Below are 71,742 nucleotides of genomic sequence, written 5' to 3'. Positions count from 1 at the left end.
TATGAAGTAAAAGTGATAACATGCAAAGGCACTTACCTTTGCCCCTCTAGGCGAATCACTGGGCGTAGATAAGTATGTGGTCGATCAGGGAGGGTGGAGGGTCCTCGCAAGTAGACACCTGACGAACTAGAGGAAGCGGTAGCTCCCGTCCCGCCCCCGTCCTCGTCCTCATCCTCGTCTGCCTCCTCCTAGACTAGCGTCTCCTCCTCCTCGCCCGCCTCCTGCTGCACCTGCTCCTCCTCCTCCTCCTCCTCCTGCTGCTGCTACTGCTGGACCGCGGGCATGGTCCTCCTGTTCCTCCTGGTCGTGCTCCTCATGCTCCTCCGCCTCATCAAAGACGTCCCCTGCTCCTCCTCGCCCCCTCCGCTGGAGGCTCCTACACTAGAGGCTCCATGGTAGAACGAGCTCAGGTTCCTCTGTCGACCGCCTGGCATTTTTGTTCAGTCACCTGCAATTAAAAAGAAGAAAGAAGTAATTAGAAATAGATGCAAAATAAACAAAACAAAACAAAATTACAAAATTACAAAGTATTACATGTATGTTACAAATAATCTTCATGATCGGGATTAGCTGGATCGTAAGTCTCATCATCACTATCAACCATGTCGAAATAATCAACACTATCCGATGGAGGAATGTTGTCTTCATTGTCATTGCCTACACGTAATCGCTCAAGCATTTGTAAGTCCTTTGCATTTCGCACTTCATCTCCGTCGTCATCATCATCAACCATTACATTGTCTACATCCATTCCTATCTCGCCGGTTAAGTCTATCTCAAACCTCCCTTGTAGCCCATCTTCTTGATAGAACTCTCTGTCATACGTGCTTGGGTTGAAGTTGTAATCTTCATCGTTTGGGACAGGTAGTCGGCCATGTGGTGAGACCTTGTGCACAACAAACCAACCACTAAGATCCGGTCTAGTCTTGCAAGCATATGACGTATAATAAACCTATGTGGCCTGTTGCGCCACAATGTACACATCGTCTCTTGGATAGATGGAATCCTGTCGAATTTCGACTAGACCAAGATGAGGGGTCTTCCTCGTTACTCCCGGATCAAACCAATGGCATCTGAATACGACAGGATAAAGATTTGTGCTGCCACGGAATGAAAGTTCGTATATTTCTTCAATTCTTCCATAATAGTCTACGCCATTAGCCGGGCGTAAAAACCTCGCTATTTGTGGATCTTCGATTGGGCCGCCTCCGCTCGTAGCTTCCTGTGTGAAATCGATATCCATTCACATCGTAGGCGTCCGATGACTTGACCCTTTGGTCACAGCCGTTGGCAACCTGTCTCAACTCAGCACTGATAGATGCATCGGTTCGGGCCTGCAAGCTCAAGCAGGATACATCGTTATATTAATTGGACGTACGAGCAACAACAAATCGAGGCTAAATTGGACGGTACCTTGGTTTTGAACCAGGAAATAAAATTGGGGGTCCCTTGTCCCGCACCCTTGGAAAGAAGGGTATCACATTCCGGCGGGGTTGGTTCCCTTGAATGGGGCCAGTATTCATGAATGAACTCCCTGTAACGACAAACAAGGGGGTTGGATGTAGAATAGTGCGGGATTATTGAAACAAGTTCATTGAGAACTTATGCAATATATGGGTCCACCTCTTCAAGGTTGGTCAGCACATATAACATGATTTTGTGCCACTCCACATTTGTCAGGGGCTTATTGGTCGATGCACCTGCTCTTCAAAGTTGCCCTCGGAAAAGGCTGTGGCTCGAGGCATTTTCGTCAGCATTGTAACGAGGAGGTGGATTATGCACACTTGGAAGGTTGTCAGAATAATACAATGTTGTGAAGTTTGACACCTCCTCCATAGTGAATGCACTTGCAATGGAAGCCTCAATTTTGCCTTTGTTTTTACACTTTTTCCGAAGTGTCTTTAGGCATCTCTCGATTGGATAGCACCAACGGGCCTACACGGGCCCCCCCATTCATGCCTCATACGGGAGGTGCAATATCAGATGCTGCATCGGATTAAAGAAGCCGGGTGGAAAGATCTTCTCCAACTTGCAAAGCAAGACAGGTGCCACTTTTTCCAAGTCAGCAATCATGGTCTGAGATAACTCCTTGGCACAGAGCTGGTGGAAGAAGTAGCTCAACTCTACCAGCACTGTCCATATGTGCTCAGGGACAAAGCCTCGAACCATCATCAGAAGAAGCCGCTCAATCCATATGTGGTAGTCGTGACTCTTCATCCCGTTCACTCGGAGAGTAGTTAAGTTCACTCCCCTCCTCAGATTCGCTGCATACCCATCAGGGAACATTAACGTCTGGATCCATTGGAGTACTTCCCTCCTTTGTCTGGGGGTCAAGACGAAATCTGCCTTAGGCCTTTTCCATGTCTTGCCGCCTCCAGGAGCACGCATCTCTTGATGTGGTCTATCACACAACTCTGCCAGGTCCACTCTAGCCTTAGGGTTGTCCTTTGACTTTTCAGTTTCCATGATTGTTCCCTAGAGTGCCTTAGTGACATTCTTTTCTGTGTGCATGACATCAATGTAATGTGGCATAAGAAGGTCATCAAAATAGGGGAGCCTCGTCAAGCCCGACTTATGAGTCCACATGTGTTCCTCGCTGTATCCCACAAAGCCATCACCTTCTTGCTTCTCCACGAGAGCATCTAGCTGAGCATGAACCTCGGCACCAGTCATCATCTATGGTGCAGGTTCTATCACTACGACACCTTTCGTAAAGTTCTTGGTGTCTTACCTGAATGGATGCTCAGGAGGGAGGAATTGACGATGTTTGTCGAACGATGAATACTTGCCACCCTTCTTGAGCCAGATGAACCTCAGACGATCCTTGCATAATGGACATGGGAACTTCCCGTGGACACACCAACCGGAGAATATCCCATACGCTAGGAAGTCATGCATGGAGTACTGGTACCAAACGTGCATTTTGAAGGGTGTCTTTGTAGCTCTGTCGTATGTCCATACCCCCATCCTCCGAAGCACTGACCAATTCATCAATCAGAGGCTACATGAAGACACCCATCTTCTTCCCCGGGTGTCCAGGAATTATCAATGACAAGAATACGTTCTGACGTTCAAAGGCGACGCCGAGGGGGAGAATAAGGGGGATGATGAACACGGGCCAACATGTGTAGGGGGCAGCCATCAAACCATAAGGATTAAACCCATCTATTGCCAGCGCAACACGTACGTTACGAGGCTCTGATGCTTTCTCATGATGAATGACATCAAAGTGGTTCCATGCTTCACCATCGGACGGATGTACCATCTTGTCAGGATTGTATCATGTGCCCTGTTTGTGCCACGTCATCTGCTTAGCGGATTCCTCGCTCATGTATAGCCGTTGGATCCTCGGCACAAACGGGAGGTACCGTAAGATTTTCATCGGGACGGTAAGCTGCTTCTAGTGGCCATCCCCAGAGTCTACCTCCAGGTACCTAGAGGATTTGCACTTCGGACAGTACTTTTCATGCTCATGTTCTTTCCTAAAGAGGACACGCCCATTCGGACAAGCATGTATCTGCTCGTAAGGCATCTTGAGTCCATCAAGGAGTTTCTGGCACTCGTACAGGCTCTTTGGCAGAACATGGCCCTCCGGAAGCATGCTAGCAATCAAGGCCAACATACCATCGAAGTGTTGTCGACCCATGTTGATCTCGGCCTTGAACCCCATCACGCGTCCAATGGCATCGAGTTGACAAACCGTTGTTCGATCATGAAGGGATTTCTGTGCCGAAGACATCATGTCATAGAACGCCTTTGCGGATGCCTCCGTCTCCTCCGCACATCCATCAGGGATCTGTGCTTGTTGATAGTCATCTAACATGTGTGCAACCCCGCCATCATCATCAACATGCTCAAGGCATGGTCTCACCACTTCCTCTCTCATCCGATGGGCTTCACCGTGGTGGATCCACCGGGTATAGTCCGGCATAAAGCCATGCTTTTGAAGATGTATACCCATGTTGTCCTTCTTTTGCCATTTTCTATTTGCACACATGCTGCAGGGACACTTCCTTAGATGCGCTCTATTCGCACCCCTGCCGAATGCACGGTCCAAGAAAGCCTCGGTCTTCTGCCCCCATTCAGTGCTGAAATCACTCTAACTTCTGTATCCCGTGTACATCCACTCACGGTCATCCATCCTCTAAAATAGATATCAACGAGTAACGTAACCATCAACTGCATCTACGTGGTGTTCCTACTATCTAATAGGTGAGGATGTCCTAATCCCACCCGTGGATGCATAGACGAGGTTAGTTTCCATGGTCTACTCTGAGCCGAGATATAATTTCGGCAGCACCTCCCCGCTGTTCTCCAGATACACGTCCTGGCAGGGAGAGTGTGTATCCGAAGAACAACACGGAGGTGATGCCAAAACTCTATCTCGGATTGGAGCAGACCATGGAAACTAACCTCGTCTACGCATCCGTGGGCTGTCCAGAAAACGTGGACAATCCGAAACAGATATGGTTATACATATGCAAAGATCTGCATACTTTCAACCGTATCTCTTTTGGACAGGAGATGCCTAACTGGGTTACACCGATCTACGACAACGATAAGGAAGAGAGGTTATTTATACCTAGGGTGGCGGTGGAGTTAGGCTAGCGGGGCAGTGGCGAGTCGGTGCAGTGGCGAAGCGAGGCTGTGCAGGCAGGACCGCAACACCAACGAAGACGATCAGGGTCGCCTAGGTACTACGGGTCCCCTCCGACAGGTCCTGCTCTGCAAAACAAGAAACACAACACTATAAGTTGAAAATTTCGGCAGAACCTCCCCTGTACAGGGAGGTTTCCAAAACCTACAAAAAATAATGGCACGAAGGCCGACATTCACGGCACGAAGGCCGCAATTCACAAAGGGACGGTCCATATACCTTGGGCGGTGGCGGGACGTGCACGCGCAGAAGAAGACGTCGAGAACTCCTCCTCCTTCCTCCTCCTTCTCCTTCTCTTCCCCTTCCTCCTTCTTCCTCCTTCCTCCTCTCCTTCTTCCCCTTCTTCTCTTCTTTTCCTCTTCTTCTCCTTCTCTTCCCCTTCCTCCTTCTCCTCTTCTCCTTCCTCCTACTTCACCTCTGCCTCCTCCCCTTGAAGAACCGACGGCGAGGGGGGGGGGGGGGGCTGGGCGCGGCCCCCATGGGGAGGGGAGGTGAAGCCGGCCCTCCCTCTCCTTCTCTGGCAGCAGTGGGCCGCCGGCGTTCAACGGCGCCGGCGGGGGTGCGGGTGGGGCGCGGAGGGGAGGGGAGGGGAGGAGAGGCGGGCGCATGGGTGGGGCGGGCAGGCCAGAGCGGAGGGGTCGGTGGCCTCCGACGTGGCGTGGGCCCGTAGCAGTGGGAGGCGGGGCTGGGGGCGGGCGCGGGCGGTGGTGCTGGGGGCGCAGGGCGGGGACACGGCGCGGGAATGGGGGCGCGGGGGTCGCCGGTGGGGGCGGGGCTCGCCGGCGGGGGGGCGAGCGGGCGGCGGCGGCGGGCCACAGAGACGGGTGCGGGGGGGGGGGGGTGCGTGTGTGGCTGATGGGGCCTCGGGGTGGGCCGGCCGAAGGAAATTCCTTTCCTTTGCGAAGTGCTTGCGAACTGGCACTCGGCAAAGGATTTTTAATTTTTTTTTCAAATATCTTTGCCGAGTGCCGTAGATATGGCGCTCGGCAAAGAGTTTTCTTTTTTTTTTAAAAAAAAAACAACCGTACTTAAAAGAAAAAAAACTTACCTCTTTGCCGAGTGCCGCAGATCTGGCACTCGGCAAAGCTCAGATTAAAAAAAACGAAATCGTCCACGTTTTTTTTAAAAAAACTTTCACCTTTGCCGAGTGCACCCCGTTAGGCACTCGGCAAAGAGGCTTTGCCGAGTGCCAGAGTTGGGCACTCGGCAAAGCATAATTTTTTTTTTGTTTTTGCCTCCAAACTTTTTCTTCAGCCCTTACACATTAAGTTGAAGTACATCCTCAAATTTGGCATATTTCTCGATCTTTTTGCTATATATCCTTAATTTATTTCATTTAATTGTATTTTTCCGGGAAATGTAAGTTTGAACTGCCAGTGCATCGAATCATGGAATTCGACGAGTGGAAAATTGATATTCGCGTTACTTATTATATTTTAAGGCCGTTTCCAGGAGCATGCCCGAAGTTTCAAACATCTCACGCATGAAACATGGCGACAAAATTGCGGGTGAAGTGTTTTTTAATTATATAAAATGCAAACGAAGTTCGAAAATCATGAAACATGGTGACGCATCTTTACATCACATGTGGAGCCTATGGTAAAAATTTGAGAACATTTCGCGCACGTTGTCACGTAGGATGGTTAGAAACCTAGACATCTCACGTGTATGTCTAGGTTTCTAACCAAATCCGCAAGCCCTCGCCAGATCCACACGACGAGGAGGCACCGCTATGTGAGCTCAAGCGCCGAGAACATGGCGGAGACATTTGGCCTATGATGCGAGGGAGAGAGTAAGGAAGAGAAGAGAAGAGAAGAGAAGAGGAGAGGTGGAGGTGGAGGGGTGATGAGAATGAGACTCACGGGGATCTCACGGTGGAGATGAAGATATTTGCAAGCATCGTCCCGCAATGAGCCTAGTCGAATACCATCTGTGGCTGAGTAAGGGGAGGTGGAGAAGGATGTGACGAGCGGCGGCTATGACCACCCAATGTCGATGCTAGCGTGGGAGGCGGAGGAGGGGTCGCTGCGGCAAAAACAACCGGCCGCTGACGTAGTGATTCGGGCCGAGTACACGACGATTTGGCGTGGAGAAGAGCGGACGGATCAAGCTGGCACACACCCAATTCCAACAGTGGGGAGCTGGGATTCGAGGCAGGGGATGGGGATTCGGGAGTGGGAGGATGAGCGGGCGAGGAAATTCGCAGGTTGGGTGAAGAATTTCGTGGGAGTTGAGCAGCAATTGGCGTGAGAATGAGGGAGGGAAAGGGAGAAATTGGGTTGGGTTTGGGTGGGCGAGGGAATACAGACACAGACCATAGAAATAAATATGTAGTACTGTTATATAGATGTCCAGAAAATGACTTATTTTATGGCCACTTAGAGCTTCGATACTATAACATTAAGGTAAATATCATTTTTTTTCTCGAAAACTTATGGTAAATGTCATAAGGAGTTATATTATCACATGTATCGTAAATATTTATCAGCTTTATATATATATAAATTTATATACACAAACATGACACATCAGGTCGATGAAAACATGATAGGAGTTGTAAAATACAGGTGAATTAATACAACAATCAAGCATCATAGTATAGCACGAACACAAGACAGAAGGACGATGGATAAGTTTATATATGCGATAGATGAGTGAGTCAGTCGATCACATCTGGTGTTTCTTGAGTGAGTAGAGGGCCTTGAAGATGCCCACCAGCACCCCGACGATGGACAGCACCGTCGCAATGGTCTTGGCGTTGTTGTAGAGGAAGCTGTAGACAGCTATCCATGCACGCCGCTTCTGCCTGTACGTCTCAAGATCCACGATGATTCGAATGTAGGCCTGGCCTGGGTACAGAATCGGGGTGAGGATCTTGAAGAACTCCAGGGTCTGCTGGTCGCCGAAGAAGCCGTGCACCATGTGCTTGACGCGCAGCTCACGCACGTCGTTCTCCTGGTTCATCAGCAGAGACAGGACGGAGAGGTACGAGTTGACGGAGTACTCGTCGGTGGAGCTCGCCTCCGAGCACATCTCGAACGCCGCCATGTTGACGAGCCAGTTAGCAGTGAGGCTATCCACGTACAGCGGCGGCAGGGAGAGCGTGGCGAACAAGGGGCCTTTCATGAGGTTCATATCCGATAGCTTCGTCTTGTTCTCGCTGGCTCTCAGCTTGATGCCCATCTCGGCCAGCTCCGCCGCACTGGTGGATATTGGCACAGCTTTGCCAGAGAAGCCCTCTCCATTATTCCTCTTGACGCAGCCACCGCAAGAGCCACTGCCGCTGCCCACTTTGTAGAAGCGGATGAGGTCAAGGAGATGCAACGGATTGTACCTCTCGTCGATGTCAACCAAAGACAATGGCTCCTGTGAGTCCCGCCACACTCTGCCCTCGAGGCCCCATGAGATCAGTAACGCTATAATTTGTTTCATCTGAAGGCCCTGCAGGCGCATGAAGAACTCCGTCACCGGCCATGGGATCTGGTTCTCGAGCAGCATAATGTCCCTCAGTATGCCCAGCAGGTGCGGCTGCATCATGCTCCTCAGTGGAGAAGCAGCTGTCTCTTCTACTCTACTGCGGAGCATGGTGTCTATGAACTGCACCAGAAAGCAGCCATCGACGAACATCATGGTAGCAAACTCATCAGCAGAAACAGCGGTGCCGGTACCTGCAACGACGACAGCACCGGCGTCGGCGGCAGCGTACCAGCCACGGACATGGCGTGCGATGGGAACCATCTTCTGGTAGGCTGACTCCGTCGTCTCGGGAGCCACCAACCCCTGGAAGAAGAAGTCGACGGCCGTGCGCTTCACTTCCTCCATCGCCTGGAGCTCGGTGAGGCCATGGTAGTAAGGACCAAGCGCCACGGTCCTCGGGGCGATGTAGTCCTTGGCTGCAGCGATCCTTTGTAGGTTGGAAGGAAACCTGAGGATGGACTTGTTCAAGAAGTGAACTCGAATTGCCATGCTCTCCATGGTTCCGCTATCCTGCACTGTGCCGTCTTCGATGGCGTCATGGTCATGGACCACCACCGCGGTTTGAGACAGACGTTGCCTGGCTGGGGTGATGGCACCATAGCCGTCTGCCATTAATGCGTGTGTTTAGATAGCTGAGTTTCAGTTGTTCAGAGATGAGAAATGTGTACACATAATCACATATATATACACACATCAGTTACACACACGATCACATTAGTACCAGTTGCTCGCAAACGATTCCATTATTATAACCAAATGGAAAAAGGGAAAGCTAAATCCGGGGATCAAGGTAAAGCAAAAGGAGATTAAGGAGCTTGTTTCAACAAAACAATTGTGAGAGCTCATGATTGCAGTTTTCACTCTCTTTTTTTTGAATGATTTTTATGAGACTGTCATATTTTCAAAGAAAAAATCCTATTGTGAGCCTCAGTATAATGTTTGGAGCACCTTAGCCTAATACAACGATCCAATCTTTTATCAAGTCATAACAGCTTGTAGTTCCAGAGGCATGTTCACTCTTATGGTCTTTCGGCGGGAATGGAACACCAAGGTGACAGCCCAATATAATGAAACATGCGACTTTAATAAGAGTGTTGATGAGAGGAAACAATGGCGGCTTGAGTGAAGGTAATGATTATAGCACCACATATTCTGAGTTAGCTGCTATTCTTGGCTTTCGTCAAAATGACTTGTCTCGCCACTGGATGCGTACATGATGAGGTGTTGTTACCCAAATCAAAAATCAAGTTCATGTATCCTCCTGATCGCACTAGTGGTTTTTTTGGGAAGGCTGAGGTCTTATACACAAATTACTGTGTTCTGAACAGGATGTTCAGAAAAGACTTTGTTTCTCACAGAGGGGGATAAATCTAGCTAGCCTTCCCAAATACATGAAGATATTGCTTGCTAATATGAGAAAGGGTGCCCCACCGTTCAGTGTCTTTGACTTTGTGTTGGAACAGATAAGAATATTACTAGCTCCCCTCATTAGAATAGTAGTGTCGCTCCGTATATCATGGCATTAGTTGAGTGTCCAACACAATGGATGATTCCGGCTAGCTAGTAACCCGATTGTGCCACCACCACTTGCACCTTCAGGCACCTCAGATACTAGTAGTTCAGAGGCAGCCACACAACAACCACTTGATGACAAAGGGGGAGAAGAAAGGATTAAAGCTTCAAGTTCACATCTTTGGAAAGCCTCAAAATCGTATCTTTGTATTGTTGGTTTGTGAGTTATGAGAGCTGATGAGTTGATTCTTGTATCATGAGAGATGATCTTTATTGTAATACCATTTGTGAGATATCATGTGATATCTTGTAATATATTCCATCTTAACTTGTTGACTCGAGAACATTTATGTCATGAGTGCTATTGTGTATGATGTACATTTAATTTGTGTAAGGATTTTAAATGTTAGTGTGATATGCATGTCTATTTGGCGCAATGCTTATTTCTCATAGTGTATATCATGTCATATTGCAGCACGGTTTATATTGTTGACACACACCTGTTGCACCATGGATCCATTGATATAGGAGGAGCCTTTCATTTGCTTTAATATGTGCAATTGGCATTTGATGCCACATTTATGAAAATTTCATTCATATGAAAGTATAAGGGGGAGTCTCACATATATCATTGAATCCAAAATCTTGAATTTGATATATCATTTGTAAGTTTTAATCAGGGATGTCATCAATCACCAAAAACAGGGAGATTCGAAGTGCATATAGGCCCTAAGGGGGCTTTGGTGGATGAATCACAACATGATTAAGGGACTAATGAATTCCATGAGAATTGCAGGTATTTTGTCTTAGGCATCATTTTTGTGTTTTTAGGTCATTATTGTGAAGCAAATGACATAAATGAGAAATGTGTCCAAGTTCATTGATGAAATGCATGAATGACAAGCATGTCATGAATATAACAAAGAGACATGGTTTGGTGATTATCTATTGGTCTGTAGTACGAAGCTTGGTCATATTTGCAAAGTTGCTAATGGGTTTCATAATTCATGAATTGGCAAGCATGTGTGTCAAGTGAAGATGTGACATAAGTCATTACATACCGGATGGTCCAGCTACATGAAGCTTACTATTTCAAGTTCAAGCAAAAGAGAACAATTCAAAGGAAATTGTTTTCAATGTGTGATTAAAGTTGATTCAAGACAAGATGTGATTTGATGGCTTGATAGGGTGAAGATAGCAAGGAAAGGGCTTTGAGGGACTAAGCGAAGGTGAAGGGCAAGTGACGGCATGTCGACCGGACGACCATGTCTAAGGTGAAGAAGAGAGTACTTGCATTGAGTCGAGGTACTAATCAAGGTCTGAAAAGTCATACTCTTGTGGAGGATCAAATCATTATTGAATTATTTGGAAATGTGACTTTTGGATGGAAATTATAGTCTTGATCAAATGGTTTGAGTAATCCAAAGTCATAGCTTGAGTTGGTTCAGCTCAAAGCAATGAAGGTGTTGAAATCCATCAAATGATGAAAATTGAGAAAGTGGTAATATATGATTCTTGAATGTGCATGTTTGATTCTTGAATATAGGTATACCACACTATCAAGAGGGATGCAATACTAAGTACTAGATGAGGTATAGAAGTGCTCAAAAAACACAAGTGAGAAATCATATATTTGTAGTTAGACGGTTTTCATATTCTCAATTGCATTTAATCATATATTTGTGCTTCCTCTTGTGTTTTACTTGGCTGTGCATGTTTGTGTGTTTAGAGACACACTGAACAAGTTGCAAAACACACAAAGACACCACTGAACACATTCGATTGAAGTAGGGGAAGAAAGAAAGTAAAAAGGACAACTTTTGTGTAGGTTCCGAAAAAACAAGCCCAGACTAGTTTACGTAGCAAAGTTCATAGCAAAGTTCATACCAACAGAAGAAACCGGCTATAGCCGATTTTGTCAACCTGAGTACAATATTGTTGTTTCATTTGCTAATTTGCACGAAAATTTTTGTAGAGCCTATTCACCACCCTAGGCATCGACTCAGTCCTTTCAATGAACTAGAAGAGGTTACGTTTTGAAATGTAGGTTACGTTTTGAATCTCTGAAGTAAGCTTACAAGGTCAGAGCCACCAAATGAACTTTGTACTGTTTTGTAGTGTTAACTCCATTTGTAGTATCTCCTGATTCTTGAAGATCACTCTAAGTTATGAACCCTGAATCTTTCTAACGTTGACGTTCTTTAATCTTACATTGAGAGTTTTCCTAGATGCTAAATGCAAGATGATTAGTCACCCTTTGTTTAGCGTTTAGTTGGTGTAGTAAAATAAATTTAAAGAAGGCTAGAAAATTTCCATAATGGAGAAATTTGTCTCTTAAACATATTTTAAAAACTTTTTCACACATAAACCCCAAGTGCAACCGCCATGAAAATAGGATATTAACCGACAGACTCTGAGTGATATTAGTTCAAGAGGCGCATTCCCTGCTAGCTCAAGACAAAGAAACAAAATATTACTTCTACTAGTTGTGGGCCTTATTGCAAAATTGAAGGGGACACAAAAAAAAAGCTAAAGCTGAAGGTGTAATTTGTTTGGTAAATAAAAGAAAAGATGTCTCGCAAGGAAAGAAGCCGGTTCCGCTAATATGCACCGGCCGCATGAAAGCTAAACAACCTCTATGTATGGCTCAGCGATGATCAAAGTATAATTAACATATCCCTAAAAAAAAAGTTTAATTAACATATTAACATCCACTTGAGCTGGTTGTTGCCTTTTCTGACGGCGACGACTAAGGCGAACCTCTTCCTTCCTTCCGTTTCGGCCCATGCTCTTATTGGCCCAAATATGTTTTGTTGGTTGCTGCACCCGCAAGCAAACGGAGCTTTGGTCCCCTACAGTTCCACACGACTCGGCAGAGCTTTTTTCCATTCCACTTGCCAGCTTTTAAAAAAAATTATTTTTCTTTTCTAATTCATTTTTTCCTTGCTGATTTTTTCTTCTCGTGCTGTTTTGATTTTTATAATAAATTTGAATTAGTTTGAAATCAGGTAACATCAAGTTAGCTACGGCAATCCATAATACGCTCTTTCGTAGCTGGGATCGCTCCGCGCCTCGACTTCCTAAGCGCCTCGACTTCCAAGAGTTTCTAAAATCCACTCCCAGTCTTGATTTTCTAGCAAGAATATATAAAAAAAAGTCTCTTCAACGACTCTTGTCTCAACTCCCAACCTTTCTGCATTTGCGAAAATCGATCCAATCGTGTGGAAATATATTCGCGCATATACATCTGATAAAAGTGGCTGAGGTGATTTGTAAGTAGTCGGAATTCCTAATGCAAAATTGCCTTCTAGCTCTTAGGAGCGAGGTATTGGAGATACCATAAGGTTGGTTCTGGGATTTGGAAGGAATGGGCCGAACTTCAGTGAAGTCCGTCCATGTAGATAGGCCGAGACAAAATAAAACGTGCCAAAAAAATTTGGTCTGGTTTGAATTTTTGGGTCAGCCCTAGTCCTGAAACCTTTGACTAATAAGGTCCTGTTTGAATCTCAGCTGCTAAAAATTAGCACTGTGTTAGATGCTAATTAGAAGGACTAAACATGAATTAATTTTAATATTAATTGCATAAACGGTGACTAATTGGCGAGACGAATCTATTAATCCTAATTAGCCCTTGATTAGCAAATGTTACTGTACCACCATGTAAGCTAATCATGGCCTAATTAGGATTTATAGATTCATCTCGCTAATTAGTCACCGCTTACGCAATTAGTTTTAAAATTAGTTCAGGTCTGTTCTTTCTAATTAGCATCTAAACATAGTGCTAATTTTTAGTACTATAGATCAAACAGGCCCTATATCTTTAAGAACATATAGCTAACAGAGGACCTCTGCATTCCTGTGATGGAGGGTGACGGAGGCAAAGATGAGCAGAAGTACTAGTGGCGTGCACTGAGACTGAACCATGCACTGCAACAATGCAGTTCAAATGACCATTATTAACAATGCCGAGATGGAGGAACAGGAACTACACAGATTCACTGCAATAATGCAGTTCAAGTTTTAACCATGTTGGAGACAGAGACCGTCCTTCTGGCCTGAATTTTTTATTTTTTAGCCTTTTTTTTAAATTTTTCACAAATATGCGCCTGCAGGAATGATTTCAAAATCTGAACCCTTACCTCGGTGCCATCGTTGCTGGCACTGAGCTTACACTGCATGGAGCCATCGTTGCTGGCGCCGAGCTCGGGGCCACGTTGGCGCCCTGGACGCTGACATGGCAGCCAGCTCGGTGCCGTCGATCTTAGCGCCGAGCTCGGCGCCAACAATCCTGCCGCCAAGCCCTCTCTTACGTATGGGCCTGAGGTTCCTTTCTCTCTTTCTATTTACTATCCCCGCCCGCGCGCCCGTGCCGCCCCGGCCGCAGCCGCCCGGCCACTTTCGCGCCGCCGCGCCGGCCGTCCGCGCCCGCGCCCTCAGCGGCCGTCCCCGCCCACGCCCGCGACCACGCCGGCAGTCCCCGGCTGCGCCCGCGCCGTCCCCGGGCCCTGCAGCGCCTGGCCGCGCCTGGTAAAAAATGTGAATATGCAACGTAGGTGCTTAGTTAGCTTTGATTATAGAGATGGATTCCGTGGCTCCAATAGTGTTGAAATTATGAATGATTCGGAGCCATATGAGATGGCAATGGCTCTTGATTCTGATGATGATCGCCCTGTTGGAGAGCTGACAGAGAGTGATGTTGAGATGCTGAGGCGTATCTTTCTCGGCCACCGTGATCCAAGAGTTCACGAGTTCAGCGATCTTGCTCATTCCGATCAAGCGTGTACAGAAGGACGTGATGATGAGCTCCTAAAAGTTCCTGAGGCCGGCCCTAACATGGTAATTGAGAATGGGAGGGTATTCAAGGACCTCCATGCATTGAATAGGTGGTTGCAGATGTTTGTAGTGATACGAAAGAGACCTTACAAGGTCTTGCATTCATATGTGGAGCGTCGTTACACAGTTGTGTGTGACAAGGAACGCTGCCCATGGAGGGTTTGTGCAAGGAAGCAAAAGGTCACCGGAATGTGAAAGATCACAAAAGTTGTAGGGCCACACAATTGTGTTGACCATGTGCTAACACTGAGGCATCGGTAGTTGACATCTACCCTCATTGCCAAGCAGTTGATGGGAATATTGCAGGGAGAACCCAACATGAAGGTTAGGACAATTATCAGGACCGTTGAGGCGTTGTATGGAGGTTATGTGATAACTTATGGTAAAGCTTGGAGGGCTAAGCAGCGAGCGTGGAAGATGATATATGGGGACTGGGAGGATGGGTATGAGCAGCTGCCAGTACTTTTCAATGCAATCGAAGCGGTGAATCCAGGCATGCATTATGAGTACATCCTAAAAACAAATGCATGGAAGGATGGGAAGCAGATATTGTTCCGTGCTTTCTGGTGCTTCCCTCAGTGTGTCGAGGCCTTTAGGCATTGTCGTCCCATCTTCTCCATTGATGGTACGTTCTTGATTGGCAAATACCAGGGCACACTTCTTATAGCCATATCCTGTGATGCGAACAACAAGTTAGTTCCTTTGGCATTTGCTTTGGTTGAGAAGGAGAACAATGACAGTTGGGGATGGTTCTTGAGGCTAGTCCGGATACATATGGTTGGGCCTGGCAGGGAGGTTGGCGTCATATCTGATAGGCACTCGGGCATACTTAATGTTGTGCGAGAGCAGATAGAGGGGTATGCACCTTTGCACCATTGTTGGTGTACTTGGCACCTTGCCGAGAATCTACTCCAGAAGGATGGTGTGAAGGATAACTTTGATCTGTTCTAGGAGGCTGCTCGACAGCTTGAGGACAAGTACTTTCAAAAAAAGTTGGAGCAGGTCAGAACCTCATCAAATGCAGAAGGTAGACACTGGCTCACAGGTTTAATGAGGGATTTGGAGAAATGGACAAGAGCTCACGACGCCAGTGGATGGAGGTACGAGTTTCAGTGCAGCAACATGGCGGAGTCATTCAATAAGTTGCTATTGGGGATACGTGGTACGCCCGTGAATGCAATCGTTCAATTCACCTTCGACAAGCTTGTTGCCTGGTTCAACGATAGACATGCCGATGCATTGAAGTTGCGGAGTGATGGAGAGATATGGGCTCCGAAACCAAAGACACACCTAGAGAAGGCAAATGAAAGGGCTGGCACATATGAGGTTACATGCTTTGACCACGCCATAGGGACTTATCAGGACGAGCATAGGGGCGGTACAACGTCCGATGGTGAGGTCCGAGAGTCGAGGATGCATGTGGTTATCCTCCAAAATTTAACATGCACTTGTGGTAAACCAAGACATACCACTTTCTATGTTCCCATTTGGTGGCAGCAGCTAAGCATCACAACTATAATATCAAGAGCAGGATACCTCACAAGTTTAGTGTCGACACACTTGTGCACACATGGAGCCCCCTATTTCGTCCCTTTCCGAAACCCTAGAGAGTGGCCTCCAATGATGGGCCAAAGTACATTGCAGATCCAGCTTACCATTGGAATAAGCGTGGATCAAGGAAGAGGACGAGGCACATGATAGTTATGGATCAGATACCTGGAAGAACGAGGCGTGGGAGAGGAACCCCATTTCTTACTGACCCCGAGCAGTACGAGTGCGGCAAGTGTGGTAGACTGGGCCACAATTCACGCACTTGCCATTGGCAGATTAGTGAGGTGTGACTATTGGTTATTTTTATTATTACATATTTGTCGTATTCATTTAATTAATTATGCATGACTCAATTTATGTATGTAATTGTGTCAATTACTTGTACATTTCTAAGTTCATGTTTCATTGTATATTGAATTTCTATTTCATTGACTTTTTTGTAGGATGGCGCAATTCCACTTGCTCGATCCGACGTACGAGGCGACCCACCGACGATGTCTCATAGCGGAGGGGCAGGTAATAATCTATACGTTTTGTTCAAATTTTTGTGAGCATACATGTGTTCGTGAAGTAACGAGAGACTATGTTTTATTCCATGCAGGACCTTCCGCTCCTTCGTCCTAGAATCCACAATGGGTTCTTGGACATGCAGTACGACAACAGGTACACTCCTTTTCTACAGAGAGCTGGCCTGGATGTCATCTCTTTTTAGGTTCGTCGTGGGTTGCCCAAGTTCAACTCAGCGGCCATAACTGTGTTGGTTGACAGGTATTATCTTCAATCATTGCCTTCATTCATTGCCATTTGTTCATGCGCTTGCCTTTTTGACATGTAATCTTGCTTTGTCTAAAATGTAGGTGGTGGCCGAAGACTCACAGCTTCCACTTACCTTTTGGAGAGATGACAGTCATGCTCCAGGACTGTCAAAAGATGCTAGGCCTGAGGATTCATGGCAACGCAGTCACTGGGCAGTGTAGGTCAGAAGGATGGAGAGCATGAGTAGAGGCCTTTCTTGGGCGTGAGGTTGGCGAGCAAGGGGCTCGCAGTTCTGAAGTTCTAATCTCCTAGCTCCGGCAAGAGTTCGCACAATGCCCCAAGGAGGTGGATGAGGAGACAGTTAGGTACTACTGCAGGGCGTGGATCGTACACCTGTTTGCCTGCGTTCTCTTCCCCAATGCCACGGGTGACACTGCCCGTGGATGTGGGTCCACTACCTCAGTGACTGGGACCAGGCGGGTCAGTATAGCTGGGACTCTGCAGTCTTGGGTTTTCTTTACCGGCAGTTGTGCAAGGGGTGTCGTCGGACTTTGTCCATAGCATCACTTGGTGGATGCATGTACCTACTTTAGTTGTGGATGTGGGCTCATCTACCAGTTGAACGTCCCGAGGTTCTGGCTCCTCATGAGTGGTTCCCCGGTCAGCCTCCACGTCGGCAGCCGACGTGGGCGTACCTTTGGGACCAGGTTAGGGTTCCACACGCGAGGTTACAAGCGGGCATACATTAAGTTCACGAAATGAGCTAGACACGCTCACGGCGTCTAGTGTAAGTAAATTTTATTTCCCATGCTGGTTTGAAATGGTTTAGTATACCATCTAACATCTTGTTTGGACATGTTGCAGGTGTCGTGGGAGCCGTACGATGGAGAGGGGGCACTTCCTTTTCATTTGAGCAACATGTGTGGGTGCGACGACGACTTCTATAGGATGAGGTGCCCTCTAATTTGTTTCTATGCTGTCGAGTTCTACCTGCTAGATAGAGTTGCACGACAATTTGGACTGAGACAGCTTTGGCCAATGGCTCCGTTCTCGACTGGCGTTGACTTACACAAGTAAGTGTTTTGCTATTTCAAATGTCTCATGATGGTCTATTTCCATTAATATGGTGACATGTACATGGATTCAAGTAATGATGACATACGTGCAGGTTGGATCGTCAGAAGAACAGAAAGATTTTTGACTTGGAGAAGCACCACTAGTACTACATTGAGCAATGGGAGCAGATGCACGACAATGTGGACAAGAACAATGAGCCACACATGAACCGTGAGTTCAGGCGGTACCAAGCTTGGTACCAACATGCAACACGTCGTAGGCTGAGGCTACAATGGACAGAAGATGACTACGCCAACATCGAGTCCTCCAACGATGAAGACACGGCATAAGACCAATCTACTCGTGCAGGAAGGCAGGTGGAGCAGGACCAATCTTGGACAGAGTGGTAAGTCAATTGCCTTATTTTTATACATTAAGTTGCATACCAATACATTATGCGTTAGAGGTATCTATTTTAGTTAGTGCCACCTTCGAGCCATAGCATCCTTATAATATGTTAGATTCTTGTACAAAAGAAACAAAACCTGGTGGTATCTGTTTAGAAGTATTATTACCGAGAACTTTGTTGCAGGGCAATACCCTTAAATGCTCCGTTGAAGACATTGAGCGCTGTCGTCCGAGAGTCAGGGACGACGACACGCGTAGCTTCCTAGACGTAAGATTCAAAATATTATTTCAAACATATTATTAATACGTTAGATTCTTTCAGTTAACATAATTTTGTACAACAGAGTTTGTCACGTCGGCTACGCCTGTGGGCTACTCGTTGTGGTTGCAGGACAGACACGACGCAAGACGTGTATGTTCCTTCCACAGGCAGAGGAGGCTTAGGTTCCTCTAGCCAAGCACCTACAGGGGACGAGGACGAGGACGAGGATGACGTGGACCAGAGGCACAGAGAGCTTGGCCCCTCTCAGCTCTAGGACGCTCCCTTGACTTAGCCTACATGGCCTCCAGGCACTAGGCGACGTCGTCCACCTGACCCTTACACTCAGGTACCAGCTGCTCTTGGTCACAAGGGTAAGGGTAAGACTAGGAGGCAGTGAGGGTTTGTGGTATATGTCAGTATGTACTATTATGGATTTTGTAGTTACTTTCCTATAACTATTTGGGACTGTATGGACATTGTCGGACTATGCAGGACATGTTGTGTTGATTGTGATATTCGTTATGGTTGTATTGTGCTCTTTGGATGATTAAATGTTTGGATTATATAATGATGTCTTTGTTTGTAACTGTGGATGCTCCTGAAACAAGGGAAACTATTGCGAATTTTTTCCGTGAATCATTAATTATACTACACTGCTAAAAAGGCACAAATGTAGTACACATATTAAATGTAAATTTATTAGAACGTGTATAGTCCAATCGTATCGTACAGACGCTTTGCAGATGAATCTAGTCTTTTCAGTAACAGTGAACGAACTTAGGCTTTTTAGACAATGAAAATAGACTTTTCAGTTAGAAGGACAAGGAGTACGATGACAGCAGCGATTTATCACTTCACTTACATAGTACACCTATAGCATCTAGGCTTTCCAATAACAGTGAACGAATCTAGGCTTTTCAGACAATGAAAATAGACTTTTCAGTTACAAGGACGAGGAGTATGATGACAGCAGCGATATATCACTTCACTTACATAGTACACCTATAGCATCTAGGCTTTTCAGTGATTTATCATGTCAACGACGAATAGACTTTTCAGGAAATGAATCTAGGCTTTTCAGTGTCCATTGAAATAGGCTCTTCAGTGAAACTAATTAGGCTTCTTATGACCAGTTAAAATACATTGAAATGGCAACTAAACCTGCCTCTGCATATATATACGCAATGTTGGATGCATTGCTACTTACTTCCCAACACATTGAACTAGTATTTTCTTTCGTTGCAGTACCAATGTCTGGAGGGTCGTCTAAAGGGAGAGGAAAGGGAAAGGGAACTACCATTGTGTGGGAGGGTTCTCTTGGTCCCGATTTCTTTGAGGAAGCTCTTTATGAGAGGTTCCCAGTTGAGAGCAAAAGTGATTTCACCAAAGAGGCACCACTGAGAGGATACGATGAATGGAAAGAAGAGTGGCCAAAATGCATGCATGGTGAGGACTACCTAGTGCAGATGTTCACCGAGGGAATAGATGGAGGTCGTCGTTTCTTCAAATGCCCGCGAGCATGGGTAATTGCTATTACTATTTGTTTCTTCAATATGTTCCTCTTCTACACAATTCACATGACATACTTATTGCAGTCTTCCTTGGCCGAAGAAAACTATGGATTCACTCGGTGGGTTGATCCTCGACCAATTTATCCACATGTGGAGTACATCTACTAGCTGCAGGACCGTATCTTCGATCTAGAAAGAGAAGTTAGCAGCAGTTACAAGAACGACGGATAGGACGACAACAACAATGGTGCCGATTCACCGGAGGCACTCTACAATGATCCATATTGCACCTACCCTAACCACAAGAACAAGGGGCCTCCGCCGTCACCCCCGCCACCACCACCACCAACAATGGGAGGCTACTGTGGAGAAGGTGCAACACAATTTGCTATGTGGCCACACTACTAGGACGACTTTATCATATTTACATGGCACATCTATGTGTTTGTTGTTTGGTTTAATTACCTAAGGCATGTTAGGTTTAGTCGAAGGAACTTTGTACCCTAGTTTGGTACATATTCTCACATGCCATTTCATGTGTTTTGTGTGTTGAATTATATAATGCCCTACTTCGTTAGGTTGTATTTGCAGTACGTGATCATATTTTACTATGTCTGCAACATTATACTGAATATTATGACCACAAATAATGAAAACAACCACATAATTAAAAGTCCAATACTATGCCACATTAAATAACACAATAATACTAGAAGTATGTGCCGATAATAGACAACATTGTTCATGAATAAACCATAGAACTAGCAAGTCATGAAGACTACTGAGTGCAACGAGGCCACTTTCCCTTCCTCAGGGCATTAGGATTCTCCTCCATCGCTGCTTTCGCTTGGCATGCACGCTCAAGCTTCGTCTCCCTCTCCTCCCTGTACGCAGCAACACGTCTCATTTCCTCCTCTTCCTTGTTCTCCTTTTTTCAGCCTCCTCTCCGTGTCTCTTCTCTATCATCTCCTTGTTCTCTACCTCCCACCGCAACAGTTTCTGCATTCATTCCTTGTCTTCAGGCTTGATCTCAGTGTCGATCCACTGCTCAAAATCATAGAGCGGTGGAGGGGTCTGCAAAAAATGCAATTGTTACAAAACAAAAAAAACATGCAAGATGTCATATGATACAAACATCAATTCCTCACCATCTTGTTAATGCGGCGCTGACGAAGTGTAGGCTCAAATGCAAAATTGGAACACATCCAATACCTCTGCTTATACGTGTCCTCTTCATCGGACTTGGCTATCTTACAAGGATCGCCGCAAAAGCACATGGGCACTGGAACACCACTAGGCAGAGGCAATGGGTCGAAGGCATTTCCGGCCATCCGGCCATAACTACAATACAACCAATTTCATTCTAAGAACCGAAAGCAATTAACATTAAACCCTAAACCTAGGGTTTCCCATTTGATGCACAACAATGAACCCATAACATAACAACATGCGCTGCGGTTACCTTGGTTTGCTAGCTTTTCCACGCCTTGGCATCCTACAGTTCTATAATACAAATATTAAAAATTGCATGAAACCCTAATTAATGACAATTCTTAGGTTGAAAAATCCGACTAATATATACCGAATCGATGCGAAGAAACTAGGACGGGAGCGAGGATACCTTGCTCTCGAAGATCTACGGATCAAATCAAAGTTTCCAAGGTCCAATATGCCGATTCGTGAGGTAGGGCGAAGTGAGCAGAGAAAAAATTCGAGAGGGAGGATAAAGAAGAGGAAGAAGGCTTGGGCAGAAAGGTTAGAGGCGGGGTTAAAACACCACCTCGGTGCCATAGATCCTGGCACCAAGCTCGGCGCCATGATCTACGGCGCCGAGCTGCCTGCCAAGTCACTGCCACGTCTGCGTCGAGCCCAAGACCTCGGCGCCAGCAACGATGGCGCCGAGGAGTGTACCGAGCTAAGGGTCCAGATTTTGAAATCTTACCTTCAGGAGCATATTTGTGAAAATTTTTAAAAAAAAGGCTAAAAATAAAAAATTCGGCCTTTTGGCTCAGCCGGTCAGCCTGTGGCCTCGCCCGTGCTGTGCGCACGGTGACCTTTCAAGCAAATGCAACGATTGACAAGTCACTGAATACATATTTGCGGTATATATGATTTTTGTACGGTCCTGAATACATATTTTCCTCGAGTGTATGTACCCTTAGAATACTTAAAATTTGCGAGATTTACAATTAAACTAGTGAAAATACACGTGTGGAATGCACGTGCTTATGAAAGCAACTTCATATGAAATTCCGTTTGTTTTGGGTTGGGTTCAAAATATGGCCGTGTCAAGTTGCATTGTAAGATTATTCAGCAAATATACAGTAGTTCCGTTATTCGTTCATCAGCTGCAGGGACTTTTTCAAAATATTTGGCAGCTTTTATTGTGCTCCAGTACTGGTTCAAATTGAGCACAGAAGATCCACTCAACAGCACTGTAGTATCAGTTGGTGTTTAGTCCGGCTCAAATTAGTTTGTCACTGCGTGCAATGAACACACAGCATTATTACACAGCATTATTAGTACGTCTGTTGTGTACTGTAATCAACTCAACGTTGTACGTACTATTTGTCACTGGCATCGCAACATTGTAGTACGAGTTGAAGTTGAACACACAAGATACACAAAAACAGAGGATGGCAGCGGGGCGGCCGACGGCGAGAGGTGGAGCCTGGTCGGCGCGAGAGCGCTGGTCACCGGTGGCAGCAAGGGGATCGGACACGCGATCGTGGAGGAGGCCCACAGCGCCGGGGACCTGGAGGACTGCAGCATTTGCCTCTGTCGTACAGGAGTGGAATCACCATGGATGTAGTACACCTGCAGCGGAGTTTTTCTGTCTTGGATCGGAGTTGGAGCGATGTGTCGTGGACTCTCTAGGCAGTCCCCCGCCAGCTCTACCTCCTCCACCAGGCGGCCGGCGGCCGGCGCCGAAGAATGCAGGATCCGTGAGAGTGTGCTGCCTCGGCCGGCGTCGTCAACTGCGCATCCATTGTGGTCGCCGTCCGAGATGGGCACTAGTCGGCTGACGTCCATAACGAAATGGTTGATCGGAAGGGAGATGGATACGTGACCCACTTGGGCTTGAGCTGGTCTTCTTTTGGTCTTGGAAGGGTCGGGCCGGTAAATAATAATAATAATTAAGAAATGATTAATTAATTGGATGCGCTGCTTTAAGATGCGTGCAATTCTAGAAAAAGAGGACTATTACTAGAGCAATTCTCTTGCTGCAAACCCATTAGCCTGATAACATCACTAGTTATTTATTATTAGTCTCCATATATATGCTAGCTCCACAGAGCAGCCTAGCAAATCATGTTTCTCACTGTGAATTCCTTTCCACATAGCTAGAATTTCTCTATAGAATCAAAACAAGTAGCTCATCACCCTCCTCACTCACAGATTTCCTTGTGGTTTTGCTAGACTCCAGTACAATTGTACTGCTAAAGTAGCTCATCACCCTCCCCACTGAAGGAGAGAGAGCAGAAGCAAGCTGGAGGAGTACTCCCTCCGACTTCACAGATAGGTTACCATCGACACGTCTTATAAACGACCACTGTAGCTGATGCCCATCTCAGAGCTGCCACAATAGCAGCACTGAAACAAAGGTTCAGAAGGCTATACGTAGAGGCAACGTAAAATGACAAGCGAGAGTGTGCAATAATAATGTCATCCAAAATAATAACAAAAATATAGAGACAATAGCGTGGTGCCACAAAACCAAAATACGGAGCAATAAAAACCAATAAGACCTAACCAGCCGAGCATCATTATCTGCCCTGCTCGATCAGGCACTAATGCTCCGGCCGCCGTCGACGAAGATGACTTGGCCAGTGACGTAGGACGCCGCCGGCATGCAGAGGAACGACACCATGGACGCCACCTCTGTCGGCTCACCGGCCCGCCGCATAGGGACCCTGGATAAAGATTGCTCCACGGTCTCCGGTGGTGCCTATGATTGTAGGAGTATAATATACATGTCCATTGTCAACTAATTTCATGTAGGCAAGGATAGTAATTGTACACTGTGTCTCTATATAAGAGTGTAAGTACGTACCCCTCTGGCCATGTCTGTGTTGATCAGTCCAGGTGCCACGCAGTTCACACGAATCTTATCGCTGACCCACTCAGCCGCTAGGCTCCTTGTTAGTTGGTTCATTCCAGCTGCATGCGTGCAAATAAAGCCAATTCACGACCACGAACAAGTAAATTTGTTACATATGCACTTACGGTGTTTGTGATTTAAATACTTTCGAATTTTCCAGTTTTTTTGGTGCGCCGTATATATGCCAAGGAGTTTAACAAGGAAAATGGAATGTCAAATTCAAAATTCTTGACATTCAAAAATCAGAATATAATTATTTACTTTAAAACTTTGGAAGTTACATGCTATTACATATGAACAAGTAAACTTTATAAAAACCAAACAAGAATAATTATTTACTTTAAAACTTTGGAAAGCTAGAATTGTATTCAGAAATCAGAGTATCTGAAATGTCTTGTGAATTTGAAAAAATTATAGAGTAACATACCTTTGGCGGTGCCATAGAGGGCGAGGTCGTGGTAGGCTAGCAAACTTCCGATGGAGGAGACATTGACGATGCTTCCGCCGCCGGCGAGGGAGGCATTGAGGAGGAGAGGGTGCGCGAGCTGGCAGAGGTGGAAGCACGACTCCAAGTTGGTCGCCATGCAACGCGAGAAGTCCTCCGCCGTGCACTGTGCCACCGGTTTAGGGAATAGCTGCGCCGCGTTGTTCACCTGTGTACGTACAAGCATGCATCACAACTGCAAAAATGATTTTGGAACACAGCGTGTTCGATTAGCAAAAGCATACAAGAAGTCTCCAAATATAACCATTGATTTTGAGACGGGGGCGACTCCTTTTCGAAGACAACATGGCCATGCTAGACCGGCTGGTCAAGCACTCTGGGTGGCACCCTCGCGGTCTGGGTTCGATCCCCCATGAGGACGAGTTGTAGTGCCGGAAGTAAAACAAAACCCCCTCGTCTACCCCGCGTTACTCAAAGCACAGGTCTGTGGAACCGGCCCCCTCACAGGATAACGACCACTGTGTGCGGGCGGGGTATGTGGTTTAGGGGTTTTCTCGGACTGGGTAAGGAGTCATCTACCTTAATGTGAAATGCTCGAGAGGATACATGCTATCCCTCGTAGTCTGAGTTTTTTTATTAAACGATGGCTCACTAAATGAGCCTGAGGCCCATAAGGCCCAATACCGAAGATGCGTATATAAGCACACACTTAGGCTTCTGCCATCACCTTCTCTCCTCCCTCAGCTCTCTCGCTCCATTTCTCTCCTGACTCAATCAGCGGCGACCCTTCCCTCCACTACAAGAGATTGGGCCTTCTATGACAATTTTCATATGACAAAGAACTTTTTAATTATAGAAACGATGCATTTATGACAATTTTTCTTTGGATGACAAGTGTTTATGACTAAGTTGTGATTTAGTCATAAACAACCGTCACCATGTGCCTTTCCCAATCTTTGTGATAAAAGTTCATGACGAAAGTAAAGGACATAATTTAAAAACCATTTAAAAAAACACTTTGGCAATGGAAGAACCATTGAGATACTCTCTTATTGCTGCATATACTCTGATTCTTTTTTCTTTGTACATTTTCCATCCCTCGGAGACACTATTCCTTAGCAGGAGCCCGACGCACATCTGGCTATGGCACAGTTTTCCTCTATCGTCCTTCCGTATTAGGAGCCCGACGCCGGCGCCCTTTGCCCAACGTCGCCTGCTGGAGGCCGCCACCGCCATCAGGATCCCACGCCACCGGCCCACCCCGCCCCAGGAGGTCGACGCCAGCTGGCTGCAGCTCCCAAGCTGCCGAGAGTGCACATGGTGGTTCGCTGGCCTAGCCTACCCAATGCACTCTCTTTTCCGACCCTCTCTAGAGGGAGAACCGAGCCAAGGGCACATAGGACGGTGGAGAAGCCTGTGGTGGTAGCAAGGCGGCGCGTTCTCGATGAGGACGCGAAGGTGTGGTGGAAGCCCGTCAAAGGGCATCCAGGGGCGGCGGCAGGCCTTGGAAGGTTAGAGGCTGTCGTCGGCGAGGAGGTGAAGGTGCGGTGGCAACCCATCCGAGGTCAGGAATAGGCAATGGTGGCACATCCATGGATATGTACGGCGGCGATGTTGTGGCAACCCGTCCTAGGGCTCACGTGTTGTGACATCCATGGGCATGCGGGGGCAGCGGTGCGTGTGGGGCACCCCTTGTTAGGCTGCGGCGATCGTCTGGGGGCGCAAAGGGGCAGTGTCGGTGGATCTGGCACTGGCTGGGCGGCTCCATCGAGGACGGCCTAGATCCGAGCAAGGAAAGCCCGCATCCGCGCGGGCGGCGCTTCTTTGTCCTCAAGCTTGACATCATCAATGGCGCGAGACCCATGGCGGGGGGAGGGGGAGGTGGAGGGGAAAATGAAGTTAGGGTCAGGGAATAGGAAGGGGCACGATGGGCTGTTAGCATACCGTGGATGTCACCGGTCTACCACCAAGCCTATCTTTAAATGGTGTGTCGGCCCATGCCACCCCGCAGCATGCCTGAGTAGCGACCCAGGCACGGCCATATGCACCAGGCGGGGCTGGCCCTGGGCCATGGAACACCGGACCGGGCTAAAAAACTGTGCTTCCTGTGCAGACTGTTGGGCTCGGCAGTGGGCCCCGTGGACGGACGGTTGGCTGGAGTGGGCTCGGCCAGCGGCCATCCGTTCCAGCTTGCCGGCTTTTTTTTTTTCTTTTCTCGATTTCCAAAGATAAGCGTGAATCCTGCCTTTATAATTTCTGATTAAACAGTGATGTTATAGCAGAGAGGGGCATCGTCGAGGCCGCCTCTGAAAATACCCCTTTTTTTATGCTATAGTGCATGGATGCTGAGTATGAGTAGTGTGATCTGTCGTCGTCTAATGGACTTGGATAGGATGTACGGGAGACGACATCAGGGCCTTGTTTAAATTGCTTCAAAGTTTCAAGTTTTTTCACTCTTTTTTCGTCACATCGAATTTAGGGACACATACATGCAACAGTAAATGTAGATAAAAAAATAACTAATTACATAGTTTGATTATAAATTACGAGACAAATCTTTTGAGTCTAGTTAGTCCATGATTAAATAATAATTATTAAATACAAACAAAAATGCTGCAGTGCCAAATTTTTCTAACTCTCGCTATCTAAACAAGGCCCAGCTTTCAACACCTTACCAGAATGTCGAGCTTGCCATCGAAGGTGGCCTTGACAGTCTCCATGAGCCTCTCCCGGTCGGCGCACACGGCGAGGTCGCAGGCGGTGACCGTGACGTCCAGCCCCATCTCGGACCACCGGCGGCGGCACGCCTCCAGGTCAGCCGCGCTGCGCGAGCACACGTGTGCACGCGCACACCAAACGCAGCCAGCTCCTCCACCATGGCGTGCCCGATCCCCTTGCTGCCGCCGGTGATCAGCGCCGTCGCGCCCGCCAAGCTCCACCGCTCGCCCATGTGAATCCCACTGCCGGCCGCCATAGCCCTCTCCCTCCGTACTACGTCTCCGTGCGCGTGTCTCACCTACCAGTGTACGCAAGTATGCTAGCTGGCTGCTTCTTCAGTAATTCGGTGCTTTATGAGCAAACAGACACCACACGAAAAGTCTGGTAGCGAGCTTGTCGCCTACGAGCCTCTGAATTCTGATACAGGCATTGTTTAGATTGTAAGTTTTTTCACTCTCTCTTTATCACATCAAATCTTTAGACACATATATGAAGTATATTAAATGTAGATAAAAAAATAATTAATTACATAGTTTGATTGTAAATTCGAGACGAATCTTTTGAGCCTAGTTAGACCATGATTGGACAATAATTATCAAATACAAACAAAAATGCTACAATATCAAATACTGATACCAAACCTCAATATAAACCAGACCTGTAATGGATAGGCGGAGTTACCAAGAACGGACATCGCGAATTTATGGGGCAGAATAATCATGGAGACAAAAACTCCCATACTAAGCACGTGTTTAGTTGAACCCCAAATTTCCAAAAAAAAAATGCTACAGCATCTATCACATTGAATCTTATGATCCGTGCATGAAGCATTAAAAGTGAACGAAAAAAAAACTAATTACACACGCCAGTCGCTGCACGTTGTGGAAATTGCCCACGCCAGAAGAGTGTACATTTTGCACAGTGGTTTCCAACCGTTCATTTGGTCCATAACTTCTAGACACAGACAAAGCGGAAGCGGAACAGCTGTGTGCGTCTCTTCCTTGCAATGAAGGCTACTAGCCAGTAGTGCTGTCGGTAGTCATAAATACTTTGCAAGGCCTGTTTTAGATCGTGGTTAGGAATCAGTATTTGATATCGTAGCACCTTCGTTTGTATTTGACAATTATTGTCCAATCATGGTTTAACTAGGCTTAAAAGATTCGTCTCGTAATTTACAATCAAACTGTGTAATTAGTTATTTTTTTATCTACATTTAATACTCCATGCATGTGTCCAAAGATTTGATGTGATGGAGAGAGAGTAAAAAAACTTGGAATCTAAACAAGACCCAAATATCCCGGCGATCTTCTCCTCTCCCCCCCAACTCCGACGAGCTTATCTTCTCTCTCCCAACTTCGGTGACCTTAGTAAAGCGAGGGGCCCCAGGGAGATAGACAGGGCCAGCCGGTGGGGTCGGCGCCCGGGAAGTTTGGGGCCCTAGCCACGGTGGAGGCGGCCAGCTAGGTAGGGGCTGGGGAGTCCTGACCGTTCGCCGGAGTTGAAGAAGAAAGCGGCGGCAGGAGCTAGGAAGGAGCAGAGGGAGTCTACCACAGGTATGGTAGGGTCTCGCCGGAGCTCCGCGACCGCGGCCGCAGCAGCAGAGATCCGATAAGACCCTACCGCGGCGGGGCGGTGGGCGGCTGCGGAGGTGACTTCTGCTGTGGCGGGGGTGAGAGCTGCTGGAGCCTGGAGGAAGAAGATGAATAGGGGCTAATCTGGACCGTCCATTTCGGATCCAAGGGCTGAGATGCGTCGCCTCAAAGAAATGCAAATCTCAGGCGCCTGGAATATAGCAGTATCTTTTTTTTTGAGGGAACTGAAGAAGCTAAATCCCCTACAGGAAAGGATGCATTAAAAAGAACAGGAATGAGAGGAGGTGCATCATGCATGGACGCTCAGTATGACTTATTGACGTGTGATCTGCCGTCGTCGAATGGACATGGATAGCATGCGCATGTACGGGATAGGACAGTAGGTTTCTGCTTAGGCTAGTTCCCTCTCAAAACGCTAAATTTTTCAAGATTTCTTGTCACATCGAATCTTTGGACACATGTATGAAGCATTAAATATAAATAAAAAATAAAACTAATTACACAGTTTAGATGAAATTCACGAGACGAAATCCCTCCGTACGTCTCCGTACGTCTCCGTATGCTAGCTAGCTGCTTCAGTGATTCGGTGCTTTATGAGAGCAAACAGACACCGCACGACGATCCAATCTTTTGTAAAATCTGGCAGCGAGCTTGTCGCCTACTCGCCCCTGATACAGATACAGTGTCCATTTGCCCGTCTCATCGATCCGACGCCAGTCGCTACACGTCGTCGCAATCGGCCACGCCAGAAGAGTGTACTTTTCGCACTGTGTTGTTTCCAGTCGATAATATCTGGACACAGACAAAGCGGAACAGCCGTGTGCGTCTCTTTCTTGCATTGACAGGCTACTAGCAGTGATGTCGGTAGTCGTAAATACTTTGAAAATATCCATGAAGATTTTAAAACTTTAATTTGATTGGGAAACTGTGAAAGCTTAAATAAATATATCCGCCCTTTTCTATCTTATCTTACTATTACTAATTAAAAACTCTAACAGATGTGCTAGGAAAAATTAATAAATCCTAAAAATTCTCATAGTTGTCAGAAAAATCTAGCATTTAATTTGTTAGACTCTAATCATCGTTACCGGCAATAGCCATTGGGTTTATTGTTGTTTACAAAAAAAATTATCCAACTCCGTTATTATAAAAAAAATACATAAAGTAATCGCTAATTCTGCATCTAAATTACCCACATCTGCCGTTATGAAAAATAATTCAAAATAACCACAAACGGAAACGAAACAAAAGCTTATTTGTCCTGTTCGTTTAGGCTTGTTTGACTGATAAGCTATGACTGAAAGTACTATTGGCTGATTTGGTGTGAGAGAAAAATACTGTTCGTTAGTTGAAAAAGTACGATTATAAGCCAAACAAGTCCAAACGAACATGACGATTATTGATGGTTTGGAGCGCTGGAGCAAGGAGCGTCATGGTGACACACACTACTAGAGAACAGACTTTAGAACGATGTCCCAATTTAGCATTAGCCTCGGCATTTTTTGCCCCCGGGACTAAATGACCCTTTAGTCCCGGTTGGTAATACCAACCGGGACTAAAGGTCCCTGCCCAACGGTCGTCCGCGGGGCAGGGATCTTTAGTCCCGGCTGGTATTACCAACCGGGACTAAAGGTTTACCTTTAGTCCCGGTTGGTAATACCAGCCGGGACTAAAGCTTTTAGTCCCGGTTTGGGTTATGCCCCGGGAATAAAGATTAATATTTAGTCCCGGTTTGGACCCCTAACCGGGACTAATTATCCCGGCCTATAATTCTGCTCAATTCTTCCTCCCCGAGCCCGAGCCATTCCATTATTCAAACTCACTGCCTCTGTTCTTCAGCTTGCTGTTGTTCTTGCACTCTCCCCCTCCATTGGTGTTGCTCTTCGATTTTGGAGGTAACAAACTTAATCCTCTTATGTTTTATCAGTAGCTTATCTCATTTTGCGATGTAGATGCATGTGTAACTTTATATGTTGGACTTTATTATGATTTTATATGTCATTTTTAGCTCAAAATCACATGATGATTTGCATATATGTTTGGATAAACAAAAGTTAAATTAGTTCATCAAAATCACGCCTCGCTCGTCCTCGCTGGAGCACGCGCCATTCTCGTCCCCGGTGGCTTACGTGATCTTAGAATTAATTTTTCCATGAAATGAAAAACTTAGAAAATTGTTAGAAAATTGTAGAAAATCCGCACTAGTTGAACTTGCGGACCGTGTTCATGTCGGCGAGCATGTTCTCTGCCGAGCGGTAACGGACGTCAAGGAGGAGCTTTGATTCTACGAGGGAGAGCGGCAACGGTCGTGGAAGACCGTGTTCCCTTTCTCGTAGAATCGGAGCTCTTCCTTGGCCAAGTACGGTGCCGTCCGGTGGAGAAATGCTCGTCGAGATGATCACGTAAGCAAGGTCAACTAGTACGGATGGTTATTTATTGAAACATGTTTTTGAGCTATAATTTGATGAATATTTGAAAATATGAAATTTACACTAGTTTGCAAAAATAAGTATAGAAAGTAGATGACAACTGTTACTGGATCCTCGGCCTCTCGTTCGGTTGCGAAACGACTGAGGCCAGAACTCCCTCTCATTATCTGCGGCAAGTGTAAGCAGAAGATTGTGATGGAGTACCGAGTCAAGAGACAGGGACCCAACAAGGGTCGTGTTTTCTACAAGTGCCCGGATCGCGATGTGAGTTTCTTACGCATTTTATAATTATGGCTAATTGACCTGCTTTTCTTGAATATTTTTGACTAAATATTTTTTGGCTTTAATTTCAGTGGGAGGGCAATGGATGCGATGGTTGGTACTGGGAGGAAGATTATGCTACATACGTGCAGAATTTGGGTGCGCTTGAGGTAGCGGATGCTGCTGATGAGGCAGTGAGCCAGCAGGAGAAGCTTATTGATATTCAACAGAAGAATGATTTGTCTGTTTTAGTTGCGTACGATCACAAAATAATTATGTTACTGAAGTGCATTGTAGTTTTAGTTTGTTTAGTGATAGTTGGGATTGCTTACGTTGTAGCCAGGCTTAGTTAATTAATCAACCGTGTGTGTGTCATTTATGTTGTGTAATAAAATACTTAATTATGTTCAAGGTTTTCATAATTTGTCGTGTAATACAGATTATGTCACGCCATTGGATGTACAATGCCGATCGTCGCTCCCAAGACTTTATAGAGGGCTTGCACTATTTCTTAGGTGTGGCCGAGGCAAATAAGCGGGATGGTTTCATATGCTGTCCATGTGCCCTATGTAAGAATTTAAAGGAATATTCAAGCTCAATGAGTCTTCATTCACATTTGCTTAAGTCAGGTTTCATGTCAAACTATATATGTTGGACTAAGCATGGAGAAAGCGGGGTCATGATGGAAGAAGGTGAAGGAGAAGATTTAGACATTGATGACATTATTGCTCAGTATGGTGCCTTTGATGATACTACAATGGGGGGAGATGAAGAAGAGGTAGCGGTAGAAGATGATCTCGGTGATGCTCTTGGCGATGCCATTCGTGATGCACAACAAGAATGGGAAAGTGAAAAAGAGAAAGTTAAGTTGGAGCGCATGCTTGAGGATCATAGGAAGTTGCTATACCCGATGGCCGAAGAGGGGCAAAAAAAGCTGGGTACAACACTGGAATTGCTACAGTGGAAGGCAAAGAATGGTGTATCCGATAAGGCATTTGGGAATTTATTAAACCTCATAAAGAAGATGCTTCCGAAGCCAAATGAATTGCCCACCACTACGTACGAAGCAAAAAAGGTTGTCTGCCCTTTGGGATTAAAAATCCAGAAGATACATGCATGTCCTAATGACTGTATCCTCTACCATGGCAATGAATACGAGAATTTGGATGAATGCCCGGTATGTAAAGCATCGCGGTATAAGATCAGGCGCGATGATCCTGGTGACGTCGAGGGTGAACAACGTCCTAGAAAGAAAATCCCTGCCAAGGTTATGTGGTATGCTCCTATAATACCACGCTTAAAACGTTTGTTCAGAAATAAAGACCACGCAAAGTTGTTGCGGTGGTATAAAGAAGACCGTAAGGTAGACAATATGCTGAGACACCCAGCTGATGGGTCCCAGTGGAGAGCGATAGATAGAGAATTTTCAGAGTTTGCAAATGAGGTTAGAAACTTAAGGTTCGCCTTAAGTACAGATGGTATGAATCCTTTTGGACAGCAGAGCACTAGTCATAGCACTTGGCCAGTTACTCTATGTATCTACAACCTTCCTCCATGGTTATGCATGAAGCGGAAGTTCATTATGATGCCGATCCTCATCCAAGGTCCGAGGCAACCTGGCAACGATATTGATGTATATCTGAAGCCATTAGTTGAAGAACTTCTAGTTTTATGGAACAAACCAGGTGTACGTGTCTGGGATGAGTACAAACAAGAACACTTTGACCTACGAGCAATGTTGTTCGTAACCATCAATGATTGGCCTGCTTTAAGTAATCTTTCAGGTCAGACAAACAAAGGATATAATGCATGCACACATTGTTTTGATGACCTTGACAGTATATATTTGAAAAGATGTCGAAAGGTCGTGTACCTTGGCCATCGTCGATTCCTTCCTTTGAACCACCAAGTAAGAAAGAAAGGGAAGCATTTTAAAGGTAAGCCAGACCACCGGAAGAAGCCTCATAACCGAACCGGGGAAGATGTACTCGCAATGGTCAAGGATGTGAAAGTAGTATTTGGAAAGGGACAAGGCAGTGAATCTGTTCCCAAAGATGCTAATGGACATGCACCCATGTGGAAGAAGAAGTCCATCTTTTGGGAGCTACCCTATTGGCAAGTCCTAGAGGTCCGCAACGCAATCGACGTGATGCACCTGACAAAGAATCTTTGTGTGAACCTGTTAGGATTCATGGGTGTGTACGGGAAGCCAAAGGATTCACTTGAAGCACGCCAGGACTTGCAGTGCATGAAAGAACGAGACAACCTTCATCCAGAGAAGACAGGTGATGGACGTCATTACTTAAGTCCTGCTAGCTACACGCTTAGCAAAGAAGAGAGGGACAGCATGTTCGAATGTCTAAGCAGCATCAAGGTCCCATCGGGATTCTCCTCCAATATAAAGGGTATAATAAATGTGCCAGATAAAAAATTCCTAAACTTAAAGTCCCACGACTGCCACGTGCTTATGACGCAATTGCTTCCAGTTGCTTTAAGAGGAATTCTACCTCCACATGTACTGTCTAGCCACCGTGAAGCTATGTGCATTTCTCAATGCAATTTCTCAGAAGGCAATCAATCCAGTGGAACTAGCTACTCTACAGAACGATGTGGTTCAATGTCTTGTCAGCTTTGAGTTGGTGTTCCCTCCATCCTTCTTTAATATCATGACACACATCCTAGTTCATTTGGTGAAGGAGATTAGTATTCTTGGACCTGTGTTCTTACATAACATGTTCCCCTTCGAGAGGTTTATGGGAGTCTTGAAGAAATATGTGAAAGTCCGTTCTAAGCCTGAAGGAAGCATCGCCCAGGGCTATGGAACAGAGGAGGTCATTGAGTTCTGTGTTGACTTTATTCCTGACATTGCTTCGATTGGCGTTCCCGAATCACGACATGAGGGGAGACTCAGTGGTAAAGGAACTTTAGGGAAGAAAACATATATTGGCATGGAAGACGATTATTTCAATAAAGCACACTACACAGTTCTTCAGAACTCGTCATTGGTGCATCCGTACATCGAGATACATAAGGAGTTCTTACGATCCAAGTTTCCAGGGAAGACTGAAGCTTGGATTAGGCGTCAGCACATGAAAAGTTTCAGTGGTTGGTTGCGAAAAGAATGTCAAGGCGATGACAATATTGATGAGCAACTGTATTTGTTGGCTAGGCAGCCATCGTGGCATATCCTCACGTACCAAGGGTACGAGATAAATGGGAATACATTTTACACAGTTGCCCAAGATAAAAGGAGCACCAATCAAAATAGTGGTGTTCGCATAGATGGCACAGATCCAAATGGGAATATACAAACATATTATGGCCGCATAGAAGAGATATGGGAACTAGACTACGCACCTAATTTTAAAGTCCCTTTGTTCCGGTGCCAATGGGTGAAGCTGACCGGAGGAGGGGTAACAGTCGACAAAGAGTATGGAATGACAACAGTGGACCTCAACAATATTGGATACAAAGAGGAACCATTCGTCCTTGCTGCCGATGTGAGTCAGGTGTTCTATGTGAAAGACATGTCTACAAAATCAAAGAGAGGAAAAAACGAAGACATCAACTCAATGATCAATGAGCCAAAGCGCCACATAATTCTTTCTGGGAAAATAAATATAGTAGGAATTGAAGACAAGTCAGACATGTCCGAAGATTACGAAAGAAATGTCCGAATTCCACCCTTCATAGTGAAGAAAGATCCAAGCATCATGTTAAATGATGAAGACACTCCATGGTTACGACAAGATCATAACCAAGGGTCATACGTCAAGAAGAAATTCACTGTTGTGCCCGCATGATACAACGATGCATGTTTAATATATTATGTTTTAGAGACGGATATTATGTAATATGTTTTCGGAACCCTAGATTGTCTAAAATTGAAAAGTTTTGAATACCAAGTTTGTTCATATCATCAATATCTACAATCCTTATATAGACCATTTTTTCATTTGAGAAAGCTTGAATAAAATGTAGTTCAATTTTCACAAGTGTGTGACATAGTTTTAGAAAGTCTATAAGAGATAAGGAAAATTGTGACTAGTGTTTGATAAAAATTTCTCAAATGGGAAAATGATCTATGTAACAATTGTAGATCTTGCTGAGATGATCAAACTTGGTATTCAGAGTTTTTTCATCTGAGGTCATTTAGTGTCTCATTTGAGCAAGTTTGACCAAGTCAAATTTGGTCAAATGAAAAAACAACACTTTGACCCTAGTATTATGGACTCTAAATGACTTCGAATTGAAAAGTTTTGAATACCAAGTTTGTTAAACTCAAAAAGATCTACAATTGTTGTTTTGGTCAACTTTCCATTTGAGAAAGTTTGGACGGTTCAAATTTATGATTTTTAAATTTCGACGCCTACAAACTAGTTTTCGGAACCCTAGATTGTCTAAAATTGAAAAGTTTTGAATACCAAGTTTGTTCATATCATCAATATCTACAATCCTTATATAGACCATTTTTTCATTTGAGAAAGCTTGAACAAAATGTAGTTCAATTTTCACAAGTGTGTGACATAGTTTTAGAAAGTCTATAAGAGATAAGGAAAATTGTGACTAGTGTTTGATAAAAATTTCTCAAATGGGAAAATGATCTATGTAACAATTGTAGATCTTGCTGAGATGATCAAACTTGGTATTCAGAGTTTTTTCATCTGAGGTCATTTAGTGTCTCATTTGAGCAAGTTTGACCAAGTCAAATTTGGTCAAATGAAAAAACAACACTTTGACCCTAGTATTATGGACTCTAAATTACTTCGAATTGAAAAGTTTTGAATACCAAGTTTGTTAAACTCAAAAAGATCTACAATTGTTGTTTTGGTCAACTTTCCATTTGAGAAAGTTTGGACGGTTCAAATTTATGATTTTTAAATTTCGACGCCTACAAACTAGTTTTCGGAACCCTAGATTGTCTAAAATTGAAAAGTTTTGAATACCAAGTTTGTTCATATCATCAATATCTACAATCCTTATATAGACCATTTTTTCATTTGAGAAAGCTTGAACAAAATGTAGTTCAATTTTCACAAGTGTGTGACATAGTTTTAGAAGTCTATAAGAGATAAGGAAAATTGTGACTAGTGTTTGATAAAAATTTCTCAAATGGGAAAATGATCTATGTAACAATTGTAGATCTTGCTGAGATGATCAAACTTGGTATTCAGAGTTTTTTCATCTGAGGTCATTTAGTGTCTCATTTGAGCAAGTTTGACCAAGTCAAATTTGGTCAAATGAAAAAACAACACTTTGACCCTAGTATTATGGACTCTAAATGACTTCGAATTGAAAAGTTTTGAATACCAAGTTTGTTAAACTCAAAAAGATCTACAATTGTTGTTTTGGTCAACTTTCCATTTGAGAAAGTTTGGACGGTTCAAATTTATGATTTTTAAATTTCGACGCCTACAAACTAGTTTTCGGAACCCTAGATTGTCTAAAATTGAAAAGTTTTGAATACCAAGTTTGTTCATATCATCAATATCTACAATCCTTATATAGACCATTTTTTCATTTGAGAAAGCTTGAACAAAATGTAGTTCAATTTTCACAAGTGTGTGACATAGTTTTAGAAGTCTATAAGAGATAAGGAAAATTGTGACTAGTGTTTGATAAAAATTTCTCAAATGGGAAAATGATCTATGTAACAATTGTAGATCTTGCTGAGATGATCAAACTTGGTATTCAGAGTTTTTTCATCTGAGGTCATTTAGTGTCTCATTTGAGCAAGTTTGACCAAGTCAAATTTGGTCAAATGAAAAAACAACACTTTGACCCTAGTATTATGGACTCTAAATGACTTCGAATTGAAAAGTTTTGAATACCAAGTTTGTTAAACTCAAAAAGATCTACAATTGTTGTTTTGGTCAACTTTCCATTTGAGAAAGTTTGGACGGTTCAAATTTATGATTTTTAAATTTTCGACGCCTACAAACTAGTTTTCGGAACCCTAGATTGTCTAAAATTGAAAAGTTTTGAATACCAAGTTTGTTCATATCATCAATATCTACAATCCTTATATAGACCATTTTTTCATTTGAGAAAGCTTGAACAAAATGTAGTTCAATTTTCACAAGTGTGTGACATAGTTTTAGAAGTCTATAAGAGATAAGGAAAATTGTGACTAGTGTTTGATAAAAATTTCTCAAATGGGAAAATGATCTATGTAACAATTGTAGATCTTGCTGAGATGATCAAACTTGGTATTCAGAGTTTTTTCATCTGAGGTCATTTAGTGTCTCATTTGAGCAAGTTTGACCAAGTCAAATTTGGTCAAATGAAAAAACAACACTTTGACCCTAGTATTATGGACTCTAAATGACTTCGAATTGAAAAGTTTTGAATACCAAGTTTGTTAATTTTGGTCGAATTGAAAAAACAACAATCCTTATATAGGCCATTTTTTCATTTGAAAAAGTTGTACAACAAAAAATACTATATTTTCTTTATTTTTATAGGTTTAACAAAAATTTCCTGTCAATTTTGGTCAAAAACCGAAAAAAATTGAAACATTGACGTTACAATAATGTGATAATAAATTTCCTATCGAATAATATTAGTTTTATTAATTTTAAGTTACAAATATATTTTTGCATTAACAAAATACTTAGTATTAGTAACATTTATATTCTATATTCATAAAAGAAATTAAAAACTTTAGGTTACAAAATTTTCCTATTTACAATAAATAATTAGTTAATCAATAGTATTTTTTAAAATAAATATTGCAAAGTATTGAAGTTGATATGGAATTAATTGTTTAACCTAGTATTAAACAAAATCAAAACCCCAGGCCAATTACGCTGGCGGGTTGCCAAAACTTTTAGGCCTTCAGTCCCGGCCCAGACTAAGAACCGGGACTAAAGGGTGGGCGGCAATTTCGTTGCGCGCCCAAAAATACCTTTAGTCCCGGCTAGGTCAAACCAACCGGGACTAAAGGTTGGCCTTTAGTCCCGGCTTGTAAGGCGAGCCGGGACTAAAGGGTTTTTAGTCCCGGTTGGTGTTACTAGCCGGGACTAAAGGGTCCCGGCCTATATATATCGAACGTCTGTTCTGTTCATCTTCGATCTCGTCTCGGCCGCGCCATCCGCCGTCGTCGAGCTCGTCCTGCCGCGCCGCCGTCGTCGTCTACCCCCACCCGGCCGCGCCATTCTCCCGGCCCGCATCGCGCCGCATCCCGTCTCCGCCGCTGCACCCGATCCCACCCTCCCGTCGCCGAGGCTTCCCGCGCGCCCACCGCCGTCGAACTCGATCTCTACTGCGCTCTCGATCGGCTGCCGTCGTCGAGCCTCGCCCGCCCGGCCTCGTCTACCGTCGTCGAGCCCCGCCCGCCCGGCCTCGTCGTCGAACTCGCCCGCCCGCCCGGCCTCACTGCCGTCGATCGATTATAATGTTGGATTTTTCATTGTTTTTTTAGATAATACTAATAAACAATATTTAGTAGTTATTTAGTTTTTTAGTTAGTTTTTTAGATAGTTTTTGATATATGTTAGTTAGATTTTTTAGTTAGTTAGATTTATTAGATAATTGATATATGTTAGTTAGATTTTTAGTTAGTTAGATTTATTAGATAATTGATATATGTTAGTTAGATTGTTAGGTGATATATGTTAGTTTTTTAGGTAATTTTTTAGTTAGTTAGATTTTTTAAAATGTATTATCTATTACTAGTTTATCTAATTTCATGTTGGATTTATTTAATTGGATTTAGTAATTATATATTCTATCTCTTATATATATCTAGAGAGAGATTCTATATGGTATACATATGTACTTAATTATTTCTATATGTATATATACATGTACTTATTTTCATGTGTTGAGAGAGAGAGAAAATTGTATCTAGAGAGACATTCAATGTGTTATCACATGCATATCTAGAGATATAGACATATGCACTTATTTCTATGTGTTGAGAGAGAGAGAAAATATATTGTATCATTCTATGTGTATATATATACATGTACTTATTTCCATGTTTTTGGATCGAAAGTGTTTTTGATTCGATTCCAAAGCCTATACCTTATTATTGTTTATCCTTATGAAATATTATGTGTTATTATATTTAATTGGATTTAGTAATTCTATATGTGTTATCACATGTACTTATGTTATGTACCATAATAATTCTATCTATGTGTTATCTTGAAGATACAAATGGCTGCTCCGGATGATAACTTGAGTGATGACATAATGGCGGATATTATCAACGCCGGCACCAATGTGGATGTAGATGACACGAGTCAGTACTTTGCTGATTATGAGGATATCCTGAATATGCCGGTGGTTGAAGATCAACAAATTGTCGCGCAAGAAAATACTGGCGAGGTATATTCGATTATCTATCATCTCTTATAGATGCATGCGTACGTATATTTGTTGTTAATCGTTGTGTTTCTACTCATGTAGCCGGTCTCTGGATCTACATCAACCACCGACAAAAGTAGGAAAGTCCGAGGGCCAAAAAAGCCATTAGAGGGCCGTTTCATAATATCAGAATTCGACACCGACACCGGCAAACCATTGGGACCACATGCTCAGACATATGTCAATCAATGTGGGTTCATTGTAAGGGATAGGATCCCAGTTAGTGCTCGTGAATGGAAGCAGAAGATATCCGCTCCTAATGTTAGTTTTGTATCTGATCGTGATAAGAACCTAGCTTGGAGAGATATCACTCAGCATTTCACATTACAAGCAGATGATGCTTTGAAGGAGCTAGTGAGGGATTGGACAATGAAGAAGATGGCAACATTGTTCCAGAGTTGGAAGAAGACATTGTATAAAAAGTTTATCTTGAAGAATGCTACGCCGAATTTCAATGCTAAGGCGTTTGTCAAGTTGGAGTCCCATTGGGATGCCTTCGTAGAATACAAGACATCTCAAGACAGTGAGGAACGTGTGATGAGGAATCGGCAGAATGCCCGACAGAAGCAATACCATCATCGCATGGGATCAGGTGGTTATAGGAGTGCTATTCCCAAGTGGCAGAACCTAGAAGCAGAGATTACTGCCAAGGGAATCATACCTGAAACAATAGAAAAGAACTGGCCTCAACGCGCGAAGAATTGGTTCTACGCTCATGGGGGAAGCCTAGACCCAGACACTGGCAAGCTAATTTTCGGCCAAAAAATTGAGAGAGCAACACAGAGACTAGCTCAGTGCTAGGGAAGAAGCTGATAGTGGTGTTTTCAAGCCCAACAGAGAGAAGGATGAATTGACATATGCCCTAGAGAATCCCGAACACGGTGGTCGAACAAGAGGCTATGGGGCGGTTCCGTGGCTACACGCATTCCCAGCAGACAAGGATACCTACAGAAGCCGCCAGAGAAAGAAGGATGAGGAGGCAGAACGAATTCGTGCATTGGAGCAATTTGTTGATGAGTCACGACAAGCATTGCTTGAATCACGTGAACGAGAAAAATCTCTTGAGGCAAGAATGCAGGAGGAGATCAAGAGGCAAGTGCAGCTAGCAATGAGTCAAATGCAATCGCAATCAACGCCGGGAGTCACCATTAGCCCCGTTGGTCAGATGAAAAGCAGTTGTGCTTCTACGGAGCTGCCAGTTATTCAAGACGACGCTGGGTTGCGCTTCCCTGTTGATGACATTACCGAGCCTCTAACAAAATGTGAGCTGCACATTCCAGATGGTAATGCATCAATCATGGTGGCTGTCGGGGTTGTATCTCCAATAGACCGAACGAAGACACCAAGAATCCATGGATCAGTTATTCAACCTGGATATGCTAGCGTCTCGGTCGATAGAGTGCTCAAAGGTTACAGCAATGTTCCTCTTGACATTGAAGGTGGTGATGGGGAGAAGACACTAGGAGAAACAGAGAAGACATTTATTCAATGGCGCAAACGCTTCATCATCATTCCTGGGGCGCCACCGCTTCCCCTACCTCACCCTAGGTACGAATGAAAGTGAATGAAATATTATTTTCCATTAATTTTCTATTGGCTTCAAAAATAATTGACACACAAATTGTTTTTATAGCAGGGTCTCTCCCCAGCCTAGCCTAATCATTCATTCCCCATCTCATCACAGCGTCGCGGGGGGCGAGACGACTTCATCCCCACGGCGATCGCCAACTCCTACACCGGCCCCATCGCCTCCACAACTGATCTCCAACTCCTACACCGGCCCCATCGCCTCCACAACGATCTCCAACTCCTACACCGGCCCCACCGCCTCCACAACGATCTCCAACGTCTCCACGCCGGTCTCCACCAACACTGGCCTCATTCGCCTCCACGCCGATCTCCAACACCGCCCCCACCCCCTCCACAGCGACGCACTACAAAGACGTCTAAGGTCCCGGCGGCAAAGAAGACCCCAAGAAAAAGAGTTATTTCTCAAGAAATACTTCCTGAAAAGACTGATGAGCAAATAGCAGCTGAAGAAGACAAAAAAGTAAAAGATTTTTTTATAGATATCAAAAACAAGAGTCAAGCAAAGCTTAAGGAGAAGCCGTACTTTTACATACCACGAGATGTGCTGAGGCAGAAGGTCGATGCTCACAAGAAAAAGATGATTGAACTTCATAAGCCTTCGCCACTATCAGACTATGACCGCTCCCTCGTGAAGTCACATGATGCAGATAAGAAAAGGAAAAGAGCATCAGGGAAGGATGTCCCACAGCTCGGACAACAGAAGCAACCAATGCAAAATCTTGTTGTTGCTAATGAATATGGTTCCAACATAGAAGTCTATCGACCAGACAACTCTGGAGAAGTGTCGGTTCAAGCCCTTAATGCTTTTTTTAAAGATACTGGTTTAACCTTGGATCAATTGACGGGCAAAGCTCCAATCCAGAACCTGGAAGTTGATACCTGGAAGACTTATAAATATGGCAAAAGTCTGTACAACCCTGCGGCTCTGAATGAATTGGGTACGCAAATGTACTTGCTCAACAAGTGGTACATGCAGGCGTGTGGCAGGGGTGAGCAGTGGATCTTTGTCAGATTTAGAGACCATCATTACTTCCGTGGCGATGACATCTTACATATTAGTTTCGAAGAATTGCATCAACTATTCCACTTGGACGCTCTGGACAAATCAATCATGAGCTCCTTTTGTTTGTAAGTGATTCTTACTTTTATTTAATAAACTCACTTCCATGCGTACGTGTATATAATTATCCTCACATGTAACTTATATTTATATATAGATTCCAGATGTCAGAGCTCCAAAGAATACAAGACACCAGTGTTGGCTTCATTGATCCTTATATCGTATTCAAAACCGATATTATTGTCAAGGACCACTGGGTATCTGAAGCACAGAGGAATATCATGAAGTTCTTCGTGAAGCAGCACGACAAGACAACAATACTTTTCCCGTACAACTTTGAGTAAGTGTTAATAATAATGTAGTCTACACATTTTATGTAATATCAATACAACTTATATGCATGTACGTGTGTGTATAAACCAATGCAGTTTTCACTGGATACTCATTGTCATTGAGTTAAACTCAAGTCGGTTACTAATCTTTGACTCGTTGAGAAAAGAACGGGCACTATACCAAGATATGATAGATATTATCCAGGGGTAATTTCGATCTCTCGCGCACAACTATTATTGAATAGACTTTGCCATAATTTATTAACGATCGTACATTATTGGTCGCACAGGGTTTGGAAAGAGTTTATTCGGCAACATCGCAAAGATTGCAAGGCACCACTTAATGTAGTTGAAATACCAGTAAGTTGTACTATATACACTTCCCCACGTGTTTAATTACTATATCGTACTTCAATTTACGTGTGAGATGATGAGAATAATCTTCTTCTCGTACAGTGGTATTTGCGGCAGGAACCAGGTAATAACTTGTGTGGATACTACGTTTGTGAATTTATCACTGCGCACATAAGAAGAACTCCTGAAGATGTCCTCAGAGTACGTATATATCAATATTTATTTATTTTTAAAAGAATATATATACATATATGTGTATTAATACTTTTCCTTTTATTTCAAATGCAAGACTGAATGGTTGAAACGAAGGGTCATGCAAAAAGACCATCTGAAAGCAGTTCAAGAGTCAATAGCAGGATATCTTCTAGAAAAAGTGCTAAATCCCAACGGCGAGTTCTACTTTGATCTTAAGGAATAAATGATGTAAATTAAATGTTTATTGATATCGTTATTTTCGAGAACAAGATTATGAAAGTGTTGTATATACACATATATATATATATATATATATATCTATAATATATATAGTTTCATACTTTATTCGAATATAATAATGCTCAAGATGAGAATTAGATGTAATTATATGCATGCGTGTATTTATATTAGCAACGTAGAATACGTACATAAAAACATATTATATATTAAACAAATACGTGTAACTGAACTGAAAACAAATTAAACAAAAAAAAAAGAAAAAGAAAAGGAACCGTTAGTCCCGGTTGGGGTTACCAACCGGGACTAAAGGGTGAACCATTAGTCCCGGTTGGTAACCCCAACCGGGACTAAAGGGTGCGCCAGGTTCGCTCGGCTGGAGGTCCTTTAGTCCCGGTTGGTGTTACCAACCGGGACTAAAGGTCCCTCTTTAATCCCGGCTCGATGACCCGGGACTGAAGGTTCCACCTTTAGTCCCGGGATCGTTGTCCCGGCGCGGTAACCGGGACTAAAGGCTGTTACCGCCCGGGACAACAGGTCCATTCTGTAGTAGTGACACAAGTTCCTCCGAGGAAACCGAAACGAAACTTATAGTTGTCCTATTCGCTTGGCTTATAAGCCGTACTTTTTCAGCCAACGAATAATATTTTTCGCTCACAACAAATCAGTCAATAGTACTTTCAGTCATGTGTTATCAGCCAAACAACCTGGACAAGTGCTGCCTCAAGCTGTTGTCATGCATCAGCAGCAGTGCTTTTGGATGGTGAGGAGCAGTGCTTTTGGATGGTGAGGAGCAGTGCTTTTGGATGGTGAGGTGTCCGCTCATGTGCCAGCCCTCCTTCTTGTAGAAGACAAGAATAGGAGCCAACGACTGTTTGTATTGCTCTCTGAAGAATATTTATACCGAGTACAAATCCGTGTGCGCGGAGCGCACAGTTACAAAACGTAGGCGACGCGCGCGGTCACCGTACGAACACGACGTGAGGGCGCTGACCAACCGCAGATGTGGCCAGCAGAACGCATTGCTTCAACACCCCCCGCAGTCTGTTGGGTCATTGGGACGACGCACAGACCGGAGCGGAACTCCTGCAACATTGAGGTAGGAAGGCCCTTCGTCATGACGTCGACATACTGTTCACCGGTGGGAACATGGAGGACGCGAAGATCACCGAGCTGGACACGCTCTCGAACAAAGTGAATGTCCCAGCTCTATGTGCTTGGTGCATTTGTGAAGCACTCGATTGGCGGACAAATACACAGTGGAGACATTGTCGCAATAGGTGACGGTGGCCTTGGTGACGCAGCACTAGAGCTCATCAAGTAGGTGCCGCAACCATATGCACTCAGCAGCGGCGTCGGCGCCGGCGCGATACTCAGCCTCAGCGCTCGATCGAGAGACCGTGGCTGCCGCTTGGAGGACCACGACACCAGGGCGTCCCCCAGAAAGATGCAGATGCCGGACGTCGAACGCTGTGAGTCGGGGCTGCCAGCCCAGTCGGCGTCGGAGTACGCCGGGACGGTGAGATCGGAGCTGTCGCGGAGACACAGACCCATGCTGATCGTCCCGCGAATGTACTGCAAATTGCGTTTCAGTACAGCTTGATGCGGTCCGCGCGGATCGTGCCTGTTGCACCCAAAAGCCAGGTCTGGGCGCGTTATAGTTAGGTACTGCAGCGCGCCGGCCAGGCTCCTGTACTGTTTGGCGTCGTCGACCTTGGGACCGTCCGAGGAAAGTTTGCCTTTGGTGTCGATGGGTGTGCTCGCCGGCTTGCAGTTCACCATGCCGGCGCGGTCCAGAATATCTTCCGCATACCGTTGCTGGGAAAGGAAGAATCCAGCAGCCGTACGTTTGACTTCGATGCCGAGGAAGAACCGTAGTTTGCCGAGATCCTTGACGGCAAACTCGGCACGACGATGTGCTGCAGCAAGTCCTGGCTGTACCCGGTGGGCAACATGTCATCCACGTATAGCAGAAGATACGCAAGCTCACCGCCATGACGAAGGACAAAGAGGGACGAGTCGGAGCGCGTGGGGGAAAAGTCGATGCTGATGGCGAACTTGGCGAAGCGATCAAACCACGCTCGCGGGGCTTAATGGAGGCCGTAGAGGGATTTGTCGAGAAGACAGACGGCGTCGGGTCGGGAAGCATCGGCAAACCTAGTGGGCTGCTGACAGAAGACGTATTCCTATAGATGCCCTTGAAGAAAACCGTTGGAGACATTGAGTTGTCGCGTGGGCCATTGATGGGAGGCAGCAATGGTGAGCACGGTTTGAATCGTGGCCGGCTTAACAACCGGCATGAAGGTTTCACCGAAGTCGACGCCGGCACGCTGGGTAAAGCCCTGAACGACCCACCGAGCTTTATACCGCTCGAGGTTACCATCTGGGTTGAACTAGTGCTTGAAAACCCATTTCCCAGAGATGATGTTGGCACCAGGCGGGCGATCAACCAGCCTCCAGGTACGATTGGCCTGAAGCGCGCTGAATTCATGTTCCATCGCAGCATACTAGTTGGGATCGCGCAGAGCCACGCGAACGGAGGATTGAAGGGGAGAGACTGGACTAGCTGGAGAGGTTGCCGAGTCTGTGGCGAGCACATATCTGGGATTAGGCTTGTACACACCAGCCTGTGCACGAGTGATCATCGGATGTGCAGGCACGGAGGGAGAGACGCCGAGCGATGGCGGGTTGGATGCTGCGGACAGCGGAGAAGACGTGACGACCGCGGGCGCAGCACTCCCGAAGGACGGTGAAGGCAAGGGCTGGTGTGAAGGTGGGGAGGGTGGAGGAATAGAGGTGGAAGTTCCCGAAGGACCAGCTAGGGAGCGTGTGGCGGAATTGAGGTCGGAGCTGGTTGCTGAAGAATGACCATGTCTGTTGCCGGATCGGGAACAGCAACCCAAGGAGAAGGAGTCGCCCGTTCAGCGTGAAAGGGGAACTGATGTTCATCGAAAACGACATGACGCGAAGTAAGGATGCGCCGGGTAGCAAGATCAAAGCATCGATAGCCTCGATGATCTGACGAATACCCAAGAAGAACACAAGCGGTGGATCGAGTGAAAGGTCCTAGTATGGCTAGAGGGGGGGGGGGGGGGGTGAATAGCCTATTTAAAAATCTATAAATCAACTAGAGCAATTTGATTAGTATGACAAATAGCGTAATGCAAACTTGCTCTAGCTCTATAAGGGTTGCAAGCCACCTATCCGACACTTCTAGTTGCAATGTTAAATAAGGCACACAAACTTACTAGTCTAAAGAGCTCAACTAGATGAATGTAAATAATAAAGCAAGCTCTCAATTCTAATTACACTAAAAAGCTTGTATCAACTAGTTTGCAAGAATGTAAACAAGTAAGTAGGGTGATTATACCGCCGTGTAGGGGATGAACCAATCACAAGATGAAGATCAAGCCAATCACCGGGAGAATGTAAATGACAAGAGACAACCGATTTTTCTCCCGAGGTTCACGTGTTTGCCAATACGCTAGTCCCCGTTGTGTCGACCAACACTTGGTGGTTCGGCGGCTAAGAGGTGTTTCACAAACCTCGTCCACACGATAGGACACCGCAAGAACCGACCCATAAGTGAGGTAACTCAATGACACGAGCAATTTACTAGAGTTACCTTTCGGCACTCCGCCGGGGAAGGTACAACTCCCCTCACAATCACCGAAGGCGGCCACGAACAATCACCGACTCGTGCCAATCCTCCACCGCTGCTCCAACCGTCTAGGTGGTGGCAACCACCAAGAGAAACAAGCGAAATCCACAGCGCAACACGAATACCAAGTGCCACTAGATGCAATCACTCAAGCAATGCACTTGGATTCTCTCCCAATCTCACAATGATGATGGATCAATGATGGAGATGAGTGGGAGGACTTTGGCTAAGCTCACAAGGTTACTATGTCAATGAAAATGTGCAAGAGTTATCCCTTGAGCCGGCCATGGGGCTATAAATAGAGCCCCCATCAAATAGAGCCGTTATACCCCTTCACTGGGCAAAACGCGCTCTGACCGGACGCTCCGGTCATACTGACCGGACGCTGGCCCTCAGCATCCGGTCGCCCGATGGACGCCACGCGTCACCAGCTTCAAACGCTGTTCGTCAGATTTCAACGGCTACGAAGCTGACCGGACGCTCCGATAAAACTGACCGGACGCTGAAGCCCCAGTGTCCGGTCGTTTCCAGTAAGCTCCCCGAGGCATATTTTTTCGATCGGACGCAGACCAGCGTCCGGTGCTCAACCCTAGCCACTGTGCCGTCTGATAGCTCGACCGGACGTAGCCTTTCAGCGTCCGGTCGCTGAGTGACCCAGCGTCCGGTCAGTAGACCGACGCCAGCATCATTTCGACCAACTCCATTTCAACTCTAACTTCTTCACCCTTGCTCAAATGTGCCAACCACCAAGAATTTTACATCCGGCGCAATAGAAAATAGACATTTCATTTTCCCGAAAGCGCCGAATATTTTCACAAATATTATCAAGGGTGTTAGCACTCCACTAGATCCTAAATGCATATGCAATGAGTTAGAGCATCTAGTGGCACTTTGATAACCGCATTCCGATACGAGTTTCACCCCTCTTAATAGTACGGCTATCAATCCTAAATGTGATCACACTCTCTAAGTGTCTTGATCACCAAAACAAAATAGCTCCTATATTTTATACCTTTGCCTTGAGCCTTTTGTTTTTCTCTTACTTCTTTTCCAAGTTTAAGCATATGACCATCACCATGCCATCACCATTGTTATGATCTTCGCCATTGCTTCATCACTTGGAGTAGTGCTACCTATCTCGTAATCATCTTGATCAACTAGGTTAGCACTTAGGGTTTTATCAATTAACCAAAACCAAATTAGAGCTTTCATCGAGCACTCAGCTTGTTCGGCGTGGTGGTGGCCTGGTTTGGAAAGCAGAGAAAGCCAAACACGCGAAGATGGCCGTAGCTAGGTGGAGCATGAAGCAGAAGCGGAAAGGGAGTAAGCTTGCCACTGGCGTGGCAGGGTCGACTGTTGAGAAGGTGGGTGGCCGTGGATAGAGCTTCCACCCAAAAAGAAGGTGGCATGCCGGCATGAAGAAGAGGACTACGAATGCAGTTATTTATGTTGGAACTGGTGGTGACCACCGAGTTCACGATCTTGGACCTGGCTTACAGCCGGCCCGGCTCGTTACCATGAGCCTACGCTCCCATAGGTTCCAGGTCCACCGGAGCTGACAACATATAAGGCCTTGGACCTTCCCAACCCAAAAGACTAGCCTTATAGATGAGGGTTCTCCCGCCTTATATATTGTGCTCTCCCACCATCGCTACACGATGTGGGACTAAACCCCAACAATCTCTCCCTTAGTCACACATCGGGGTGCCCCCGCCATATGTGATGCTCGAGATTTTTTATTGGGTTTAGCTTTTTTTGACCTCGGGTACCGGCTCTGTTACCAATTGTTGGAACCGGTGGTAACCCTGAGTTCTCGATCTTGGAGCTGGCTTGTAGCCGGTCTGGCTCGTTACCATGAGCCTGCGCTCCCACAGGTACCAGGTCCACCGGAGCTACAACATATAAGGTCTTTGGGCCTTACTCAACCCAAAAGACTAGCCTTATAGGTGGGGGCTTCTTTCACCTTATATGTTGTGCTCCCCCACCATCGCTACGTTGGGGTTTAGTCCCATATCGTGTAGCGATGGTGGGGGAGCACAACATATAAGGCGAGAGAACCCTCACCTATGAGGCTAGTCTTTTAGGTTAGGAAGGCCCAAGGCCTTATATGTTGTCAGCTCCGATGGATCTGGGACCTATGGGAGCACAGGCTCGTGGTAACGAGCCGGGTCGGCTATAAGCCAGCTCTAAGATCGTAAACTCGGTGGTCACCACCGGTTTCAACAATTGGTATCATGAGCCTATGGTCAGAAAAGCTAAACCCAATAAAAAATATCGAGCGTCACACATATGGCGGGGACACCCCGATGTGTGACTAAGGGGGAGATTGTTGGGGTTTAGTCCCACATCATGTAGCATGTTAGGGTTTAGTCCCACATCGTGTAGCAATGGTGGGGGAGCACAACATATAAGGCGAAAAAAGCCCCCACCTATAAGGCTAGTCTTTTGGGTTGAGTAAGGCCCAAAGGCCTTATATGTTGTAGCTCTGTTGGACCTGGGACCTGTGGAAGCGCAGGCTCGTGGTAACGAGCCGGGCCGGCTGTAAGCCAGCTCCAAGATCGTGAACTCGGTGGTCACCACCGGTTCCAACAATTCAAAGTCCGAATTATACGCGCGGCTTTTCCATTCTAAGAAGAAGTGTAAGGACATGAGAGACGAAGGGCAACGCCATGAGCAGCAAGGTGAGTGCGGAGAGCATGATTATCGAACTCCTTTCCTTTGTCGGTTTCGAGTGAAATCAGAGGTTGAAACTATGTCTGAACATATGCGTGGAAAGATAGTAAACAAGCAAGAACATCAGACCTACATCGCAAAGGGAAAGTCCAAATGTAGTGAGTGAGATTATCGATTAAGACAAGATAATACTTAAAACCAGAACAGCTAGACACGAGAGATGTCCAAACATCGGCATGTACAATCTAGAAGCAACATAGCTCATGGAATTCGAAGAAGAAAATGGAAGCCTAGCATGCTTCCCAAACCGACAAGACTGACAAACGTGACCAAAAGACTTGGAGCAGCTGAAGTCAAGGTGATGTAGGGTGTGATGGAGAGATTTGTGTCCTGGATGTCCGAATCGGAGGTGCCAGAGGTCGACGGTGGGCGCAGTAGTGAGGAGAGCCTCCGGCGATGACGGTGCTAGAGGATACAGACCGCCGGTACTGTTACATCGTAGGAGCACCATTTTGTGTCGGTGTGTCCTTGATGGAAAACCAAACGGGTCAAACTCGACAGTCACATTGTTGTCTCGCGTAAGAGAACGAATAGAGATGAGATTCTTAACAAATGAAAGAGACACAAGAATGTTGTTAAGAAAAAGAGGGGAGCGATTTGTGGCAATAGCTGTGGAGGCCTGTGAGTCATGTAGCACCTGGTTTTAAGAACAAAACCAGATACACATCATATGTGAGCCCAGGACACTACTGGATTCAGGTTCTTTGCCGAGTGCCTGAGGCACTCAGCAAAGTCCAAATTGCCCTATGCAAAGCCTTTGCCGAGTGCGGCACTCGGCAAAGAACACATGGCAAAAAATTGATCGGCAAAGCCCTCTTTGCTGGGTGTCTTTTATCGGGCACTCGGCATAGGCTTTGCCGAGAGCCCCGGGGGCACTCGGCAAAGAAAAGCGACCGTCATGGCGTCGGCCCCGTTGATGGTTGCTTTGCTGAGTGCCAACCCTGCAGGCACTCGACAAAGATTTTTTATTTTTTTAAAAAAATTCTTTGCCGAGTGCCCTCTATCCAGCCCTTGGCAAAGATGTTTTATTTTTTTTTCTAAAATTTTTTTGCCGAGTGCCCCTGGCCGGCGCTCGACAAAGTTTGAATTTTGTTTTAAAAAAAATTCGGCCCTCTGGCCGGCACTCGGCAAAGTTTGAATTTTTTTTTAAAAAAAATTCTTTGCCGAGTACCATGGTCATGGCACTTGGTAAAGCTGGAAAAATGGTTTTCCGAGCGCCCATTTTTCCAGCTTTGCCGAGTGATGTGACCATGGCACTCGGCAACGGGGTCCTTTGCCGAGTGCAACACTCGGCAAAGTGACCAAAAACGGCAATTTTTAATTTTTTTTACATTCCATCATGACAAATAAATTCATACAAACATATATCACATATATATCTCATCCATCACATATATATATCTCATCCATCACATATATATCTCATCCATCCACACATCCATCCGCACATATCACATCCATCACAATATATATCACATATATAATAATAAGTGCTCAAGTCCTCCTCCAGCTCCTCCTCACGCGGCGTGGGAGGAGACGGCCCCTCCTATGGCTGGCGGTCCTCCTCATCCTCCTCCTGTCTGATCCCTCCGCCGCCTCCTCCTGCAGCCGGCGTGGTCTTTGGTAAATCGAGGTCACGGACCTATGATGGTCGCCCGTCATCTTTGTTCAATCACCTACAATAAAAAAGAAAAACAATACGTAATTAGAAATAGGTGCAAAAATGAACAAAACATAATTACAAAAAACATAGTAATACATGTATTAGAAATATATGCAAAAATGAACAAAACATAATTACAAAAAACATAGTATTACATGTATTAGAAATAATCTTCATGATTGAGATTAGCTGGATCATAGGACTCGTTATCACTATCAACATTGTCCAACTCATCAACACTATCCGAAGGAGGAATGTTGTCTTCATTGTCATTTCCTAAACGTAATCGCTCAAGCATTTATATGTCCTTCAGATTTCGCACCTCATCTCCAGCGTCCTCGTCATCATCCCTTTCATTGTCTACTTCCATTCCTATCTCTTCGGTTAAGTCTATGTCAAACCTCCCTTGTGGCCCCTCTTCTTGATAGAACTCTTCATCATATGTGTTTGGGTTGAAGTTGTAATCTTCATCATTTGGGATAGGTAGTTTACCGTATGGCGATACCTTATGCACAATAGACCAACCCTTAAGATGCTCGGCATCTTTGCACGCGTATGATGTATAATAAACCTGGACAGCCTGTTGAGCCACAATGTAGACATCTTTTCCTAGATAGACGGAATCCTATCGAATCTCGACTAGCCCAAGCTTAGGGGTCCGTCTCATTACTCCAGGATGAAACCAGTGACATTTGAATATGACAGGAGTAAGAGGTTTGGAACCATAGAATGATAGTTCATATATTTCTTCAATTCTTTCATAATAGTCGAGAACATCAGTGTCGGGCGTAACAACTTCGCTGTTTGTGGTTTTTCGGTTGGGCCGACTCTGCTTGTAGCTTGCTGTGTGAAAACGATATCCATTCACGTCATAACCGGTAAATGACTTGACCCTAACAGCACAACTGTTTGCAACCTGTCTCAGCTCGTCACTTATAGGTGCATCAGTTTGGGCTTTCTGTTTGAACCAACAAATGAAATCGGGGCTCTCTGGTCCCGCACCCTATGAAAGAAGGGTATCATTTTCTTGCGGGGTAGGTTGCCTTGATCCATGCCAGGATTGACAAAGAAATTCCCTGTACCAACGAGAAACAAGGGGGTTGGACGAAGAAACAAGGACATACGGCGAAATGAAACAAGTTCGTTCAGAACTTACCTAATGAACGGCTGCACCTCGACAAGGTTGGTCAACACATATAGCATGATACTGCTCCACTCTTCATTTTTCAATTGCTTAGTGGTCGATGCACTTGCGCTTCCGAGTTGCCCTTGGAAAAGGCTGAGGTTTGATTCATTTTTGTCAGCATTGTAACGAGGGGGTGTATTATAAATGCTAGGAAGGTTCTCAGTGTAGTATTTCTCTGTGAAGTTCGATACCTCCTCTAGAATGTATGCCTCTGCAATGGAAGCCTCAATTTTGACTTTATTTCTACATTTTTTATGAAGACTCTTTAGACATCTCTTGATTGGATAGCACCAACGGTCCTGCACGCCCCCCATCCGTGCCTCATACAGGAGGTGCACAATCAAATGCTGCATCGGTAAGAAGTAATTGGGTGGAAAGATCTTCTCCAACTTACAGAGCAACACGGGTGCCACTTTTTCCAAGTCATCAATGACAGTCCAAGAGAGCTCCTTGGCACAAAGCTGGCAGAATAAGTAGCTCAACTCTGCCAGCACTTGTCAGACATGCTCCAGGACATAGCCTCGAACCATCGCCGAAAGAAGCCGCTTAATCCATATGTGGTAGTCATGACTCTTCATCCTGTTGACTCGTAGAGTGCCAAAGTTCACTCCCCTCTTTAGATTCACTGCATACCCATCAGGGAACATTAGCGTCTAGATCCATTCAAGTACTTCCCTCCTTTGGTCTTTTTTCAAGGCGAAATTGGCCTTAGGCCTCCTCCAGGTCTTGCCACGACTAGGAGGCTGCATCTCTTGATTTGGTCTATCGCACAACGTTGCCAGGTCCACTCTAGCCTTAGGGTTGTCCTTAGACTTTTCAGTGTCCATGAGTGTTGCACAAAGTGCCTCGGCGACATTCTTTTCAGTGTGCATTACATCAATGTTATGTGACAGAAGAAGGTCATCGAAATAGGGGAGCCTCGTCATGCCCGAGGTATGAGTCCACATATATTGCTCACCATATCCCACAAAACCACCTTCTTCATTGGGCACAAGAGCATCTATCTAAGCATGAACCTCGGCACCAATCCTCATCCACGGTGCAGGGTTTGTCACTTTGATACCTTTCGTAAAGTTATTGATGATGTCTTGTCAGAATGGATGGTCAAGAGGTAGGAATTGACGATGTCTGTCGAATGATGAATACTTGCCACCCTTCTGCAACCAAATGAATCTCACACCTTCCTTGCATATTGGGCATGGGAAATTCCCGTGAACACACCAGGCGCAGAATATCCCATATGCCAGGAAGTCATGCAGGGAGTAGTTGTACCAAACGTGCATTTTGAAGGTTGTCTTTATAGCTCGATCATATGTACATACCCCTTCGTCCCAAGCATGGACCAATTCATCAAATACAGGCTCCATGAACACACCCATATTACTCCTGGGGTGTCGAGGAATTATCAACGACAAGAATACGTTATGTCGTTGAAAGGAGACACCAGGGGGGGAGATTAAGGGGGATAATGAAGACGGGTCAACATGTGTATGGGGCAGCCATCATTCCATAAGGATTGAACCCATCTATTGCCAGCGCAACACGTACATTATGAGCCTCATCTGCTTTGTCATGATGTTTGTCATTAAAGCGGATCCAAGCTTCACCATCGGATGGATGTACCATCTTGTCAGGATTGTACCATTTGCCATTTTTGTGCCATGTCATCTGTTTCGCGGATTCCTCGGTCATGTATAGTCGTTGGATCCTCAGTAGGAACAGAAGGTACCGTAGGATTTTCACGGGGATCGTAAGTTGCCTCTTCTGGCCATCATCAGAGTCTACCTCCAGGTACCTGGAGGATTTACACTTTGGACAGAACTTTGCATGCTCGTGTTCTTTCCTAAATAGGACGCACCCCTTTGGACAAGCATGTATCTGCTCATACAGCATCTTAAGTGCACAAAGGAGTTTCTGTGACTCGTACATGCTCTTTGGAAGAATGTGGCCCTCCGAAAGTAGGGTACCAATCACGGCCAACATCTTATCGAAGCCTTCTCAACTCAAGTTTAGCTCGGACTTCAACCCCATTAAGCATCCAATGGCATCCAGTTGAGACATCATTGACCGATCGTGAAGGGGTTTCTGTGCCGAGTCCATCATATCGTAGAACGCCTGTGCGGCGGCGTCCATCTCCTCCTTCTCACGTCCCTCATCGAATGGTCCTTGGTGAAAGTCATCTAACATGTCTGCTACCCCAGCATCAGCATCAAAAGCCTCCACCCGTGGTCTCACCACCTCCTCTCTCATACGATGGGCTTCACCATGGTGGACCCACCGGGTGTAGTCCGGTGTAAATCCATTCTTCACAAGATGTTTACCCATTTCCACCTTGTTTACCCTTCTCCTGTTTCCACATTTGTTGCAGGGACACAAAACTAGGCAACGTCCTTTAGCAGCCTTGCCAAATGCACTGTTCAAGAAAGCATCGGTCTTGTTCATCCAGTCTGTGGTGTAATCACTCTGACTTCTCTAGCCCATGTACATCCACTGACGGTCATCCATCCTCTAACATATGTATCAGTAAGTAATGTAACCATCAATTGCATCTACATGGTGTTCCTACTGTCTAATTGGTGAGGATAGGTCCTAATCCCACCTGCGGATGCATAGATGAGGTTAGTTTCCATGCTCTACTCCTATCCGAGACAGAATTTTGGCAGCACCTCCCCGCTGTTCTCCAGATACACATCCTGCCAAAGAAGAGTGCGTATCTGGAGAACAACAGGGAGGTGATGCTGAAACTCTGTCTCGGACCGGAGTAGACCATGGAAACTAACCCATCTACGCATCCGCGGGCTATCCAAAAAACGTGGACAATCCGAAACAGATATGGTCATAGATATGCAAAGATCTGCATACCTCCAACCGTATCTCTTTTGAACGGGAGATGCCAAACTGGGTTACGCGATCTACGACCATGATACGGAAAGAGGGGTTATACCTAGGGTGGCGGTGGAGTCAGGCTAGCGAGGCCGTGGCGGGTCGGTGTAGTGGCGAGGCGACGTAGTGCAGGCAGACCGGCACGGCGATGGGAACTCCGACTCGGCTCCGACGAGCTCTTCTCTACAAAAATGGAACAAAATACTGTCATTTTAAAAAAAATCGGCAGAACCTCCCCTACACGGTGAGGTTTCCAAAACCTGCAAAAAACAATGGCACGATGGCCGACAAGCACATATGTCTCAAGAGAAGCCATGTAGTTTGGATATCAATCCATGTAGAAGAATATATCCAAGTAGTACCACTACTTCTACTACTACTTCCACTATTGCTACTACTACTACCACTAGTTCTACTACTACTACCACTATTGCTACTACTACTACCACTAGTTCTACTACTACTACTACTACCACTAATTCTAATGAGTTCCTAGCACTTTAAAAGGGCTGCACAAAAAATTTGGAGGCCAAAAACAAAAAAAACTTTGCCAAGCGCCGGGGCATGGCACTCGGCAAAGGGGGTCTTTGCCGAGTGCCAAGAATAAGGCGCTTGGCTAAGAGGTTTTTTGAAATTTTTTGTTAGAAATTTCCTCCCTATGCCGAGTGCCGAAGCTGTTAGGCACTCGGCAAAGACATTTCAAAAAAATATTGAATCTTTGCCGAGTGCCGTGTCAGGGGCACTCGGCAAAGTATTTTCAAAAAAAAAATCTTTACCGAGTGCCTAACAGCAGGCACTCGGCAAAGAAGGACGTGGCCGAACACCGTTACGTGGGGCAGCCTATGCCGAGTGCCATGCTTTTGCTGAGAGCCTGGCACTCGGCAAAGAAGTCCTTTGTCGAGTGCCCTTTTTTTATCGAGTGCCCGGCACTCGGCAAAGAATTCTTTGCCGAGTGCGGCACTCGGCAAATAAGGTCTTTGCCGAGTGTCCGATTTTTGACACTCGGCAAAGTAGTTTGCACTCGGCAAAGGCCCTGTTTCCAGTAGTGGGAAGTCAAATCTCACATATAGTTACAAATGAAGGAAATATCAAAAGACAATGCTTAAATACATAACGTACTTAGTTTAAAAGATATAACCTTAGATAGCAAACAGCGGAATGTCAACTCCGATCTTTAGGCGAAGACTCCAAATTCACAGGGACAACTGCTGGTTGATCAGAAGCCTAACTCCTCTAGACTCTAGCAATCTGGTACCCACTTGGAAAGAATAAAGCAAGCGTAAGCACATGTCGTACTCAGCAATATAACATGAGGTTATGAAGCTCAAAAGGCTGACATTGGTTTACTGCGATTAGCTTTTAGTGAGTCATCTTTTAACCATTGAATAGCAATAAGTTCAGCAATAGCCCCCAAATAACCACATAATCATGTAAATAAGAATAATGTATAGCAAAAACAATAATCTTAAGTGAGCATTTTTATCATCAGTATCATCAATGTCCATCATCTATTGAGTAAGGAGTCAAAGGCCGCTCGTGACCATGAGCACGGCTGATATACTAGTTTTACACTCTGCAGAGGTTGTACAACTTTACCCATGAGTCGTGATTTACCCTTTCGTCCGAGGCGGCCAACCTCTTGATCCACTTCCAAGGAAGGTCAGCAGGGTTCACTATAAAGTCTTTCAAAGGTTCATCGAACAAGTTAGGGCCGCTAGGTTTCGGTGGCAAGTAGATGTAGGAACCCACTTTCGAATGGCACAATACCTTCATGGCTATACTCATAGGAATAGAGGATGTTTTATACCCGTCTCATCAAGCCCCTTTTGCGCCATAAAGGTAACCTCTAACAAGCTAGAAAAGGTCCTCATACTTGACTAAAGCCAGAGCCATGTAGCCCTCATGGTTGTACTGTAAGTCCCGGATGATCACTTACAAATAAGTCCTTAGGGAGGGAATCTGGAGCACTATAAAAACCCAATGCTCTACCCCTTTTGATTCCATGTTGCTAAAAAACAACTTTTAAATGTTTATTGCATATACCATTAGTCAAGTTACAAGATCATGGTTATTTATCATGAGCACTAGCATAATACTACCCAATGCAAATCACCCATGGTGTAAGGTACAAGATATCAAGTAGCTAGGATATCCTTAGTGGCAACAAGGTAGACACATGCAATATGAATTAAGTGATATTAAAGTGAATAGGTAACAAGGTCGATCCCATACTATACTTGCCTTAAACTTAGATCCTTCTTCTGTTGATTTGTAACCTCCAAAGAATTGCTTCTTGATCATCACGTAAAACTCACCGACTGGACATGATCACAAAAGCACCACACAAGCATCCGAACAAACATACACATCTATATTAGAATAGTACACCAATCATAAGGTAAAAATGTTTTAAAGATGTTCTATATGTCGCTACGAACACACAGACGTGAAAAGCACGCTAATCAGAGCTATGGTGAATAAGATACAACTACCGATAGATTTGCTTTAAAAAGAAACTATAAGCTTTATCTATTTTAATGATTATATAAAACATATATAAGATATTTTAGAGAAGTACCTAAATTGTACTAAGCCAAATTAGATTTGTATTAGGAAACCGACATAAGATTAATCTTATTTTATTTACAAAAGACAGAGGTGGAAACCCTAAGTTACTTTTAATTGAAAAAGTAACTATATATAGATTAATCAAATTATTATTTTATTAAAAAGCTTTGAACATGTTAAACAATGCCACTAACACGTAGATTACGTTGCTACCAGCTAACACAACTTAAACGGGTCAAAACGGAGTTAAAACGGAGAAGATATGGCCTAATGAAGGTAGTGGCAAATTTGTAAATAGATGGAACTTAATTTTTGAATTTCAAATAAATAAAATCCGATTTGAAACCGGCCAAGGACTGTGGATACTATTTTGAAGAAAGACATGGGCTCTTGAGAATAAAAGCAAGGATGGCGGGTTCTATAATTAAAGATCTGAGGGGGTTTTTAGCAAAAGTGCCAAGGCGAAGAGGTACGGGTTGATCTGAGCCGTTGGATTGAGACTAGACGGCCAAGATTATAAAGAGGGAGAGAGAGAGTGAATACCAGCCGGAGGGGAAAGTCAGCGCGGCGGCTGCCATCGCCGACGACAAGAAAAGCCCGCCGGAGTTCAGCGAATCAGTGATTCCGGCGGCTGTTGGCTATACGGATGGCACAGGGAGATAGAGGAGGGAATGGCGGACTCGACTATGGGTTCGAAGATGGCAACGAGCAAGCAGGGGCGAGCAGAGGCTCGAGGAGGCGGCTCGATTCTTCGGCAAAACGATGACGGCGGCGCTGCGGCAGAATAGAGCGAGAGAGAGCGAGCTAAGGCACTTGGAGGCCTTCTTACCTCATATCAAAGAACGGGGAGTGGCTTGGGGCGGCGGCGAAGCTGCGAGACGACGAGATGAGCTCAGTGGCGGTAAGCTAGGGTTGCAGCTGCTGCGACTAACTCAAGGCGAGACGGAGCTTGCTCTAGGGTTTGGGGGAGGTGGTGCGGTGCAGGCCTCAGTATTTAAGAGGGCGATGGTCGTGGAACACACGCTAATCCGAGGAGACGGGGGCATGGCAGACTCCAAAATGGAGCAGAGTCTGGAGCGAGGACAAGAGGTAGGAGACACGACTGACAAGGCAGGCCCACCTATCGGGCGTCAGCCAGAGAGAGAAGGAAGGCAACGCGGCGTCCACGCGTGGTGTCTGCTGGGCCACTTGGTTGGGCCTGCCAGCGGGGAGAGAGGGAGAGTGAGCTGCAGAGGTTGCTGGCCCACGCGGGAGCGGCAAGGGAGTGAAGAGCTGGCCGGACTGAGCTGGGCCGAGAGAGAGAGGGGGAGGGGCCGGCTTGACCAGAAGAGAAGAGAGGAGGGGTTTCTTTATTTCTTTTCCTTTTCTATTTTCTTTTCTTATTCCAAAACCAAATTCAAATATGAAACAAATTGAATTCAAATATTATTTCAAATATACTTTCAATTCAAAAATAGGATAAGAACTCTTCGAAGGTTTTCAAAAATAAACTTTACAAATTTTTTTAAACTCTTTTATTTTCCAATTCTCTTTTTCTTTTCTTTTGTTTCAAAGCACTTTTCAAACTCATTTCAAAAGCATTTGAATTTATTTTGAATTTTTGTCAAAACCACACAATACAATAAATCCAATGCAGAGGCATGAATGCACCAAAAATGTTTCTAAACCTTATGATGAATATTAATATAATGAAAAATTTTCTTTTTTATATTTTATGTGCACAAATATTCAAAATTAAAGGATTTTAACTATTTTCAAAATTGAAATTTTTAGGGTGTTACAAGTCACATGCAGCATACCGTCGTTGCCGACGGTGATGGGACCAAAACAGGATAGGGGTTGAGAAGAAGGGAATTGAAGTTACCGGCGTGGAACCGTCCGAGGAAAGTTTGTGTACAGGCACCACGGCGTGAAGTTGGGCAAGCTCTCCAGCATCTTCCACTTGGCGTTGGGGTCCTCGTCGTTGGCGCTACCGGTCCACGTCGGCGTGGAGTACTAGTAGCGGCTGTGCGTGATGCGGTGGAACTCCTGAATGTGCTTCTTTTTGGCCATGTCCGTGGTGTCACGGAGGTGGACGGAGAAGATGTCGCCGTAGGGCCTGACCGAGTGCGTGAAGTGCGGCAAGGAGATGGGGTCAGCGGAGACCGCGGCGAGGTCGGCGGTGAAGACGATGCTCGCCATGTCCGGGCTGAGCACGGGGTGGTTCACGTGCCCGGCGATGGTGCGTGCGCTGTGGATCACCCGCACGGGCACAGGCACATGGCCCTTCTTGATGTCTTTCGCGTTCACCAGGTACACGGCGAAGTAGCCTGGGTCCTTGCCCTTGACGACGTCTGCCTCTGGCCTGCCGGAGGCGGAGAAGACGATCCAGTCGCAGCCCTCCCTGGCGACCAGCTGCAGTGGGTGTCGGTCCACGCCCCGTCGGTGAGCGGCACCACGCCGGCGGCCTCTCCCTTCTCTGCGTCTATGATGTAGAGGTTCTTGTGCTGCCTCTCCCCTCCCGGCACCCTGTTCCTGCTGGACCGGAACACGAGCTTGGTGCCCTCGGCGTTGGGGACGGGAAGGCGTAGTTTTACACCTCGTCGGTGAGCGGGAAGGTCTCCAGGTTCTCGTAGTCCTCCCTGGACACGTTGGGTTTCCTCATGATCTGCACCGGCTTGTCGATGGAGAAGGCCGGCCCTTCGCAGACATAGAGCTTGTCCAGGTCGTCGTTCTGGTTCGACGACGTGGAGAAGACGCTCTTGGACGTCCTCACCTTGTACACCACGCGGAGGCCGCCTCTACTGTCGGCGAGCCACACGCAGGCCCGGTCCTGTCAATTTATGGGCCTGGAGCTTGGCCAGAAAGATGGGCCCTTCATTTACGACAACGCGTAAGAATGACGCCGGACGCGAAGACGCAGCTATGAAGCGACGAAGAGAGCGGCCGCGGCGGAAGGGAAATCGACAGACTCTTCCTCACACGCTCCAGTATTTTTGGGCCACATATATGATTTTCTATTGGACCAGAGTATACCAGCTATAGCTTATAGTGTGTACATACCTGGGATTAGGCCCCTTGGCTTCGAGGGCCCTGTGCCAATGCACAGCTCGCACCCCCCCCCCCCCCCCCCCCCCCCCCCCCCAAGGGCCGGGCCTGGCCACACGGCCTTGAATTCGTTGTCCACGAAGGCTAGCTTCTTGCCGTTCTTGGAGACGGACGGGAACACGCCGGTCACCCTAAAGAGCCCCACGTCCGCGTGCGACTCCGGGGGCTGCACCTTGTCGAATCTCCACTGGATGCTCGTCGTACTCCTTTGGACCTTGAGTAGCTTGTCGGTTCAGCAGCGGTGGTAGCCGACGCGTCTTCCTCCGTCGAGCACGAAGGGATTGTAGTGGTCGCCTTCAGGCCTCGTCTTTGTCACGTTCCGGATCAGAACGAGACGGATAACTGGAATTGAAGAGAATTCGGGATAGAGATTAGCTGGGAATTTGGGGCAGAACCGCAGTTGAGACGAACAACAGGTTCAGAGTTTCAGTTTGGGATTCAGTTAATCGATGATCGCAAACACTCAGTTACATGGGCTTATATACATGCCCTGCCACCGCCTATCCTAGGCCCAACTAATCAAGGCCCAAAGTGCCAACTAAACCACACTGTCTTCCATCGCAGGCCCACCAGCCACTTGTCGCGCCATCCCAGCCTAGTGTCGGACAATCTTCGGGCTTACACTTCCAGAACACTCGGCAAACGGCACTCAGCGTACACAGAGTCGACAAACATTTCTTTGCCGAGTGTTTTTTGTCGAGCACTCAGCAAAGATTTTGCCGAGTGCTAAAACTGACACTCGGCGAAGACTTATCGAAAAATATAAAAAAAACCCACCGCCGCCGCCGCCACCACGCCCACCGCCACCACAACACTGCCGCCGCCGCCACGGGTAAAAAAAAAACACAGCGGGAAGAGGAGGGAACTTTGAGCTCGACGTTGATCACGCGGCAGAGCAGCTTGGAGGGTAGATCGTAGAGGCGCATCTGGTTCCCGGCGACTTGGTTCATGGACGCCTCCACCTGAGAGCCCCCAGCACCCAAAATCAGTGCCCGGAGCAGGGGAGCAAGCTAAAGCTCCAGGGGGAGCAGAGCAAGAGCAGGGGAGGAGGAGGAGATGTACCTGCTCGATGTGCCCCTGGGGGAAGTAGAAGACGAGGTCGCCAATGCGGGGGACAGTGACGAGCGGGCCGGCGCAGGCGCGCCAGAGCTCCGGGTACAGCGGATCCCCTGCGGGAACAGAGCGAAGCACCATCAGCACGAGCCCCCGCGGGGAGGAGACGACTAACATGAACAGATAGAGAGAGAGAGAGAGAGAGAGAGAAGGCAGCGGGCCACCGGAGCTGACTGGATCTAGCGCCGGGAGAGGGAGGGAGGGGGCGGCGCGGGGAGACGGAGGGGAGGGGGCGGCACCGGCGGGAGAGGGAGGGGGCTCCGGCGGGAGACGGAGGGAGGGAAGGGGCCGACGGTGCCGGGAGAGGGAGAGAGGCGAGGGGCGGTGGCGCCGGAAGAGGGAGGGGAGGCCCGTGGGTGGGAGGGGGCGGCGGCCGGGCGAGTTTATAAGGTTGCGAGTTTTCCGAGTGTAGGATCGGGACACTCGGCAAAGCCACATCTTTGCCGAGTGCCCGGGGGCACTCGGCAAACCCTTTTTTTATTTTCCTTCTTTTCCTTCTTTTCCATAACGTGTGCCGGACAAAAAAAATGAAATTATTTGTCGAGTGCTAAATAATTACACTCGGCAAACATATTTCTTTACCGAGTGCCAGACAATTAAAATCGACAAAATTATTTTTCTTTGCCGAGTGCCTAGTTTTGCCGTGTTTTTTTTCTAGTTTACTAAGTGTCGAACTTTGCCGAGTGTTTTTTTTCCTCGTTTGTCGAGTGTAATTATTTTGCCAAGTATTTTTTTTACAACACTCGGCAAAGAGCTTATTTGTCGAGTGCCCGATTAATTGCACTCGGCAAACCCTATTGCACTCGGCTTACCTTCTGTTTCCGGTAGTGCTCGTCTTCTTTGCCAGCTTGGTCCTGACAGTCTTCTGGGTGATGGTCACCGGCGGCTGCCCCGGCGACGCCGTGTCAAAGATCTCGATGTGCCTGTACTGCGTAACCACGCGCTCCACCTTCATTACTACCTGCTTGGATTTCTCGCGGATGATCGCCACAGCTACCTTGGTCTCGCTGGTGGCCGCAGGAGTCATGGCATCGATGCCTTCCGGCGTCACACGTTCCTCCTTGCCTGCGGCGATGTCGTACCTGAAGACGCCCCACCTGGCGGTGTTGGAGGGCGGCGTGGTTTCGAAGCCTCGGTGGAAGAAGATGACATTGTCGCTGCCCTCCCCCATGTCAGCCAGCCGCCGTCCTTGATTGGCACCCTAAGGCCCCGGCCACCCTGCGGTCGCCGGTCCACGTTCATGATCACAATGTCCGTCTTGAGGTTCTCGATCTCACCATTCCACCTGTCCTGCTGGAAGTTGGCCACCGCCACCATCTTCCCCGATGGCGACACCGCCGGGCTCAGATCATACGGGCCCGGCGGCGTCAGGCGCTCAGTCTTGCCGCCGGCGAGGTTGGTTTTGTACACCACCGGCTCCTTGGTGGATACGTACACCAGGGAAGCCCCTGCGACCATGATTTGGAATGGAGGGAATAATACCTTGTCAGCACACACCAAACAATGGCAAAAACAACACCAATCAGCGACCATATGCATTACTCCCTCCCGTCAAAACAAAGTGGAATAAAGGGCGGTATGCATAGCCATTCATATCATCATACAAAGTGGAAGCCGAAGGTGATGTGCTCTTATCTTATGAGTATATTAGCGCTGTGTTATTGCACTCACTGTCTCATATAGTCCTGCTCGATCTTAGCAGGCAGGTTCAGGATGGCGTTCAACGACGATGAGAAGCCTGCTACTAGACCAAATCCGAATTGAGGTATCGTCTTCCATCGTCAGCCTTCCACTGATGCATACATTTTCGGAATAATCGTATATTAATGGAGTTTCTGTATACGATGATGATGTATGGATGTCATTTCATTGACGTGTGCTTTACGCATTGCAACGGTATGCATGGAGTTGCAGTGAACAAAGAGGGTCAGGGACGATGAGGATTCCGAAGTACAGCAAGAAAGATAGGGCGAACGTACCCCTATCTATCCTTTAAGAGGGTGACAAACCTACTTACATACGAATTGATCACAATGAGACCCTCATTGTTGATGCACCTAAAGATAGTTAGATTATTGATAACTATGTAATTATTATGCAGACGTTGTTTCAGCAATTCGCACTGAATATTTAATTTATATTTTGTGTGCATCTCTATAATTTAATTATTGACTATATAATCAGTATTAAGATGATGTTCACAAACACTATTATTTAATAATTATAGACCATTAATTAATTATCATAGAATTAAATAATCAAGACACAAATTTTTGTGTTATTTTAGAATATAAACAAACTGTATTATTTCTATTAATAAATAAATAAAGAAAAGCAAACTAAACGAACTCCCTACCCTAGCTCAGCGGTTAAGGCCGCGCACTCTGTACTCTGACACCCGCGCTCGAATCTCAGGCGGGCCAAACTTTTTTGATTTTGTATTTATTATTTAGTAGTGCATTATGATGGAATAAAAGAAAAAAATAAAACCATTCTAACCAAACTCCCAATCCTAACTCAGCGGTTAAGGCCGCGCACTCTCGACCTCGCGACCCACACTCGAATCTCATACGGGCCAAACTTTTTAATATTTTTTACAAAAACGCTGCGATGGCAGGCTCCAATCTGACAGTGTTTTTTTTATACTTTTTTACTAAAAGTTAGCGGCAGGGCCCTTCACTGCCGGTTTTAGTTTTAAAACCGGCAGTGATAGCTTCTATCACAGACGGTTGCTCAAACCAACACAGAAGGCCCAATTCACTGTCGGGTTTTAAACTAAAACCGACAGTGATGTGTAGATGCTCCTCACATGCCAATAATGCTCCGATGACCACAACAGTTGGAACACTGCTCCCACCTACCCCGATAACTTTAGTTCAGAAATAAAAATGTACCGCGACTGCTAGCCCCTATAAAATGATCCTCGGCCAGGAGCTAGCCTCTCCATGCATATTGGTTTCAGCCAGGCCTTATCAACCATAATATAATATTTTTCTCTTACAACAAATAAATATATCGTTCTTGTTAAAACTTTCCCACTGTAGTATCTAAATAAATATATCCTTTACATATATGCACCTTCACTGTCGGTTCTATTTAGAAACCGGCAGTGATAGCCATCTTCATTGTCGGTTCTATTTAAAAACCGACAGTGATGTCCATACCCCCTATATAAAACAAACTGTCAGCCACATACATATGTCGATCATTACTGCAAGCCACATACATGTGTCGATCATTACTGCCAGCCACATACATGTGTCAATCATTACTGCGAGCCCTATATAAAACAAATTGCTACTCCAACCAATGCTACTGTTACCGGCCGTGTCGATCATTACTGCTAGCTAAGCAACCTATACCTTGGATTGGATACAGACATTGCCAAGAAATCCCCCGGCGGAACGTACAGCACCGTGCCCGACGGGATGAACCTGAGCGCGCCCTTCGCGCAGCTGCTGGGTGGCCTCCACACTGTGGTGGCGCAGGATGTGCGGCTGACCCTCACCCTAAAAATGACCGACGGCGACATGGACACGATGGCGGTGGCCCCCTAAAAAGCTACTATCATTATCGCTCTAGCTTCTCTAGTTAGAAAATCATATGGTAAAACAATTTCTCGTGATGTTTGAACATAGTGAAAATTTTAAAATACTCTCTTATTTTTTCCTTCTTTTTCTTTTATTTTTTTCCAACTTTAGGCCATGTTTGGTATAGCTTCACGAGCAGTCTTTTAGCCAAACGGGTCTTCTGAAAATAGCTTCACCCATGAAGCTCCTTAGATCATGCTCTCACATGGGAATCAGGTGGGATGAACCTAAAAATAGCAGCTTTTCACAGCTTCACCTCATACTTATGGGCCCTGTGTGGGATCCTGTGACAGCATGTTTTAAGAAATCTAAACGTAGAGCTGTTTTACCAAATAGGTCTCCAAAACAGATTCAGCGTCCCCGAGAAAGCAGTTTGTAAATCTGAAACCCCAAAAAACAGCTTCACTAGCACAGATGAGCTATGTCAAACATGACCTTATTTATTTGAGAGAATTATTTATTTGGCACTGAAACAAACCAGTGTTTTGTATTTGGCACTCGAAAATTTGAACTTTCTTATCTGGCAACAAGCTGAAATTTCGTTTCGTAAATGGCACTGCCGTCCATTTAGGGCAGTAACGGTGTCAAGTGACCGGCAAAAAGACATAAATACCCTTGTTTGCAGCAGAAACCCATGGTGCCAAATAGGGAAGTTCAAGTATTTTCGTATGGTGCCAAATAGGGAAGTTCAAGTATTTTCATATGGTGCCAAATAGGGAAGCTCAAGTATTTTCGTATGGTGCCAAATAGGGAAGTTCAAGTATTTTCGTATGGACGATATTGGCCTCAACTACTTCCCTCATCCTAGTCACTGACGGTAGGCCCCACGCATGATCATCGTCAACTGCAGCCACCAGCAGTTCCGTACGTGTGTACCCATCAACTAATTAGCGGATTGAGATGCTGCAGGCGAACCCCGGGGTGCTACGCCATCGTGGTGAGCACCGAGAACATCACGCTCAACTGGTACTTCGGCAACAACCGCTCCATGCTACTGTCCAACTGCATCTTCCGCATGGGTGGCGCCGCCGCGCTACTGTCCAACCGCCGCGCCGACACCGGGCGCCCCAAGTACCGGCTGCTGCACACGGTGCGCACCCACAAAGGCGCCGCGGACGAGTGCTACGGCTGCGTGTACCAGCACGAGGACGGCACAGGCCGCGTCGGCGTGTCGCGGACGCGTGAGCTCATGGCCGTCGCCGAGGACGCGCTCAAGACGAACATCACCACCCTGGGCCCGCTGGTGCTCCCGCTATCGGAGCAGCTCAAGTTCCTTAGGTCCCTCGTTCTCCGTCGCGTCCTCCGCTCCCGCAGCGTCCGTACGTACATCCCGGACTTGCCGACGACCAGGAACAGCAGGCTCCCCAGCAGCTGAGGGACCTGCACGCTCGACTGCCATGGCCGATGTAGAATAAGATTGCACAACTGGACAGCTTTCATTGATCATTTATAGTATACATATATAGGATTACATCCGGGGCCTTTGGCCGTGCTGTACACTGAGAACGGGCGAGCACGCCTAGCGGACATGCAGGCAGCGCGAGGACCGGGCACGCGAGAGTGTGGTGAGCAAGTCACTGGCGCGGCGAGCGCGCATGCAAGGGCGCGGCATGCGCGTGAAGTGCGCGTGAGCTGTTGAGGCTGTTGCAGATCCGATATGCCAGGGTTCCTCAGCCGTTATGGAGTTGCTTCTGCTGACAACCGAGAAGGCAGCAGCGTGGCGGCCTGCTCGCGCGCGCTCGCCGGCCATGGCGTGGCTGCCTTCTCGGCCATGGCAGTCGAGCGTGCAGGTGCCTCAGCTGCTGGGGAGCCTGCTGTTCCTGGTCATCGGCAAGTCCGAGATGTACGTACGGACGCTGCGGGAGCGAAGGACGTGACGGAGCATGAGGGACCTGAGGAACTTGAGCTGCTCCGACAGCGGGAGCACCAGCGGGCCCAGGGTGGTGATGTTCGTCTTGAGCGCGTCCCCGGCGACGGCCATGAGCTCGCGCGCCAGCGACAAGCCGACGCGGCCTGTGCCGTCCTCGTGCTGGTACACGCAGCCATAGCACTCGTCCGCGGTGCCTTTGTGGGTGCGCACCGTGTGCAGCGGCCGGTACTTGGGGCGCCCGGCGTCGGCGCGACGGTTGGACAGTAGCGTGGCGGCGCCACCCATGTGGAAGATGCAGTTGGATAGCAGCATGGAGTGGTCGTTGCCGAAGTACCAGTTGAGCGTGATGTTCTTGGTGCTCACCACGACGGCGTAGCACCCCGGGGTTCGCATGCAGCATCTCAATCCGCTAATTAGTTGATGGGTACACACGTACGGAAACTGCTGGTGGCTGCAGTTGACGATGAGCATGCGTGGGGCCAACCGTCAGTGACTAGGATGAGGGAAGTAGTTGAGGCCAATATCGTCCATACGAAAATACTTGAACTTCCCTATTTGGCACCATACAAAAATACTTGAGCTTCCCTATTTGGCACCATACGAAAATACTTGAACTTCCCTATTTGGCACCATACGAAAATACTTGAACTTTCCTATTTGGCACCATGGGTTTCTCCTGCAAACAAGGGTATTTATGTCTTTTTGCCGGTCACTTGACACCGTTACTGCCCTAAATGGACGGTAGTGCCATTTACGAAAGGAAATTTCAACTTGTTGCCAGATAAGAAAGTTCAAATTTTCGAGTGCCAAATACGAAACACTGGTTTGTTTCAGTGCCAAATAAATAATTCTCTCTATTTATTTCTCTATTCTCCACGAATTGACCTTATCCACTCGCATAGGCCATTTGGACCCTCCGCATGACTAAACGCATTGGCCGTGCAACACCTACCGCGCTTTTGCCTGAGCAACACCGGCACCAGACCTCCGCTCCTGGGACACTGTCACCAGATCTCCTCTGCCACAGCCTCGCATCACGCTGCCACTGCTCCTCACCGGTCTCTTCACCTCGCGCCGCCTCCGCCTTCGCTAGCCTCTCTGCCTCATGTGGTCGCACCGCCTCAACCCCTTACCAGCCTATCCGCCTCGCACTGCCTCTATGCTTTACCGGCTTCTGCTCTAAGCCACCTTGCCCCCACCTCGCGCCAGTTAGGGCAAATCGTGCCATGATCGCGCGCTGGACCCACGGAACGCAAGGAAGTTGAGTGAAGTTGCTATTTTAGGCCCCGTTTGGTAGAGCTTCTACCGGTTCCAGCTTCTTTGGTGCATTCACTGTTACACTATTCATAGGAGCTGTTTTCTCTTTCCTCTCTCCTCCTCTCATAGAGCCAGTGGGAGTAGGTGAAGCCAAAAAAAGCTGGCTTCTCCTGCTCCCACTGGCCCTGTGAGAGGAGAGATGAGAGATAAAAATGGCTCATGTGAATAGTATATGAACAGTGCATGTGTCAGAGAAGCTGGAGCCGGTAGAGGCTCTACCAAACGGGGCCTTAGGCTTCATCACACAACTGCAGCTCCACCCAGCATGATTTAAGGAGCTTCTATGGTGTAGCTATTTGGGTTTTGGATGTTGGGTTGGAAAAGCAGTGAAGCTGCTGGAGAAGCTGGTGGAGAAGCATCACCAACTAGCTCTGTTGACAAAAAAAAAATGACCAAAGGACTTTGCAATAATGTTCATGACGAAGACGGGGTCCTAAAGCATGTTTTGGATTATCACATTGTGCTTCGGGAACAAGAAGAGGAAGAAGAGGTGCCCAGCTCTATTAAATCGGCCTGGCTGGTCTCCATAGCCGGCCACATTGGCTTCCTGCTCCCTCGTGCGCCCTGGATAGGCCTCCACACGCTGACCCATTAAAACCGGCCTAGCCAGTTTGGGACACAGCCAGGGCGGCCTCCCTGCGCCGCCTCTGCTCTGGCCAGACCGGTTCCCCTGTGTTGGCCGCCGGCTGGGCTGGGTGAGCTGCGAAAAAATCGGCCTAGCCAGTTTGGGATCCGGCTAGGCCGGTTTCCTTGCTATAGTCCGAACCGATCTCTTTCAAAATTGGTTTTTGGATCTATTTTTTTTAGAAACGTGGAGATCACGATTTGGACTTGTTTCTTACTGGGAGAAGACAACCCCCTCTATATATATCAGAGGGTTACGGCCGGTTGAAGAATTCAACACACAATCCTCTTTTTTACATCTATTACCCAAGTTTTGTCCTTTTCCAACCCTCCTGTTGTCCGTTGCATCTCCCAACCTACAGTGCGCGCCAGCGCGGGGTGCTCTCCCAACCTACAGTGCTCGCCAGCACCAGGGGTCCTTGGCAAGCTCTATCTGCTCACCCAGCATCGCTGCCAGCGCAGCCAGGCCCCAGCCGGCCAGGCCGAGCACGCAGCGGCCAGCAGCGGCTGCCAGCCACTAGAACCGGCCAAGCTGTGTCCTAGGCCGGCCAAGCCAACTAGGCCAGTAATTAAGCAGCGACAAGTTTTCATATTTTGGGTGTTTCGTTGGTCCGTTTCGCATGCTGTCTGTTCCGTTGGCTTGCTGCTAGTCTTGTGAACTTTTCTCCGCTCTCTTGTCACTAGTTGGCTTGAGGGTTTTGAGTTAGGTTCTTTCCACTTTGTGATAGAGGTGGAGAACACCGTTCCGTGTCTTTTATGTCATGTCAGATTTTCGGTCATTGTGTTGTCCCGCTGTGTTCCTAGCCACCAGTTGGCTCAAGAGCATCATGTTTGCATTGTTTGGTGCTTTTGGAGGGTGATCATGGGACAGCGTCCATTTCGAGAGAAATTTTGAATTAGCTCCCATTCACCCCCCCTCTGGTCGCCTTGTTCGGTCCTTCAGAATAATAAATAAAGCACTACGAATTAGTTCTCGTCTCCATATAAAATGTAAGACTCATATCTCTCTTCAAACACCTTGTCCATGAGGAACCCAACAAGTTCTTGCATTTCAGAAGTCTCGGACTCTAGCAGCCGACCGTCGTAATGCTCTTCTCCCTGTCATTGAATTCAAAAGGTATTAATAAGATACACAATTAACATGTGTTACCGAAAACAATGGCATATTTCATTGAATTGATGAATGAAAATAAAATGGATAGCATGGATCACACCGGTTTTTCTTTGGTCAATTCGTGCATTTTATGCATCACGTAGAAACCGCAAAGGTCGTTGCCCTGTGTCTGATTTAGGGTACACTTCTTTATAGTATTTATTTTCAAAGTTTTCTGTACTGTCTATAATACATGCTTTTCTTAATGTACTCGGTGATGACACTGCATGAGATTATTACGATCTGATTAGGTTGAATATATGTGATCCTTAAAATGAAAATGTTTCACGCACTCGCAATGGTAGACAGGAGTATGCTTGGTACTCATTGGCAATTTAGGAATATCTGTCACGTCCCTGATAATATCATGTGGATCGCGAGTAATTCATTTGCATATGTTTTGCTTTACATTGGCAGCACTACTGGAAACAGAGACTTTACCGAGTGCAAAATTCTTTGCCGATTGTCAAAAATCGGACACTTGACAAAGAGTTCTTTGCCGAGTGCCAGGCACTCGGCAAAAAAATGCACTCGGCAAAGGACTTCTTTGCCGAGTGCTACTCTCGGCAAAAGAGCGGCACTC

At 46.2% G+C, this 71,742-nt stretch overlaps 5 protein-coding genes and 2 pseudogenes across 5 annotated transcripts; 1 reads left to right on the top strand and 6 right to left on the bottom strand.

Moving 5' to 3' along the window:
- Positions 1–7,324: 7,324 nt before the first annotated feature.
- LOC136480992 (UPF0481 protein At3g47200-like) lies at positions 7,325–8,746 on the bottom strand. The gene has a single exon (XM_066478393.1). It carries the CDS (start codon positions 8,744–8,746, stop codon positions 7,325–7,327), a length of 1,422 nt encoding a protein of 473 aa, XP_066334490.1.
- A 14,854-nt stretch (positions 8,747–23,600) lies between these two features.
- LOC136482990 (noroxomaritidine/norcraugsodine reductase-like) lies at positions 23,601–27,681 on the bottom strand (annotated as a pseudogene).
- Positions 27,682–44,920: 17,239 nt separating this feature from the next.
- On the bottom strand, positions 44,921–45,493 carry LOC136480991 (uncharacterized mitochondrial protein AtMg00810-like). Its single transcript, XM_066478392.1, has one exon. It carries the CDS (start codon positions 45,491–45,493, stop codon positions 44,921–44,923), a length of 573 nt encoding a protein of 190 aa, XP_066334489.1.
- Positions 45,494–60,265: 14,772 nt separating this feature from the next.
- On the bottom strand, positions 60,266–64,063 carry LOC136480990 (uncharacterized; annotated as a pseudogene).
- On the bottom strand, positions 61,817–62,719 carry LOC136483952 (auxin response factor 4-like). Its single transcript, XM_066481121.1, has 3 exons — positions 62,555–62,719; positions 62,359–62,454; positions 61,817–61,834 (listed from the first exon to the last, which is right to left on the bottom strand). The coding sequence occupies exons 1-3, from the start codon at positions 62,684–62,686 to the stop codon at positions 61,817–61,819; spliced, it is 246 nt and encodes an 81-aa protein (XP_066337218.1). The 5' UTR covers positions 62,687–62,719.
- Positions 64,064–67,025: 2,962 nt separating the features above from the next.
- On the top strand, positions 67,026–67,570 carry LOC136480988 (3-ketoacyl-CoA synthase 20-like). Its single transcript, XM_066478391.1, has 2 exons — positions 67,026–67,063; positions 67,105–67,570. The coding sequence occupies exons 1-2, from the start codon at positions 67,026–67,028 to the stop codon at positions 67,568–67,570; spliced, it is 504 nt and encodes a 167-aa protein (XP_066334488.1).
- Positions 67,571–67,990: 420 nt separating this feature from the next.
- On the bottom strand, positions 67,991–68,536 carry LOC136480987 (3-ketoacyl-CoA synthase 20-like). The gene has a single exon (XM_066478390.1). It carries the CDS (start codon positions 68,534–68,536, stop codon positions 67,991–67,993), a length of 546 nt encoding a protein of 181 aa, XP_066334487.1.
- Between the last annotated feature and the right edge of the window lie 3,206 nt (positions 68,537–71,742).

This window comes from Miscanthus floridulus, chromosome 9 (genome assembly GCF_019320115.1).
Source record: "Miscanthus floridulus cultivar M001 chromosome 9, ASM1932011v1, whole genome shotgun sequence".
In the NCBI taxonomy this organism is placed as follows: Eukaryota; Viridiplantae; Streptophyta; class Magnoliopsida; order Poales; family Poaceae; genus Miscanthus; species Miscanthus floridulus.
The sequence above is the reverse complement of the archived record's forward strand: the minus strand, read 5'-3'. Positions and strand labels throughout refer to the sequence as shown.

Coding starts and splice junctions, on each gene's coding strand:
- LOC136480988 (XM_066478391.1), top strand. CDS start 67,026: ATGATCATCGTCAACTGCAGCCACCAGCAGTTCCGTAC. Junction 67,064..67,104: donor AGCCACCAGCAGTTCCGTAC/GTGTGTACCCAT, acceptor GAGATGCTGCAG/GCGAACCCCGGGGTGCTACG.
- LOC136480992 (XM_066478393.1), bottom strand. CDS start 8,746: ATGGCAGACGGCTATGGTGCCATCACCCCAGCCAGGCAACGTCTGTCT.
- LOC136480991 (XM_066478392.1), bottom strand. CDS start 45,493: ATGGTGAACTGCAAGCCGGCGAGCACACCCATCGACACCAAAGGCAAA.
- LOC136480987 (XM_066478390.1), bottom strand. CDS start 68,536: ATGCTCATCGTCAACTGCAGCCACCAGCAGTTTCCGTACGTGTGTACC.
- LOC136483952 (XM_066481121.1), bottom strand. CDS start 62,686: ATGGTGCTTCGCTCTGTTCCCGCAGGGGATCCGCTGTACCCGGAGCTC. Junction 62,455..62,554: donor CCCAGGGGCACATCGAGCAG/GTACATCTCCTC, acceptor GGGGGCTCTCAG/GTGGAGGCGTCCATGAACCA.